Source organism: Microtus pennsylvanicus, chromosome 10 (assembly GCF_037038515.1).
Source record: "Microtus pennsylvanicus isolate mMicPen1 chromosome 10, mMicPen1.hap1, whole genome shotgun sequence".
In the NCBI taxonomy this organism is placed as follows: Eukaryota; Metazoa; Chordata; class Mammalia; order Rodentia; family Cricetidae; genus Microtus; species Microtus pennsylvanicus.
The window spans coordinates 2,993,326-3,065,414 of NC_134588.1; positions in this window are offsets into that span (position 1 = coordinate 2,993,326).

The following is a 72,089-nucleotide window of genomic DNA, read 5'->3' on the forward strand; positions in this document are numbered from 1 at the left end:
TCTTCTTTTATTGTGGAATCGAGTTAGTTGCATGCTATCCTAGTGTTTTGTTTAAATATTTTATTAATATAAGATTTTCAGAAACAGTACTTGAAGAAGTTATAAGAAAAAATGGTTTTCCATAGCCATAATTAAATGACTTCAATTACTACAAATGGAAGTAAACTATAGATTAAACAACTAAAGCAGGGTTCAATGGCATGACCCCAACTTGTGATGGTTAAGTGTTTGTACTACTCTTACAGAAAGCTAGAGCTCAGTATCCAGTACCAAAGTTGGTGATTACAGTGCTCTGTAAGTTGAAGAGTGTTTTTTTGATTTTTATTTTACTTAAAAATTTCCACCTCCTCCCATTTCCATTCCCCTTCCCCATCCCCTCCCCCTCCCCTCCCTCTCCAGTTCAAAGAGCAATCAGGGTTCCCTGCCCTGTGGGAAGTCCAAGGTCCTCCCCCCTCCATCCAGGTCTAGGAAGATGAGCATCCAAACAGACTAGGCTCCCACAAAGCCAGTATTTGCAGTAGGAACAAAGCTCAGTGCCATCGTCCGTGGCTCCTCAGTCAGACCTCCTTGTCCGATACATTCAGAGAGTCCGATTCGATCACATGGTCCTTCAGTCCCAGTCCAGCTTGCTTTGGTGAGCTCCCAATAGATCAGCCCCACTGTCTCAGTGGGTGGGCGCACTCATCGCGGTCCTGACTTCCTTGCTCATGTTCTCCCTCCTTCTGATCCTCATTTGGACCCTGGGAGCTCAGTCCAGTGCTCCAATGTGGGTCTCTGTCTCTAGCTTCATCCATCTCCAGATGAAGGTTCTAAGGTGATATGCAAGATATTCATCAGTATGGTTATAGGGTAGGGCCATTTCAGCCTCCCTCTCCTCATCTGCCCAAGAATATAGCTGGGGACATCTCCATGGACACCTGGGTGCACCTCTAGAGTCAAGTCTCTTGCCAACCCTAAAATGGCTCCCTTAATTAATTATATACTTCCCTGCTCCCATATCCACCCTTCCTCCATCCCAACCTTCCCATTCCCCCAAGCTCTCCCCATCCCCCTTCTCACTTTTTATATCCCCATCTCCCCTTACCCATACCCCACCCCCACCCCTACCCCCAAGTTTCCAATTTTTGCTTGGCAATCTTGCCTCCTTCTAATATCCAGGAGTATAACTATATGTTCTTCTTTGGGTTCACTTTCTTATTTAGCTTCTCTAGATTCATGGATTATAGGCTCAATGTTCTTTATTTATGGCTAGAATCCACTTATGAGTGAGTACATACCATATTCATCTTTTTGGGTCTGGGTAACCTCACTAAGGAAGTGTTTTCTATCTCCATCCATTTGCATACAAAATTCAAGATGTCATTGTTTTTTACCGCTGAGTGTTTTAAATATTAAGTCCACACAGGTGTGTTGTATATCCACCCACATACCCAGAAGAAAATAGATATTTTATAATAAATAAAAAACAGTTGTCAAAAAAGAAAATTAATTGATTTTTCTGGGAACAGTGTATGATAGTTAATGTTCATTGTCTGTAGGTCACAATCTAGGATATGGGACTTTGAAACTGGATATATAGGTATTATCTTATGTGAATTGATGTGGAAAGAGCCACTTTAATTGTGGACAGATGTTGACGACTAATTTGCTTGTGTGCTTGACCATGTATGTACTCAACTAAAACACAAGCTACTGGTAAAGCTGCTGAAGAATTTGTTTATTACATTATTTAATTTAATAATTGGTTGTTCTACACTAAATCTAGTGGCCACCTACAGAAAAGAACATGGAAGAAAATAACTTTGCCTTTTGGCTCTTTGACCTTAATATTTCTGGCAAGTTCATTTATCATATTGCAAGACATTCTTTTGCTTCATGGAAGAAAAAAAAAACTAATGATTTTAGTTTTTCTTAATCATAATATTGCCATTGTTCAACTACGTGCTCTACAGACAGTAATCTAGTCTGATAAATCTCTCTCTTTCTCTCTCTCTGTCTTGCTCTCTCTGTCTCTCTCTCTGTCTCTGTCTCTCTGTCTCTCTTTCTCTTTCTCTCTCTCTCTCTCTCTCTCTCTCTCTCTCTCTCTCACACACACACACACACACACACACATGAACAATCATCCTATTAGTTCTATTTCTTAGAGAAAATCAATTAATACAGCTAATAGATGAGGAGGGAATCATAGACAAAATGGAGAAAGCATACAATCATATTTATTTCAACTTCTTGACAGAGGAAACAATGTTCCCAATTCCCTCAAGATTTGCTGATATAATTTCCTATATAAGATTAACTGTTATTTGGAACAATAAGCTAAAACAGCTCTTTTCATCTTTAAGGTGCTTTGGTCTTAGTAAGTTAGTACTGTAACAATAAATGATACTAAGGAACTGTAATCATCAATGTTATGATACTTTTACTTATTTTAGTAAAATTATATTTTAATGTGTGTTTTTTCAGCATGCATTTATGGCTACCACAATAGTGCACTGCCCTATGAATTCAGAAGATAAAATTATAGATGAAGCAAGCTGCCATCTGAGTGCTAAGAACTTAATCCAAGAATAGTAACTATTCTGAAGTTAAGCCTCAAACTTCCGAAGTAAAATTTTAAGTCATAAATAATGATCATGTTACATATTCCTAATCATTCATACATTTTTCTCTCCTTAAAGAATTTTTTTTGATTTTTTGAGACAGGGTTAAGAATTTATTTTTTTAAAGAAAACAAATTATCTTATTTTCATTATACATACTAATCCAAGTTCCAGCTCGCTCCCATTCTCCCATTACCTCCACATAATCTTCCACCCCACCCCCATCCACTTTTCAGAGAGGGTAAGGCACAATGCTTTGTGGAAGGTCCAGGGCCCTTCCTACGATATTTAGGCTGAGCAAGGTATTCATCCAAAGAGAATAGTTCCCAAAAAGCTAGTACATGTAGTAGGGATGGATCCTGGTACCACTGCCAGAGGCCCCTCAGTCTGCCCCAGTAATTCAACTTTCAACCAAATTCAGAGGGACTAGTTTGGTCCTATGTTGATTTTTTTCCCAGACTGACTGGAGTTGGTGAGCTCCCATTAGATCAGTTAGACTTTTTCATTGGGTGTACCCATCATGATATTGGCCTCTTTGTTCATATTCTCACTCATCATCTAGCCTTTGGAGCTGAGCCCAATGGTTGGATGTAGGTCTTTGCCTCTGTTTCCATCAGTTGCTAAAGGAAGGTTCTGTGGTGATATTTAAGATATTCCTTAGTATACAGGGCAAGCCAAGTTTGGGCTTCCTCTCTTCTATTGTTTAGGGTCTTAGCTGGGGTCAGCCTTGTGGATACCTAGGGATTTTGCTAGAGCCAGGTTTCTTGATAACCTTATAATGGCTTCCTCAATCAAGATATCTCTTTCCTTGCTCTATCTCTGTACTTTCTCCATCTTGACTATCCCATTTCCTCAAGTTCGCCTTATCCCTCCCATCACCCTTCCTCTTCTCCTTCATCCCTTTTCTCCCCACATCCACATGCTCCCAATTTTGTTAGGCACCCTTTTCTATTTAGAATTTCCAGGGTATCTATACATGTTTTTCTTAGGCTTTACATTATTACTTAGCTTCTCTAGGATCATGAAAAATAGGCTTATTTATAAACTAGCTTTGTTTATAGCTAGTTTCCACTTATAAGTGAGTACATACCATATTCATCTATTTGGGTCTGGGTTACCTCACTCAGGATAGTGTTTTCTAATCCCATACATTTGCATGCAAAATTCAAGATCTCATTTTTTTTTTATTGCTGAGTAGTACTCTGTGTAGATGTGCCACATTTTCTTTATCCATTCTTCAGTTGAGGGTCATCTAGGTTGTTTCCATGTTCTGGCTATTACAAATAATTCTTCTATGAACACAGTTGAGTAAATGCCTTTGTAGTATGATTGAGCATCTTTTGGGAATATGCTCAAGAGTTATATTGCTGAATCCTGAGGTAGGTTGATTCCCAATTTTCTGAGAAACCACCATATTGATATCCAAAATGTTTGTACAAGTTTGCATTCCCACCAGCAATGGAGGAGTGTTCCCCTTACTCAACATCCTCTCCAGTATAAGCTATCATTGGTGGTTTCTATCATAGCCATTCTGGCAGGTGTAAGATGGTCTCTCATAACTGTTTTGATTTGCATTTCCTTGATGGCTAAGGATGTTGAACATTCCCTTAAGTATCTTTTGGCCATTTGAGATTCTTCTGTTGAGAATTATCTGTTTAGTTCAGTTCCTAATTTTTTAATTGAATTATTTAGAATTTGAATGTCCAATTTCTTTAATTCTTTACATATTTTGGAGAATAGTCCTTTGTCTGATGTGGAGCTGATGAAGATGTTTTCTTATTCAGGATGCTGCCTTTTTGTCTTATTGACTGTGTCCTTTGCTTTACAGAAGCCTCACAGTTTCAGACTTTTCATTTATTTGTTGTTGCTCTAAGTGTCTGTGCTACTGCATTTATATTTAGGAGGTGGTCTTCTGTGCCCATGAATTAAAGACTACTTCCCACTTTTTCTTCTATCAGGTTCAAGGTGGTTGGACTTATATTGAAGTCTTTAATCCATTTTGACTTGAGTTTTGTGCATGGTGATAGATGTGGATATAGTTTCATTCTTCTACATATTGCTATCCAGTTATGCCAGCACCATTTGTTGAAGACACTTTCTTTTTTTCCATTGTATAATTTTAGCTTCTTCGTCAAAAATCAGGTGTTAATATGTGGGTGTATTAATATCCAGGTCTTCAATTCAATTCCATTTGTCAACCTCTCTGTATGTATGCCAATATCAATCTGTTTTCTTTACTTTAACTCTGCAATTGATCTTGATGTCAGAGATAGTGATACCTCCAGAAATTCCTTTTTGTACAGGATTTTCTTTTGTCTATCTTGTTTTTTTTTGTATGAAGTTGATTGTTGTTTTTTCAAGGTTTGTGAAGAGTTGTGTTGGGATTTTTATGGGGATTATATTCATCTATAAGTTGCTTTTGATAGCATTGCCATTTTTACTTTTTATTCTACCAATCCAAGAGCATAGTAGAACTTTCCATTTTCTGGTATCTTCTTCAATTCCTTTCTTTAAAGACTTAAAGTGCTTGTCAAATAGGTCTTTCACTTTTTTGGTTAGTGTTCCCATATGATATTCTATGTTATTTGTGGCTATTGTGAAAGATGATGTTTCTTTGATTTCCCTCTCAGCTTCTTTATCCTTTGTGTAAGGAGGGCTACTGGAAATATATTGATAGAGTTTCATATGTTGAGCCATCCATGTATCTCTGGGATTAAGATGACTTGATCATGGTGGATGAATTTTTGATATGTTCTTAGATTCAACTTGCCAGTATTCTATTGAATATTATTGTATAACGTCCATGAGTGAGACTGGTCTGTAATACTTATTCTTGGTTGAGTATTTGTATGGTTTTGGTTTATGTAACCTCATAGTTTGGCAATGTTCCTTCTGTTTCTCTTATGTGGAACACTTTGCGGAGTATAGACATTAGCTTTCCTTGGATGTTCTGAGCTAATTCTGCACTTAAATTTCCAGCCCTAGACTTGTCTTGTTTGGGAGGTTTTTGATGACAGTTTCTATTTTTGTGCAGTATATAAGTCTATTTAAATTATTTAATTTGTCTTTATTTAATTTTGCTATATGGTATCTATCTAGAAAATTGTCCATTTCTTTTATGTTTTTTCATTGTGTGGAGTACAGATTTTTATAGTATGACCTAATGATTCTCTGAATTTAGTCTGTTTTCATTTCTGATTTTGTTAATTTGGATGTTTTTGCTCTCCCTTTTGATTATTTTGAATAAATGTTTGTCTATCTTGTTGATTTTCTCAAAGAACCAGCTCTTTGTTTCATTGATTCTTTATATTGTTTTCTTTGTTTCTCTTTTGTTAATTTCAGCGCTCAATTTCCTTATATCCTGTCCACTACTTCTAAAGGGTGAGTTTGCTTCATTTTGTTCTATTACTTTCAGGTGAGCTGTTAATTTACTGATTTGATTTTTCCTTATTTTTTTGTGGGCACTTAATGATATGAACTTTCCTTTTAGCACTGCTTTCACAGTGTCCCAAAGATTTGAATACATTGTGCCTTCATTTTTATTGAATTTTAGAAAGCTTTTAACTTCTTTCTTTATTTCTTTCTTGACCAAAGGGTTGTTTAATAGTTTACTGTTCAATTTGCATGAGTTTATAGGTTTTCTGAGAGTAGTGTTGTTAAAATCTAGTGACCTGATAAGACACGGGTTATCCCATTTTTTTTTTTTTGTATCTGTGGAGGTTTTCTTTGTTACTGAGCATGTGGTCAATTTTAGAGAGGGTTCCATGAGATGCTGAGAAGAAGGTATATTCTGTTGTGTTTGGATGGAATGTTCTATAGATGTCTGTTAAGTCCATTTGATTCAAAACCCCTGTTAGTTCTCTTATTTCTTTGTTAAATTTCTGTCTGATTACCTGTTCTTTGGTGATATTGAGGTGTTGAAGTCGCCTACTACTAGTGTGTGGGGTTTGATGTGTGACTTAAGTTTTAATAATGTTTCATTAACATATATGGGTTCTCTAGTATTAGGGGCATCAATGTTCAGGATTGACATTAAATCTTGATGGACTGTTTCTGTTATGAGTATAAAGTATCCTTCTCCATCTCTCCTGATTGAATTTAGTTTGGAATCTATTTTGTTAGATATTAGGATAAATACACCTGTTTGTTTCTTAGGTCCATTTTGTTAAAAGAACCTTTCCCAACCCTTTACTCTGAGGTAGTATCTGTTGTTGAGGTTACAAATATATATATCAGAAGGCTGGATCTTATTTTCGTATCCATTCTTTTAGTTTGTATCTTTTTTATAGAGAATTGAGTCCATTGATATTAAGAGTTATTAATGGCCAGTAGTTGTTAATTCTGTTTTTTCAGTACCAATGTTAGTGTGTTTCCCTTCTTTTGGTTTTGCTGGTGGGAGATTATCTGTTGTCTGTGTTTTTGTAGGTGTAGTTAGCTTCCCTGGGTGGGGCTTTTCCTTCTAGTACTTTCTGTAGGGTTGGGTTTGTAGATATATATTGCTTAAATCTGGTTTTGTCATAGACTGTCTTGTTTTCTCCATAGGTGATAATTGATAGCTTTGCTGGATATAGTAGTCTGAACTTGCATCTTGGTATCTTAGTGTCTGCAGCATATCTGCCCAGGACCTTTTAACTTTTATGGTTTCCACTGAGAAGTGAGGTATAATTCTGATAGGTATATCTTTATACCTTACTTGACATTTTTTCTTTGCAGCTCTTAATATGCTATCTTTATTCTGTATGACTTGCATTTCGATTATTGTATGATGAAGGGACTTTTTCTTGATCCAGTCTGTTTGATGTTCTATAAGATTCTTGTACCCTTATAGGAATATCCTTCTTTAGGTGGGGAAAATTTTCTTCTATGGTTTTATTTAATGATGGAAGAGGGTCATCTATTTGTTACTTTCATTGGTTAATAAAGAAACTGCTCTGGCTTTTTGATAGGGCAGGATTTAGATAGGTGGAGTAGACAGAACAGAATGATGGGAAGAAGGGAAGTGAGGCAAATGCCATAGCATTCTTTCTGAGATGGATGCAGGTTAAAAATCGTCCTGGTAAGCCACCACCTCATGGTGCTATACACAATAATAGAAATGGGTTAATCGAGATGTGAGAGTTAGCCAATAAGAGGATGGAACTAATGGGCCAGGCAGTGTTTAAAAGAATACAATTTGTGTGTTGTTATTTTGGGGCATAAGCTAGCCAAGCGGCAGGAGCCAGGAAGGACGAAAAGCAGACCTGCTTACCTCATCACTACAATCTAATATATTTTCTGTGCATTTAAGGAGTTCTTCTTCTATCCCTATTTTTCTTAGATTTGGTCTTTTCATGGTATCCCAGATTTCCTGGATATTTTGTGTTAAGAATTTGTTGGACTTAATGTTTTCTTTGGCCAATGAATCTACTTCCTCTATAGTATTTTCAACCCCTGAGATTCTTTCTTCTATCTATTGTATTCTGTTGTTATACTTGCTGTGGAACCCTCACCTGTTATTCTCAAAGGGGCAAGAAGAAATTTCCTAACAAAATGTTTACTCAAGAAGATAGTGTGGCCTTCACCTCTCCCATACAGGAGATTCCAAGCACAACATCACTTAGCTCAGCCCAGCCAGCCACTTGGTACAGGCTGATAAAGATGGCCTAACTCAAGAATAGCCTTGCTCTAAAAACAAGGAAAAAGCTTACTTACCAGAATGAGAGGGAGCAAAAGTCCTTGTACCCATGCCAAAGCATCTTCAAAGATTATCTTTGTAGTTATGCATTTAAAAGCTTACTCCACAAAGGAGATACAACTCCTCTCTACCTGGCTGTAATGGGGATGGAGATGAGTTCCAAACATGTTCGTATTATGCTGATTAAACCTTGCTTATTACAGTCTGGGCCTCTCTGGTGGTCTCTCTCTCTGGGGGTTGTAATCTGGGCACAACACTTGCCTCTGAAGTTCCTGTTCATTTACTCAGATTTTCCATATCCAGTATTCCCTCGGTTTGTGTTTTCTTTATTACCTCTACTTCAATCTTTTAGTCTTGAACTGTTTACTTAACATGTTTGATTGTTTGTTTTTCTTGGTTTTCTTTGGTTTCTTTGAGGAGTTTATTAATTTCTTCCATTTTTTTGTTTACTTTTCCTCCATTTCTTTAAGGGAGTTTTTCATTTCCTCTTTAAATGTCTTCATCATTTTTATAAAGTTACATTTAAAGTTGTTTACTTCTGCTTCTTCTGAGTTAGGATGATCAAGTGTTCCTGTTGTGTGACCATTTGGTTCTGGTGTTACCCTGTTGCCTTTAGGTTGTTGGATAAATACTTACAATTTTTGCCTATCCATCTCTTTCTTCAAATGAGGCTGGCAGTGTCTTTGTGTCTTGGCCCAATCCTTGTATTGGCTGTCTGAGTTTTTGAGAATATTTTTTGGTCTATTATGTACTGTCAGTGTCTGTCTCTCAGGGAATTTCTCAGGTCTCTCTAAGCCTGCTCCCTTGGCATTCTCTCCTGGTGCACTCTCCTGACCCTCTCTCTTGGTCCCCTCAGTACTGCAGCAAGCTCTTGGTCCCCTTAGTATTGAAACAAGCTTTTAGTTTGTGGGCTGCATGGGGTTAGCAGCCTCTATTGGATGTTGGTGTGTATTGGGGGAGCCTACTTGCAGGAAACTCTCCTGCTGGCTGGCTAGACAAGCCAAGGAAGTTGGAGGAGGGACCCTGAGCTTTGTTCCCCAGTGGAAGTCCTAGAGAATGTGGTGCCCTACCAATGGGCTGTTTACTCAACTCTTAATCCTGTAAGTATTTTAGCAAGCTGTGTTTCAGAGTTCCACCAAGATTGTAGGAGGGAGGATAGGTGAATTTGGGGATGGGATAGGCGTAGTAGCTTGCAGGTCAGGTTGATGGTGGTGGGTATGGGGCAGCCTAATTGCAGGAAAATTTCCTGCTGACTGGTTAGAGAATTCAAGGGAGTTGGGGGAGGGGCCTGGGCTTTTGTCCCACTATGAAGGTCCTAGAGAGTGGGTTGTCCCACCTTGTGGCTGTTCATTCACCTCCTAGTTCCGGCAGTATTGTAGCAAGCTGAGTTTCCAGTAATTTATACTTTATGTTAAGTATTAATTAATGAAGGACCAGATAAACGTCTCGGAGAATAAAATACTGGCCATGCAAGTTAGAGAAACAGAGTTCAGTTTCCTAGAACCCATGAAAAATGATGGGTGAAGCTGGGCGATGGTGGCACATGCCTTTAATCCCTGCACTTGGGAGACAGAGGCAGGAGGATCTCTGTGAGTTCGAGACCAGCCTGGTCTACAGAGCTAGTTCCAGGACAGGCTCCAAAGCCATAGAGAAACCCTGTCTCGAAAAAACAAAACAAAACAAAACAAAACAACAACAACAACAAAAAAAAACCGAAAAGAAAAATGATGGGTGAGCATGTGTAGCTGAAAATAATTCCAGTGGATAAAAGACAAAGACAAGGGATGGCAAAAGCCACTTGGCACATTGGCTGACTGAAATATGATTTATAAGTTCAATTTGAGATCTTCCCTAAATATGTAAAGTAGGAAGCAATCTAAGAAGATACATGATATCAATTTCTGGCCTCCATATGTATACACACACACACACACACACACACACACATATGTAAATGCATATGTACAGCTACATTTGCTGAGATTCATATATATACATTCATAGTACATAGGTACAATTGCAAAACAACTTATGCATAAAGAATTTAGACTTTTTCATATTAGAGAAGAAATTATCAGATTTGAAAAGAAATTGACACTACATTTTGTTCAAGTGACTAAAAGAATTCAAATATAACCACAAAATTTATTCAATGTATGTATAAACTAAAAGAACGAGTTTAAGTATAGCATTGTATTGGTTTTATCAATGCTGTGTTAACCATGCTACCAAAAGCATCTTAAGAAATGAAGGTATATTCTGAATTACACTTTATGAACATGATTGAATCATAATAAGCAGACTCAGAAGAAGCATGCCAGCTTATCTCACCAAATTCTTAGTCAGAAGGCAGAATGACGATGATGTGAGCTCTGACTTGAGACCTGCTTCCAGAAAATCACTTCCACAATGTTCCAAATCCCTCTTAAATGTCACCAGCTGCTGGACACACAGGAATCAAACAAGGAGTTAGTGGTGAATAGTTCATATTTAAATCATACCACCCTGGGTTGCATGAGTGTCAATCAACAGGATATTTGAGAAATTAGACACATTTTATAAATTAAAGCCTTTCAATTATTAAGACCCAAGTCAGTAAGTAGTATATTGGCACTACACCCAAAAGTAATGTGGTGAACTCTACATTTGAAATGCTGCTCCTTGTCAACAACACATATAAATTATGATTCAATATTAAAAATAGAAGAAATAACTCCTGTTCATCATGAAGCAGGGCAATGTATTACGATGCCTGCCTTCTTGAACTAATATCTGTCTCATTTATTATATCAGTCTGGACTAAAATAAGTAGTACTCTTAAAAATAAACAATAATGGGTTGAGAACGAAATCAGGGAAACAATACCTTTCAGAATAGGCACAAACATACAAAATATTGTTGAATAATTCTAGCCAAACCAGTGAAAGGCCTGTATGACAAGAACTTCGAGTCTTTGAAGAAAAAATTAATAACAGAAGATTGATAAATCTCCTATGCTCATGCATAAGTAGAATTAACATAGTACAACTGGCTATTTTACCAAAATCAATCTACAGATTCATTGAAATCCTAAAAATAATTTAAAACAATGATTTACAGATCTTGAAAGAACAATGATGAATATCATTTGGAAAAGGAAAAACTCAGAATGGCTAAAACAGTTCTATACAATAAAAGAATTGCTAGAAATTGCACATTACCTGATCTTAAGCACTTGTATAGAGTTATAGTAATAAACCATCATAATATAGGCCTAAAACACACATATTGAGCATTTCAATCAAATTTTTACCAAAAATAAAAATAAAAACTTTACCCATAAGTAAATTCACAAGCATATGGACAACTGATTTTTTGACAAGGAAGTAGAAATTATAGAGTAAAAACAAGAATCTTCAACAAATGATGCTGGTATAACTGTAATGTGCATGCAGAAGAATATAAATAGGTAACACATTTAACACCTTGCACAAAACTCAAGTCCAAGTGGATCAAAGACCTAAAAACAAAACCAGTTACACTGAACCTGATAGAAGAGAAAGTGGGAACCAGTCTTTAAGGCATTGACACTAACAGTGGCAATTAATAAATGGTACCTCATATAACTGAAAAGCTTCTGTAAGGCAAAGCACATTGGCAATAGGATGAATTAGCAGCATACAAAATGGGAAAAGATCTTCACCAACCCCATCTCTGACAGAGAACTATACATAAAAATCTCAAGAAACTAGATAATAACAAATTTAATAATCCAATTAAAATGGGATACACATCTAAACAGAATTATCAATAGAAGAATCTCAAATTGTATAAAAACATTTAATGACATGTTCAATATCCTTAACCATAAGAGAACTGCAACTCAAAAGGACTCTGGGATTCCATCTCACAACTCTCAGAATGCCCAAGGTTAAAAATGCAAATGACAGCTTTCTCAGGAGAGGACTTGTAGCAAAGGTAAGAGCTCTCCTTGACAGGTGGGACTGCAAAATTACACAGCAGCTTTTGAAATCAATATGGAGGTTTCTCAGAAAATTGTAAATAGACTCAGCAATACTATTCTTAGTCATATATCCAAAGAATGTGGAAACATACCAAAAAGACAGCGCCCAACTATATTCATAGCAGATTTATTTATAATATCCATAACCTGAAAACAATCTAGATAGCCCTCAATTCAAGAATGGATAAAGAAAATGTGTTTCATTTTCACAAGAGAGTATTACTTAGCTGCTAAAAAGAGTGGCATCTTGAAATTTGCTGGCAAATTCATGGAACTAGGAAAACAATCATCCTCAGTGAGGAAACTAGACCTCAGAAGACAAACATGGTATGTACACTCTCACAAGCAAATTTTAGCTGTAGTGCAAAGGATAACCATTCACAGACCCAGAGAGACAAGGTATCAAGGAATGCCTAGAGCAGTTCATATGAATCAGCCTGGGAAAGAGAAGTAGAAACAATCTTCCAAGAGGACTGGGGCAGTAGAGATGGGAGCTTTGAAGGATTGGTTAGGGTGAGTAGTGGAGGGGAGTACTGAAAGGTAATACTGGAGGAGGGAAGACTTTTGGGGTTAGGTAGAATCTATAAGGCTGACCCCAGCCACGATTTTTAACAGTAGTGGATAAGTAGCCAGAAATTGCCATCTCCTATAACTAGATTAATGATTACTCCAATTGTCATCAGGAAACCTTCATCCAGTTACTGAAATAAGTATATGCAGAGACCCATAGCCAAACATTAGTCTAAACTCAGGGAATCTTACTGAAAAGAGGGAGAAAGATAGAATTGTAGGAGTCAGTGGGATAAAGGCAACCATAAGAAAACCCAGACAAAATTAACCTTGACTCAAAGCAGCTCACAGAGACTCAACCAACAACCACAAGCCTGTGTGGGATTTACCTAAGTCCTCTATTTATATATGACAATTTAATAGCTTGATATATTTGTGGAATTGTTATAAATTGGAGAAGGGGCTATAAGCTGTCCCTAATGCTTCGGCTGCCTCTTAGAAAGCCATTGCTCTTATTGGGTTGCCTTCCCCAGAATAAGGACAATGGGGAGGAGAAGGTATTGGATGAGAGAAGAGAGGGGAACCCTGTGGCCAGGATGTAGAATAAATAAATAAATTATAAAACATAATATGATCAAGAATCAACTGATATTTATAGAGGTCACTTAGTACCAATATAGAATAACTACATTACTAATGAATATAATAATATATATAAAACTTAAACTAAAGTGTTAAAATAAGCATGTTTTATTAGCATCCTTTAGAGTATCATCAAATATAAAATCTATATTCAATCAAAGACAGAGAAAAGTTTGGTGTACTTAACTTCTATGAAAAAACTATGATGCCAAATAAGAGTGTCAGGATCATGAAAATCAAGTAGCATATGGTTCAGCAAAACTACTTGACAGTTTAGGTACTAGACTCATCATAAATGTCCCATGTGACTCGTAAATAATTAAAGGGTATAGGTGACTGAAGAGGGTTTGGATCACATACATACTTCTCTGGCCTTCTGACTTAATTCCAAGTAATAGATTGTAATAGAAATAAAGGAGCCTTCTGGAAACCACATACAGAATTTGTTTTACAGACTACCTTTTGGTAAAGTGTTTTACCTGGGCACTCATAAGGCTCTTTAATTTATTGTGAGAAACAACTCTAAAATAGACACTAATGCAACAGAAGCATGGACGTAGAGAAACATTTAAATAATATTGCAAATGTTCTAAACGTTTTCTCAATGTGCAGCAAAGTTAATATTGTAACATTGAATATGTAAACATATGCATACAGACACACAGACAAGCACACATCCATACACACTCAGAGGAAGAAAAGTGCATTCTAATACAAGAGTCACTTAGATTATATGAAATCTAATAGAAAATAATGCTTCATGCCAAAAGTAATACAAAATTCTTGGAAGGTCTATTATCACAGCAATTAAAAAAGATGTCAAAATAAATGGAGTCATCAGTTTTTATAAAAATAAAATTGTTACTCCATCAAAGAAAACTTGTAAACTTAAAAATAAAATTAAAGTTACACACACGAAAGTGAGAGATAAAGAAAGTGAGAGAGAGAGAGAGAGAGAGAGAGAGAGAGAGAGAGAGAGAGAGAGAGAATATACAGGAACATTTAAACAAGAGAACAGCGCAATTTTATTCTCTCTACCGTCAGCCAAGGTCAATAGAATTAGATAGCTTGTCCTTTACAGAGCATTTTTAAGCATGGTGAACTAAATACATTTTTTCAAATGCTACCCAATGACAGAAAAGATGTCCAAACATATGTATTTCATACAAATATACTCCAAACCCTTTAAGATACATAGATGATAAAAATATTTTTCATCTTTTGCTCTTACTTAGGAATCAATAACAAAAAGAATTATATAAAACACTGTAATAGTTGGTGCTACTCAATACACTTTGAAGTCAGGTACATATTTAGAAGAAAAACACTAAAGAAAAAAATGTATAGTTTCTTTGAAAAGAAAGGGGAAATAATTTAGAACACTGTGTAGGATACTAATTAAATTAAATCATTTTATGAGTGAACATTATAGCACTAAAGATATATTTTATGAAGGAAAAGAAAATCTTGCATTTAGTGGTTTAAATCTTTAGTTAATCCTGCTAGAACAGAAAATACAATTTAATCATAAATTACCAAAACTAAAGAAAATGCTATTCCTAGACATAATTCAATGGTGTAAAACTTCTAAAATTATAATAGATTAATTCAGTGAAGCCAAAAATCTGATTCTTTCAGAAAAATCAATAAAATTGATGAGCCTGGATTCTATTTATTCAGAAAGATGTATTCTTACATTTTTGTTTACAAGTAAGAGTGTGTGTTTGTGTGTGCATCTGTGTGTTTATGTGTGTGTGTGTGTGTGTGTGTGTGTGAGAGAGAGAGAGAGAGAGAGAGAGAGAGAGAGAGAGAGAGAGAGAGAGAGAGAGAATACTGTATGAATGCACGTCGCTATGGAGCTCAGAAGAGTACATTAGATCTTCTGAAGCAAGAGGTGCAGTCCTTGTGAATTAACCAATATGGGTACTATAAATAAAACTCTGGTTTTCTGAGAGGCAACAAATACTCTCAAGAGCAGAGTCATCTGTTTAATTCCTTTAATTTGTTTTGAATGTACTTTATAATTACGTGTACTAGAGAAATAGTTGAATACTGTATATTTACATTTTCTGAAGCATCCTATTAAAACCCTATTCCCAGTACCATAGGCCCAGAAGGTTGAGGCTTTAGAACGTACTTAGTCTCTCAGGTTTTGCCTTCATGAATGGAATCTGTTTCCTTGTGGAAGGGGCCAAACAGACTGTTCCTTGTACCATGTGCGATATTGAAATTAATTCATTCATTGCAGCACATACACCACTCAGTTCATAGATTTTTTTTGAGTGCTATAAGAATAACACAATACCTTTATCTATAAGGATGAGCTGAGGTATCAAAGACACATATGTCCTTAAAAATTGTGAAAAATGAAAACTATTATTATCAGGTGGCTGTGAGAATGTGTAAAATGAAACAGTAGATGGATACTTTGCCTATATCTTTTTGCCTATTTCCAATATTCATAAATTTTTAGCAGTACACACACACACATACACACACAAGTCAACAATGAGTGTGAGATAGAATATAGCCCAACCCCCCAAAAATCTCATATAATTAAAATAATGATGACTATTTCTAGTTATAGAAAATCAGTGATTATTGCTGTGGAATAATGCTCTTGTACACTGTTGGTCACTCATATTTATTTAATAAAATACTGATTTGTCAGTAGCAAGGCAGGAAGTACAGGCAAGGCAACAAGACTAGTAGAACTCTGGGAAGTGAGGCAGAGATATGGTTATCAGTCAGATACAGAGAAAAGAGGATGAGAATGCCTTACTGAGCAAAGTTACCCAGTGATGTGACTAAACATTGATAAGAATTGTGGGTTAATTTAAGTTGTAAGAGTTGTAAGTTAGTAAGAAACCTCAGCAAGAGGCCTAGAGTATGTGATTTAATATTAAGCATCTGTGTGTTTTTTGGGTACTAAACAGCTGCAGGACAGGGCAGGACAAAACCTTCCATTACAGATTGTTCTATGTTCTGAAGCTTCTTTTCACTGTATATGCTCAAAAATTACCAGACTTAATATATGCAAATAAATAATTGAAAAGCATTTTATAAATAAAAATAGTTGATTATAACTATGTTTAATTATCCAAATGGAGTGATATATGCCTATATAACTAGTACTTAAGAAGATGGAGGAAAAGTGTCTCAATCTTAAAATCAGGGTGTAATCAATAATGAGACCTTATCTCAAAACTAGGTATTAATGAAGATTTTAAGATTTATAGAAAAGACATTGCTATATTATACCAAAATAACAAAAAAATAAAGTCTTCATTTATATAATAAATAGTTATAGCATTGCAACACATTATACTGATGCATGTTGTAAAAAGAGCATGTGACAGAACATTTCCATTCTTTGTGTCATACTAGAAACAGAGAAAGGAAAAACAGAATGAGGTAGGCAATGCAGAGCTTGCAAGAAATGACTCTAATCCCCCGCAGTTAGTTTCATCTTCTAATAATCACCATCTCCTAATAAAGTCTTCATTTTAGGAATACACCAATGGATTACTTGATTGTGTCAGAGCTCTCAAGTCTTAATTACTTTAAGAATGCCTCTTAGCTGTTGTTATCAAAACATGAAGGTTTAGTCAGTCTCACATTTATAACCATACCATTTTACTCTTGGTCTCCAAATGTTCATTGCATCTCCTATGCAAACTTCACTTGTTTCTTCTCTATGATTCCTCCAAGTTTTAACAATCTGTCATAATTCAATGTTTGGGGAGGTTGTTCATTCATTCCCAGATGCGTAGAGCTAAAATAATCACACAGAAACTACAATAATTTCGGCCAATATTGCTTACACATATTTCTAGCTAAATCTTACATCCTGAACTAACACATCTCCATTAATGTGTGCATTATCGTGATGTTGTATACTACCAGCAAAGTTTTGGCAGGTTGGGGTGGAGGTGTCTTTCTCCTGTAGCAGCTACATTGCTTTTCTTTGACTCTGTCTACTCTCTCTTTATGTCTTTTCCAGCCTGGCTATGTTTTGTTAATCCATTGGTCAAAAGCAGCTTCTTTATGCATTAACTAATAAAAGCAGCACATATAAAGAATGAATTCCCATACCATTTTCCCTTTTCTGTTTAAATAAAAATGAAGGTTTTAATATTAACATAGAACAATTACCTATGACAAAGCAGGTATCAAGCAAGAATTGCAGTTACAGTATTTACATCTACTTCATATGTTTTCATAACTTTTGAAAATTGTAATTATAACTATATTCTTAAGGTCCATTAAAGACCCCAGAAGGATATAATATTACCAAAGTTAACAAGAACTTAACTAACAGCAACTTCAGAACCTCTAGAATTGACATAGACATCTCGCAGCCTAGAAAGTCACCCAAATTTCTTCTGTAATGTTGCAGGAACACCATCTTCAGTCTACTGGCCCATAGTATCTGGCAGACTTTTCCATAAAGCAGGAAATTTTAAAGACAAGTTAACTTATATTGGCAGTTTGTCAGTCACCTTCTTCTGTGTCTTGAAGAATACCTGGCAGATTCTTTCATGAAGCAGGAAACCTGAAGAGCTGTCTAAACTTCTTTTGGCTACTTCAACAGTCATTTTTCTTTGGATCCTGAAAGTCCAGCCAAGCAGTTCAGGCAAGAGCAGTTTCTTGCACAAGTGCCTAATCAACTTCATGAGAAGCCTCTTTGAAGCCCATCATCCTCTTGAAGTAGATTGGTGTACCAGGAGCATAAGTGTCTCACTGTCATGAATGTCTAAGACCTTAACACATTTTAAATGCTATATTGTGTTAGTCTTTGGAAGGTTTGAAGAAAAACTAACCATCTAAAATATATGTCTGCACACCTAGAAAATGCAACTAAAATGACTACAAGCTTGACTATTATAGATGACTATTTATTAACCCATATTTCTTAATTATACATTACATTTTTAATTAATTTTTTTAATTAAAAATTTCTGCCTCCTCCCCCCCTCCCCCCCTCCCACCGACTCCCTATAAGGAGATCACCAAGGCAAGCTGGACTGGGACTGAAAATGCATGGGATAAAACCGGACTCACTGAATATGGTGGACAATGAGGGCTTCTGAGAAGCCAAGGACAATGGCACTGAGTTTTGACCCTACTGCATGTACTGGCTTTATACATTACCTTTTTAAATGAGCTGCACAAATACAATATCTTAATCAAGAGCAGAAGTATACATGTAACAGAATTGACCTAAAATTTGTATCGATAGACCAAGATCCATACCAATGCAAATATTCATATCTAAAGAATATCCCCATTTAAAATGTAAGCAAAATTTGGGGCAGTGTTAATCAGGTCTGTCTGCCATGGGTTATTGTGTGTGGTAGGTCCATCTGAGCAAGCAATTCTGATGCCATCATGGATTTTAAACCATCTGGGCCATGGGTTTAGGGGGTCTTTTTCCATTATAGCACATTATTTTGGAAGGAATCCACAGGTTCTCATCCTCTGTGGAAAAAAAAAAGAATTCCTTTTCCAAAGCAACATATCCTCAGACTCAAATTTTGAAGACAAGATAACTTTAAAGTATATATGTTGGTTTAGCTTAGCAGACAGTACAATAAAATGTCTGTCTATACTTAGCTCATTCACAGTCCAATAATTCAAAGAAAACACAATAATATACATAATCTAGACTCTCTGTCTATATTATATCTTTATGTGGCTTATTTTTCTTACTCTACTTTTTCTACAAGTTTAATATTTATTTTAATATCTTTACACCTTTAATCTATGACTGTCTATACTTTTCTATATTATAACTGTCTATACTCTTTTTTCTGTCTCTCTGAAGCCTACAGACATTTATTTATCACTGTTACCCATTTAGAGGTTTTTTTTCCATCTGAATCTGTCTTTATTGCATATCTGTAATTATTTTCTGTATAATACCACTTTTTTTCTCTTATATTTAGAGCCATGCATGCATCCCCCACTCCAGGATCACAGTGGGTCTGTGTCCCCATTAAGCATAGCTGGACCTCCCAAAAGAATAACAGACATTTGTGCTGATGAACCAGGAAACTGCCATTATTAAAGAAGCCATGCAGCTTTTACTGCAGCTCCCTTGTAAACAGAGCCTATATGAAGAAATGCTGTTACCAAGAAGCTGTTCTTGGCTCCCATTTTTGTGTGTCTAGAACCTTTTTTTTAAAAAAAACTTTATTAGACTTTACATGGAAATTTTTCCTCCATGCTGGCACTCCAACCTGTTGGTGGAGGCTGCTAGTTTGCTTACTGGCCACTTAGAGCAGAAATAATCACTCAGAAGCCGTATTAATTAAATCAATGCTTGGTGTATTAGCTCTAGCTCCTTACTTTATAGCTCTTACATCTTAAGTTAACCCATTTTTATTAATCTGGGTATTGCCACATGGTTGTAGCCTACTGGCAAGGTTCTGGCAAGTTGTTCCCCTGGGGGCCACTACATGGTGTCTCTCTGACTCTTCCTTCTTTTTCCTAGCATTTAGTTTAATATTCCTGCCTAGCTTTACTCTGTTAAGCCATTGACCAAATGCAGTTTCTTTATTATTCAATGGCAATAAAATACACTCACCACATACAGAAAGCAATCCAATATCATCTCCACATTACTGTCTGGTGCCCAATGTGAATCCCAGTGCCACACCTACCAGGTGGACCAACCTAAAATGCTTAAAAGGTATGTGTCCCAGAATGTCTGCCACTTCTGCTGGTCTGGCATGGTTTCATCACAGCAGAGCTAAGCAGAGGGCTTGGGAATTTCCCAGGCTCACACAAATTCTATCCCCACCCTGCAGCAAAACACATTTTTCAGTATTTAACAAGGCACCAATGTGTGGAACCAAAGCAGCACAGAACTCTTCGTGGTACAGCTGATCATGTCTCAGTGCCATGCAGTTGCAACCACAACACTTGATGACCAAAACAGATTATTAGACCTACAATAATTTTTCAAAATCTCATAACAAAGCTAACTATTTGATTAATAAATAAATTAGTAAACTTGAAAGTTATATATTTGCAGTCAATATGACCATCCAGGAATTTAATAACCTTTTTGCTTATACTATGAATGGTGATCTGCAAGACTTATGTTTTTTGATACATTTATTTATTGAATATTAAGACCTAGTTTTCTTTTTATATTATATCCTTAAGAAAATGGTTTGATAACAGAGACAAAAATGAGGAACTTTTAGAAATGATACAGTCTTTACAGACTAATAATGAACCGCTAGGTTACAGGATTAATACCGTTGAAAATCAAAAGTTAGCTGAAAAAAAATAATACTGTTGAAAAATATAACATTAAATTTACAGAAAAAAAATTAATCTATGTCAAAGGGTACTAAGAAATTATCTGAAAGAATGCATATTGTTGAATTTGACAAACAAAATCTATTAATAAGTTATGATAGGTTAACAGATAGAGTATCTTTCCAGGGAGGGAATCTGTCTGCTATCAAAATAATGACCAAGGATGAAATGTTATATTTAAAGAAGAACATCATACCTTAGAATAACATATCTTGAATGAGGACAAGAGGCTAGTTGCCTCAATAAAATAACTAGAAATATATACAGGCCAGGAATAATCAAGCTTTACAAAAGACAGTAGTAAAAAGATTTGAAAGGATTGTGGGAATTATTGAGGTTTATGAGAAGGGAGGGAAGGTATAAGGATAGTATTTAATATCACCAAACCTGTCAGAGTCAGAAATGGTTTACCAGGGTTTTAGCTTCCTACTCTGTAATCACCTCTGAAAAAGCATCAGGTTCTAAATGTCCAAAGGGATCCAAAGAACATAGATGTTTACCTATAGGTCTATAGGTATGAATACGCTGAAAGAAATTAAGCAAGCAGTAGTATCTTATTGTTTGCATTCAAGATTTTTTAAGGAAGATGGTAAAGACATGGGCTTTTAGAAATAAGGCTACCCCACAAAATTGACTTTAATTAGTTTCAGTGATTCTCAAATATGGGTCACAATTATTGTGGAAATGCTATTTGTGATAAGAGGCAAACATTTTTGAACAACAAGGAAAAGCAAAAGACTTGAGGCTTCCCAAGCTAAAATTCTTGGTGGGGGGACTTATGCTGACCCAAAGGATCAAGCTCTTCACAATGAACAGATCTTGTCACTGTCCCATAGAGCAGCCTGGAATGCTTAGGACAGGATTCAATAACTAGGAAAATCAATTGAATCATATACCAGGGTTAAACAGGGCCAGAGAGAATACTTTAGTTACTTTACAAAGATTAACTACGTCTGTACAAATAGGAATAACAGACACAGAAGGTAGAAGGGTACTTATTGAATCTTTGGCTTTTGAAAATGCCAACTTAGAATGTAAAATGATACTTGGAACTTTAAAGGTTAGATCAGAACCAATGGATGAATGGATCCTGCATATAGTGAATGTTGAGATGCTTGACTCTAACAATAAGGCTTGGGTAGGAGAAGAAATTTCTGAAAGTATGGGGATTCATCAAAATGCCAAATATTTTAATTGTGGTAGAATAAGAAATCTGAGAAGGCATTGTAAACAAGGAATTCCTAGAAATAATGGTCCCTCTAGGAATGGCAATAATATAATGTCTCACTCTTCTGGACTGTATATGAGTTGTGACAAATGCTGACAGTAGACTAATGAATACAGATAAAAAAAAAGAAATAGAGACAGAAAAGGCAACCTGATATCATTGGGAAAATCCTTGAGGGTCTCACACAGGCTCCCAAGTCAAACATGGTCCAGTCATTCCTAGTTATTGTGGAGGACATGTGTCACCAGGAAAATTAAAAATAAAATCTATTGCCTGCTGTAAAAAAAAAAAACATTGTTATAGATGATGGAATAAACATATAGGATGAATCAAAAATTCCAAAAGGAAATAGGAAGTATATATTTTTGGCACACTTCTATAAATGATCCAAGACCAAAGCTAAGAGTGCATATAAGTAATATTGCAACTGAGGGATTGCTACATATGGTGTAGGCATGAGTATCATTGCTCCAGAATCTTGGCATCCAAATTTGCCTCTTTAAGAGGCAGATGTTCAATTTCTAGGCTTTGGACCCTATCTCAAATTAAACAAAGCATGAGATGGGTTAAATGCAAAGGGCCAAAAGGACAGATAGGAAGACTGAGGCCATATGTGCCTAATATTGAAGCATATTTATGGAGTCATGATATGCTGCAGCAATGTAATACATGGATTAACATTTCTCCTGTCCCAGAAACTCATGTTATAAGGTACTATAAACAAAGGTCAATAGCCATTCAGGCTGTACAAGAACACAAAGAATCTAGCAAACCTTTAGGGGTACCAATGGCTCTACCTTTAAATTGGTAATTGAGAAACCAATATGGGTTAAACAATGGCTTTTAACAGAAGAGAAACTGCTTTCTTTAAAACAGCTGGTATACTTTTAGCTCCTTTATCGAAAATCAGGTGCTCATAGGTTTGTGGGTTAAAGTCAGGGTCTTCTATTCGATTCCATTGGTCGACTTCTCTGTTTTTATGCCAATACCAGGCTGTTTTCAATACTGTAGCTCTATAATAGAGTTTGAAGTCAGGGATGGTAATGCCTCCAGACAATCCTTTATTGTACAAGATTGTTCTGGCTATCCTGGGTTTTTTGTTCTTCCATATAAAGTTGATTATTGTCTTCTCAAGATCTGTGAAGAATTTTGATGGGACCTTGATGGGGATTGCATTGAATCTATAGATTGCTTTTGGTAGAATTGCCATTTTTACTATGTTGATCCTCCCAATCCAAGAGCAAGGGAGGTCCTTCCATTTTCTGGTGTCTTCTTCAATTTCTTTCTTCAAAGACTTAAAGTTCTTGTCAAATAGGTCTTTCACTTCCTTGGTCAGGGTTACCCCAAGATATTTTATGCTATTTGTGGCTATCGTGAAAGGTGATGCTTCTCTGACTTCCCTCTCTGCTTCCTTATCCTTAGTGTAAAGGAAGGCAACTGATTTTTTGGAGTTGATCTTGTATCCTGCCACATTACTAAAGGTGTTTATCAGCTGTAGAAGTTCTTTGGTAGAATTTTTGGGGTCACAAACACATAGGCATCCTCATGAATATTAACCTTCTTCAGGCGATGAAAGGAGACAGAGACAGAGGAGCACGGGACAGAAATCTCAAGGTCCAAATCAGGAGCAGAAGGAGACGGAGCACGAGCAAGGAACTCAGGACCGCGAGGGGTGCACCCACACACTGAGACAATGGGGATGTTCTACCGGGAACTCACCAAGGCCATCTGGCCTGGGTCTGAAAAAGCATGGGATAAATCCGGACTAGCTGAACATAGCGGACAATGAGGAATACTGAGAACTCAAGAACAATGGCAGTGGGTTTTTGATCCTACTGCACGTACTGGCTTTGGGGGAGCCTGGGCAGTTTGGATGCTCACCTTAGGAGACCTGGATAGAGGTGAGCGGTCCTTGGGCTTCCCACAGGTCAGAGAACCCTGAGTGCTCTTAGAGCAGATGAGGGAGGGTGACTTGATCGGGGGAGGGGGAGGGAAATGGGAGGCGGTTGCGGGGAGGAGGTAGAAATCCTTAATAAATAAATTAATTAAAAAAAACAGCTGGTATAGGAACAACTAGATGCTCACCATATTGAAGAATCAACCAGTCCTTGGAATTCTCCTGTATTTGTTGTCAAAAAAGAAATCTGGAAAATGGAGAATGGTGACGGATCTAACAGCTGTCAAAAAGGTAATTCAATCTATGGGCCGTCTACAACTTGGAAATACTCTGCCTTATCTATTGTCAAAAGAATGGCCTCTTAGAGTTATTGATTTCAAAGATTGTTTCTTCCCTATACCTTTACAAGAAAATCACAGAGAAAAATTTGCCTTCACAGTGCCTACTTATAATAGTTCTCAGCCCACTAGGGAATACCAATGGACCATCCTCCCATAGAAATTGTTCAATAACCCCATCCTGTGCCAATATTTTGTAAATCAGACATTGGATATAATACATAAACAATTTCTTAGGTCTATAATTTACCATTACATTGATGACATTTTGCTATCTGATTCAAATGTAGATATTTTAGAAAGAATGTTTGAAGAAGTGAAGAAAGTTTTGCCTAAATGGGAATTAAAAATTATTTCTGAAATAATACAAAAAAGATATTCTGTCAACTACCTATGATATATAATAGGTTTACAGAAAATTAGAACAAAAAAGGTACAAATTAGGAGAAAACAATTGTGGACTCTTAATGACATTTAAAGATTGGTAAGAGATATTTCCAGTCTATCACCAGCTTTTGAGATAACACCTATCTAATAATACATTTCACCAAAAACATTATACAGTAACAAGACTTAAATAGTCCCAGGGAATTAACAGCTGAAGCTGAGGGGAAAAAATGTCATTGAAGAGAGAGTCAATTTTCCTTTGTTCTTTTTGTTATTTTGCCTTTTTTTCAAAGGTGACGACTGAACCCAGGGCCTTGTGCTTGATAAGCAAGCATTCTAAAACTGAGCTAAATCCCTAACCCCCCTTTTTTTAAGACCAGATGAAGTTATTTTGTATTATACTTAGACTTCTCTAGCTGTAGTAATAACATAAGCACATTATCTTCATTAATAAATGGGAGACACATGTGGATAGGGTGACCACAAATATTAATATCATTCTAATAATCATTCTAATCATATCGCCTTCCAGAATTTTCCCTACAGGAATTTTAATGCAGGGGAAGATATTATCTTAGAATATATTTTTTTTATCACAGAAACCAAGTAAAAAATTGAAAACTTACGTGGAAATGGCCTCTGACTATAATTATAAAAGAAAAATTGAGACAATGTCCCAACTCCTAAGAAAGTTTTCCTCAGAATAAGGGACATCAATTAAGGATTGATTTTAACTGGTAAGGAGTTGAGGTTTGGAGTGAAAATTATGTAGGCTCAGGGATTACTCTAAAAATTGGAGAGGAAAATTGGATAGGATAATAGACTAGTGTGAATTTACTCACACTAATATTAATAGTGAGTAATAGAATAAATTCTTGCGAGCTATTATTAAAAGACAGTTTACATTGGTACAGATTCTTGTATAATGATATAAATTCAAATTATATTGAATATGTTCCTATATCTGTTTACAATATTTGTATACCTAGACAAAGTTATTTTATTATATTTTATGCATGCATGCTTCTACCTCTGGTTAAGACATTTTGTATATTGGTTAAATTATAGGCTATATTTATCATAATGTACTATACATTTCTACTCCTGATCAAGATACTTATATACTTGCTGCACAGCTATTTAACAATTATTTAATATTCTAATATGAAATCTTATTCCTTATACTATATTGATATTAAAATTTATAGGTCAATTATAGTTTAATGACAATAAGAACATAGTTCTCCATGTTTGTCATATGTATATTTAGACTAATCAGGTTTTTTGAATACAAAGAGATTGTATTTTATATAGATACATAATCTTCAACTACTTCAAAGAACTGTATAATATGGCATTTACATAAATGAGGGTTCTGTTGATGTGAGTCACAATTGTTTCTGGCAGCACTGGCAGTACCAAAGACACTTCACTTGGAGGTTTTCTTCTTAGGAAAACTGGTCTTTGGGCAAGAAACTGCCCATGCCTTGACCACTGTCAAAATGCAATGTGTCTAGTTAGGACAAGTAGAATATAAGAAAAAAAAGACTGTAAAACCTTGCCAACAAACGGTAAGATGTTTCTGAAATTTCTCCTGCCTATGAAAATGATCTTTCAGTTTCTCTAGGCCTTAACCAAAGTTGGTTGCTACAACATTGCAAATGAGACTTTGGGTGATTTTCCAGGTTGGCAGTTGTTTCTGTCACTTATTCCACATTTTGGAAATTACTTGATTGTATTTTCTACCTTCTCAAGTAATATTATCTCCCTTACCAAGTCTTCAATGGGGTTGGAGACTAGATAGTTGTAGATACTTTTCTTTCACTACTTGGCCAACCTATTTCTAATACGTCTTAGACTCCTTAGAATAGGATAATTATTGACACTTTTAGGATATGTTTCTTGCTTGATATTATTTATACTTGATATTTGTTCCTATTATATATAGTTTTGTATTGGGTTTGGAACTCTCTTATTGACGCAAAAGGGTGAAGTGCTGTAGGAACTTCTTCAGGCAATAGCTTTCAAGACACCAGGCCACTTGTGCATGGCATCTTATACTATAAATGCTGACATAAATGCCCACTCTCTCTCTCAGTTCTGGCTGCTGGATTCAGTTCATTTCCCATTCATGCAGAGGACTGTTATCTGTGAATCCACCACTAAATATATAATCCTTAATTATACTCAATTCTGAGTTAGTGTGAGATTATTTTGTAGCTTTCATCAGGAATTCAAAGCAGCAATTTCCAACTGTTTCTATGGTTAAGTTAAACTCCTTGCAGTGAATCCCGATAAATCCCAAAGTAAAAGCTATCTCCAACACATAACAGCATAGATACTTTATTTTTAATGGATAGGGATTTGGAAACTAAAGTACTGAATCAAAATAATTCCAAAACAAATTGGAACAGACAGTGGTCATGCATGCCTTTACTCCCAGTACTTGGGAGGCTGTGGTTGGTAGATTTTTCTGAGTTCTGGTCTGTATAGTGTGTTTCAGGACATTTAAGGTTACACAGAAAAATCCTGTCTCAATATACAAAACATAAACAAAGTGTGGGAAATTTGTCATGTATCTCTGTTATAGTATATACCATAAGTGATGCTCTTAAGTGGCTTCAAAGGGCTTGAAAGAATCTACTGCTGTTAGAATTATGACATTCTCAGTTACATGACTTCATTACTTGGAGATAGCATTTTTTTTGTTTGCAACTTTTATGAGCTATGATTCTGATATCACAGCTTATATTTACCATATAAAGACATGTACCACCCTTTCAGATATTTTTTTTAATTCTACTTCTTTCTCATATTTTCTTCCTTCCCAGGATACTTTTTTTAATCTAGGTGGAAGACTCAATGATACTATAACTTTTACATTCTATAAATTTGTCAGTATAATATAAACTTCTTGTACTGATGGACAATGATCATATATCCTATAAAGATTTGTCACTTACATTGGTTTAATAAAACACTGGTTGGTAAATAGCCAGGCAAGAATTATAGCTGAGGTGAGCAGAATAGGAGAATTCTGGAAATAGGAAAGACTCAATCTGTAGACATCACCCAGACATGGAGGAAACAAGATAAGAATGCTTCACTGATAAAAGGTACCAAGCCACTTGGCTAACACTGATAGAAATTATTGGCTAATTTTAGATGTAAGAGTTAGTTAAAAAGAGTTAGTTACCAATGATTTATAATTGATGTAGGCTTCTGTGTGTTTCTTTGGGACTGAATGGCTGTGGGGCCAGGTGGGACAGATTCTTCTGCAAACAAATGGTACAAACATGGTCAACTAATTCACATAAAACATGAGAGACCTTGGGAAGTAATTTTAGACACAAAAGAACAGAATTATGTGTGACTTCTTGGTACCAGCATTTTCTTGGGTGGGCTCTGTTTGGTAGAAGTAAGCATATGTCATTTAAGAAAGGTTTCCTGACTCAGATTTAGCTGCAAAAATCTTGCAGCTCTTTTAAGAGGTTCTGCCACCAAATACTTAAATGGTATTAATAAATAGCAGGCAGCATGCTTATTGGTGGTTGCAGGGACCTTGAAACTCCATAGAGTTGCAGAAATTAACATGGCTCCTGCCACAAAAATAGACTCTAAAAAATGCCTGAAAAATAGGGTGGGTCTAGCAATCAAAGCCACAGTTTTAATCCTAGCCAATACCATCAGCAAATCAAAGACTCATGTGGTCAGAAAAACAGAGATATACAGTAAAGATAGATTCAGATAAAAAATCAAGAAAGAAAAGAGTTGGGTGTGGTGGTACACACCTTTAATCCCAGCACTTGGGATGCACCTGCTCTACAGAGTGAGTTCCAGGACAGAGAAATATATACAGAGGAGAAAGCCTGTCTCAAAAAAAAATTAAGTAAGTAAGTAAATAAATAAATAAGTAAACAAATAAATAGTGTTTAAAATAAAGCCACTTAAAGATGGAAAATACACAGAGAATCTGGATACTGTATCTCTGAATTGTGTTGTCTCTGAAATGTTTGACTGTTGAAAACAGGAGCAACAGTTGCTAAAAGACATTTGATTATAAATGCTGAATTAATAAAACATCAGCATTTTGAAAATGCCTTGACTTTAAAATTTATGTCAAAAGATACATTACTTTTGAAAAGAGATTTTGATTTTGTTTCCAAAGGAAATAAAAGGCTGTGGATTCATTCTGGGTTAAGGAAAATCACGTGTGATCAGGAAAGACCCCTGAAAATTGTCTGATAGAAGTGTATGGCCTAGATGATCCACTAATTCAGACAACCTCTGTTGGAGTTTTCTCTGAGTTCTAAATCCTGAACAGTCTCAAGACTGCTGACTGAGATGATCAATACTCACAGAACCAACAAATCAAGACTTGACAATAATTCTAAATTTTCTTTAGGTTTCCATAAGATTATCAGCATCCCTAATCAGCAGGAAGTATCTTAGAAAACTATAACCACATTCCTAAAATGTGGATTATAAATGTTTATCTATGTTTAGAGTATTGGTTACAAGTTGTTATGGATTATGTTCAGGAAAAAAGCTAAACAAAGGAGATTAGATTCAGTATTCCTGTATTGAAAAAAAGTAAAAACAGGGGAAGTACTATGGGACAATGGTCTTATATCCTGTAAAGATTTATCACTTGCAATGGTTTAATAAAATATTAATTGGCCAATAGCCAAGCAGGAAGTATATAGGTGGGGTGACCAGAATAAAAGATTTCTGGGAAAAAAATAATTCAATTCAGTCTGTAGTTGTCATCCAGACACAGAGGAAGCAAGATGAGAATCCCTCACTGATAAAAGGTTCCAAGCCACATGGTTAACAGAGACAATAATTATAGTTAATTTTAGATTTAAATGTTAGTTAATAAGAAGCCTGAGCTAATAAGGCAAACAGTTTATAATTAATGTAGGAATCTGTGTGTTTCTTTGGGACTGATTGTCTGTGGGTTAAGGTGGCAAAGACGCCTCAGCCAACAATCTTAGACTTTAGGACAACTGTTCACATTAACTATTAAATCTGCTTGTTTCAATCTAGGGCTTCTCTAGTGCCCATAACCTACAACTCAATTCCAATTGAAAAAGAAACAAAAGCTTGTTTGTTTCAAGAAATAATTCTACTCCGCTATATAGTTTTTAGTACTCTTTTCTTCCATTTCTGTAGTTAATACCCATAAAACAAAATTGACAAGAAGAAATATTTATTTTGTATGATGGTTTCAGGAGATTCAATCTGTCATTATTTAGAATTGGCATTACAGAATAGTTTACATCTTGATGGACAAGGCAGGACAAGTAACAAGAAGAAATACTAAAATAAATTTTGGGCAATTTGGCCTATTGTCTTGCTTTTACTACCTTACAATATGTGTGTGTCACTATTTTTTGCATATAAATACCTAATAAGCTTTATCTTTAAGTGAGGACCTTCACAACATACTCCTTAAAAGCTGATTAGCTGAAAAGCAGGCTGCCTGTGCCTAAGAATATGGGAATGTTTCATATTAAGATCATAAAAACCCCTGATTAATCTTTTAATTTTCCATTTGTTGTAATCCCTTTATCTAATACTTTTATCATTTTCTGGGAGTCATGAAGATTGCTATGCACTGATGTAAAATACAGATATAGCAACTCAAATTTCAAATTAAAACTTACTGTTAAATTTAGAAACCGAATCTTGATCAATTTAAGTAAAATTGAACAATTTCAGAACAACTTGCCTAAATTAATAAGAAAAATCCTCTATGAAAGAATATGTAAACATTAAGTAATAAAATTAATTGTAATCATCATGAATAAATTTTACTACATGGCTATTGTTCAAGAAGTAAATTTTTCATGGAACTTTTTAAGTCATTGATCAAATTGCTTTAAGTTCCTCTGTAGCTAAGCTCCTTCTATTTTAGTAAAGATATATAATAAGAAAAATGGAAAATGAAAAATTCTTTGAAATTTATTTTAAGAGAAAATGAAATTACTTTTTGTTAATGTAATGGACACTTGGCAATGAATCAAGTGTAGGTGATTTAGACTGAAAAAACTCTGGTTAATACCAGGCTAGTAAGCATTGCGAAAGTGTTTTGAAATGAGAAATCCGTGAATGTGAATCCCCCACTGATAAAAGGTACCAAGACAAGCAGCCATCACAAAGAATAATTATGGTTAATTTTAGATGTAAGAGTTAGTTAACAAGAAGCCTTAGCTAATAGGCCAACCAGTTTATAATTAATGTAGGCCTCTGTGTGTTTCTTTGGGACTGATTTGCTGTGGGTTCAGGAGGGGCAGAAGAATCTTGGACTCCAGAGGAATTGTCCACATGAAATCATTCTTGCAATTTGCAAAGAATATCATGTGATATGGTAACAAGGTTTTCTTTAGGGCAACAAATGATACATAGTTGTAAAGGCATTTTAAATGCAGAACCAGTTTTAATTATGTTGGGAGCTAAAAGAATTCCAATTGCAAATACTTTAATTAATTGAAATTACACCAATAATGTATGTTTGAATACATTATTTAGATGCCTAAAACCTGCAATATCTATGAATATCCATTTGAAAATGATTAACTATGGCATTCACGGAAAAGTCAAGAAGCATTTAGTTGGCTGGAACAATCCAATCTTATGAAGTTTTTCTTTATTTGTTTTAGTGTCTTCAAACCAGTGGCTCAAGAACCATTAAATGTCTATTTCCAAAATTATTTACAACTCAAAATTACAGTTATGAAGTTAAACAAAAATAATTTTTAGCTGGAGGGTCACCCAAAATTAATAAGTATACTAAAGGGTTATACCGTTAGGAAGGTTGAAAACCATTGGTAGGACCATGTGAAATAATGCCACTGTGAAATGAGGGGTATATAGTAATCCTATCCCTGTCTTGTATTTGTGAGTATAACGAATTTTTATATTGACAATTAAGTACCGCTTTCATTTCTATTAAAGGTAAGAGTCATAAAGAAGGATAATTTTTCTACATCCTTAACCAGCTGTACCTTGGACTTTCTTTTCTCTTAATACAATTTGCCAGTTCAAATTTAGTTAAAAATTTCTGGGTATATTTTAAAATTATTAAATGTTGAAGTTTGAAATCAGTTCTCAGGGGATTTCTAAATTTCTACTTTCTACAAGTAAATTATTAAGACTGCATAATTCATTTGTAAAGAAAATAAAATCATGACAGTATTAAGTCCTTAGCAAAATAAAATGTAAAAATACTTACATATGGAAAAGGTTTTGACAGAAGAATGATTTTACATTATGTAAATATACCACATTCTTATTTTCTATTCATGAAATAATAGAAAACAAAGTTGTTTTCATTATTTTGCCATTGTGAATAGATGCACAAATAACTCTATAGAAGGATAAAGTCCCCTGGCTTTTCGTTCAGTGGTGTTATAACTAGGGGTAGAGTCCATCTATTCACAGATATTTTAGGAGCATCCAGATTAATTTTCATAGTGACTACCACCTTCCACCTTTACTAAAAATCATTAAGTGCACCCTTTCCCCAAATCAACATCAAAAGTTGCTGCCATTTGTTTCTTTGATTTTGGCAGATTTAACTTATATAAGATAAAATCTGAAAAGAGTTTTCATTTGTATTTACCTGATGGATAAGGATGTCAAATATTTTTACAGCATTTCTTAGCCATTTGCATTTCATCTTGTGTTACCTCCAATATGTAGTTCTGGTATGGGAGAATTGTCTGTATTCTGTCAATCATGTTATAAATAAACGCTGATTGGCCAGGCAGGAAATATAGGTGGGTAAACCAGATAGGAAGTAGAAGTGATGTAATAAAAACAGGAGAATTCTGGGAAGGAGGAAGTTGATTCCTCCCACTCCTGCCCAGACCACCGAAGCAGCAGGATCTGATCTGCCCCACTAAGAAAAGGTACTGAGTCACATGGCTAACATAGATCTGAAAAATGGGTTAATCAAGATGTGAGAGTTAGCCAGTGAGAAACTAGAGCTAATGGGCCAATCAGCTTTATAACTTACAGAGATCTTTTTGTGATTTTCTTTGGGGCTAAATAGTTGTGGGGTACCTGGTGGGAGGACAAAAACCCCAACAACAAACAAGCCAGACCCAACCATGTTACATACTTCCATGACTTATTTTTTATTTCGGCTGTTAATTTTTGAGATTTTAGTGTAATTACAAATTCTCTCTCTCTCTCTCTCTCTCTCTCTCTCTCTCTCTCTCTCTTTTTTTGGTTTTTCGAGACAGGGTTTCTCTGTGGTTTTGGAGTCTGTCCTGGAACTAGCTCTTGTAGACCAGGCTGGTCTCGAACTCACAGAGATCCGCCTGCCTCTGCCTCCCGAGTGCTGGGATTAAAGGTGTGCGCCACCACCGCCTGGCTAAAATTTCTCATTCTTATTTCTCCCTATAAACCCACTCATATGTCCTCCCTCCTTCATTTTATTCAAATTATTGCCTATTTATTTTATCATTTTTATTATATAATATATTAATTAGTTAATATATTTCTGCAAACAACCTGTTCAGTCTATACACTGTTCCTTGTATGTATATATTTCAGGCCTGGCAATTTGGAGTTATACTCTTCCATGGGGATCTTGATGTTTAAATTTTTGAAGATCTTTATGTAATTTAGTTATTAACTTTCTGTCAGATGTACTGCTTGTAAAAAAAAAATCCCATTCTCTAGACTACCTCTTCATGTAAATTATGGTATTTGCTTCTGCACAGGAGCACTTTCATCTAAGGAGGCTCAATTTGTCAGTTAGTTGTCTTAATGCCATCACATTCTTTCTTTCCCTGTCCCTTAAGTTCAAGCATAGTCCTTATCTTCTTCTTTATCTGATTCAAGGTATCAAACTTATCTTTAGGTCTTTGTCTCATTTTGATTTGAGTTTTTTTTCTCATTGTTATTGTTCAGAAAATTCACTAGTACTTTGATAGAACTGTAAACAGTCATTTATACTATAATAAATCAGACCCAGAAAGGCAAATATTATGTGTTTTTCTCATATGCAGATTCTATTTTTGAACCAATATGATGTATGTTTCATTTGGAATAGCCAAAGTACTATGAGTAAGGAACCAATGGGTATTAAATCAGAAAGAACAGACTGAAGTGATATAAAGGGATTATGCTGGATAGCTTTTGTCAGCTTCACACAATCTAAAGCTACCTCCAAAAAAAAAAATCCTCAGTTGAGGAGTCACCTCCATCAGATTGTCTGGAAGACATACATATAGGGCAATTAATTAATGTTTGAAACAGAAAATCCCAGGAAACTATGGGCAAAATCATACATGGGCAAATGATTATGATTTATGATAAAGCTAAACTTATGAAGCAAACCAACAATAAATATTTCTCTGTAGTCTCTTTTTTACAATCTCCCTTGAGTGTTCTACCTTCAGCTCCTGTTCTTGACTTTTGTCCATGTTAGAATGTAGCCTGTATGAGCAGATAGCACCCTTTTCCCAATGTTGTTCAGACTATTTATCATAGCAACAGAAATAAAACTAGAGCACAGGAAAGAACATAATGAAATAGAAACCATTAAATGGAGTGGGTGACAGAAAGGCAGAATATAGGAAGTAGTATGGGGAGAGCAAACTAATGATTATTTGAAAAGGACATATAAAAATGCATGACTGTATATGCTTGCCAAAAAGTTTAAATATAGTCAATTTGTAATAAGAAATACCCCTACTTGAAAACATGGGCTAAAAAAGTTTTAAAAAACTGTAGTGGTAGGAATGGGTTACCTTCTTTGGAGCCATTGAATTTTAGAGAACTAAACTTTACAGGCTATTGTCATGACTCTTATTTATTCTCTATAACTCAATGGTTAGATCCGAATCCCGAAAACATAACATAATAAAGTTGTAAAATATGAGAAAGTCAAGGTGGTATTTTTCTTGAAGATTCTTCACTACTAACTAGTTTTCAAAGTCCTAGATGGTTATCTTTATGCTGAAGGAGAAAAATGTGAAGATAAAACATTATCTAATAACCATCTTGGCAATCACCAGTAATTATTGGCATTTTTTGATATGCTCATGGTATAATAGTGACACAAAGATTATGGGATCACACAAACACATTCTGATCAGAATTAAGGTATGCTGTGAAAGATTAAATGAACACCTTGCAATGTTACTGAAGCCAGGACCTGTTACTAGATATAGTATAAGTCCTAGTACAGAACTTGCTATTATATTTTCTGCTACATGGACATAATATTAAAATGACTTTTGATAACTTATACACTCATTAAAACACTTCTTGCAATAAATGGTGAATAATAAAGAGTCTAAAACTGGCCAAGATATAGTGAATAAGGGATTATGGAATCTTCAGTCATAAATGGAACATCTGTATCATATTCCTCTTACCAAGTCTTGGAGATCATTGTGGAATATGGAACAAAAGTCTTATTTGAGGCATGGATAGCAGATGACTACACAGAAGCAGCAGATTCTGCATATGGCATAGCAGTTTCATATGAAGGCACAATATTTGTGTCAGTATGCAGACTTGCAAAAGTCCAAAGGAGACAAAATCCCAACATGGAACAGAAAGGTAGGCATGATGTCCTTTCCCTAGATGAGGTTCTATTCATAAATTGATAGATGCTAGGAAAGGAAGAGTAAGGTTTTTCTTTTTTTTTTAAGCATGTGACTTTTAGTATATTTACTAAACTCCAGGGGATTGCCTCCTGTGCTTATTACAGTTGTAAACAACAAGACATTGGGTGGGTGGATACGTTGGTTTGGATCTAAGAGGAGGTACATTTTTTGAAATTCTTAAAGAATTAAAAATTGCACAACATTTGTTTTGGAAAGATGCATTCCTAGAAAATGAAGTTTTCTCTTTTTAGCTAAGCCATTTTCAATATTGCAATTTTTAATTTTTGTGATTATGTTTTTCTTTCAATATGTAAAATATATTAATTTATCCTTCTAAAATCCCTCATTCTTTACATATATAAAAAATAAAGACAACTAGGAATTTTGATAATCATGTAAACATCCTACTATATTCAGTATTGAGTAAAGACATGTGATATAATCACTTCTTTTGCCCTGATTGACCATATTCCATTTACTTTTTGAATCATTATTTGTCACTTGATATATTTGTAATCAATACTGTGATTCCATATGTTTCCATTTATTTACTTTGACTATTAAATTGCATTTATGACTTCTTAAGTTCTCAGTACAAATAGAATGTGTTCATAATAAAATGAGATTCATTAGATTTACTTACACAATACAGCCCCAGTACTAAGAGTTTGTCTTCCTAGTAGAGAAGTTGACAACTCAGTAGAGGCTATATCTATAAGGCTGGATTCCTCAGTCTCCTAGTGCAGAAGGTCTCTAGCATACCAGGAGACCAAAACAAAGATATGTGAATCTTGATGGAAGTAAAGATGGCAGCCTCAGCAACAGGGTAGACAGACGCACAACACATAGAAAGATAATTGATGGAAAAATTGAAAAATAAAGCAGTTTTTCTGTATAATTTTTAAATTTAGCTATGCTGTAAGAGTTTCACCAACAATCTGATTTTAAAAAATTGCTTGTATCTAGGCGGTGGTGGATCATACCTTTAATCCCAGCACTCAGAAGTCAGAGGCAGGAAGATCTCTTGAGGTTGCGGCCAGCCTTGTCTATAAGAGCGAGTTCCAGGACAGGCTCCAAAGCTATGGAGGAACCCTGTCTCAAAAAGGCAGAAAAAAAATACTTGTTAAGTATGCCTAATAGCTGCTCTTTTACATGATCTAGATCAAATTAAGTCATGAATTAACGCTATCACAATTGATCTACTGTAAAAAGTTATTAATCACACAAATTTAGTACTTAAATGATAAAGGTTTGCTAACTTTGTGACTGTCTGCTATTTGTTCTCACTCTAAACTGGTCATACAAGAAAGTGTACATTTTCTTTGATATAAATAACTATCTTTATTCACTGTTCCTTCAATAATGTCTGGCCATTTGACTTGATTTATCCAAGGAAAAGGCCAGAGGAACCAATGCCAGTGGACAGCCTAAACTACTCTTCTCATTTAATATTTCTGTGGCACTTTCTCAACTTTTCATCAGAAACAGCAAGGAAAATGTCAGAGCAGATGAAGTTGCATAAGGATATCATATTTCTTCTGGGTACCTACATTCCACTGTGGTGCTTTTGGAAATAGGGAACTTGTGAAAGCTATTGGGAGCTGAAAGATATTTTTAAAGGTATTAAGTTATCCTTCAAATAAAATGTATACTGCTTGCAATGTAAAAGCAAAAATGGCCTGTTAATGCCTTAACTAATATGATTATAACATAGAATATATGTAACTAGAATCCTGTGTATCAACTTCCCTTTTAATACCACAAGCATGAATTTCGTATAATAAAATTTGACCTACTACATTCCTGACTTCATTTACATAATATGAACACAAGAGGTGGAAAAGTTATATCTGGAACAGCAGAGCCTGATTAGACTTTGAAAAAAATTGCACATAGAAAGCATAATCAGGATTGGATTGGAATATATATATATATATATATATATATATATATATATATATATATGGTCTGCTGATGGAGGTATCTGAAGAAACAGTGTTTCACTCCTTTTCTCTCTGGACTCTTTCCACTAGTCCTGTTCAGTTTGCTATTTATATTCTAATTGCTCATAAAATTTGATATTTTTCATGTAAATATATTGATGTTTCAGGAAGTACATTTTTATAGCTATTTGTATTATACTCTAAAGATTAATAGAATAAATGAACTATTTTAAAGGAATATATACTCTGGATTATATCTCATTTTAAAAACTGACTGAGTTTGCTTGTTTTATAAAGAGGTGAATACTGCGTTCTATAATGTGGGATATCCTTCTGTATGTGTGTTCTTTTATTAGTTGATTAATAAAGATTGTGGGCCAATGGAGTAGCAGAGTAAATTCAAGTTAGAAATCTTAACAAATAAAGATATATACAGAGAATAGGAAGAGTCAAAGAAACATCATGTAGCTGCTGAAGAAAAATGATATCAGGAACATGTCTGGTAAGCTACAACCCCATGCCAATACACAGAATAATAGGAATGGTTTAATTTAAGAGGTAAGGTTTAATAAGAAGCCTGAGAAATTAGGCAAACAGTGTTACAATTAAAATAGTTTCTGTGTGATTAAAAATATTTCACCCAAAAGAGCATGAAGCAGTTTGGAGAAAACAACATCCAAATTCTCATAATAGTTGTTTATAAATATTTGTTTTCATTATTAATGGGTTAGTTATAATTGATTAATGGTCACAGTCAATTTCTAAAAAAAATAATAAGAGGGATATGATACAAAGATGAATACTTTGCATTGGTATGGATCTTGGTCTATTAACATGTAATTAAGGTCAGTTTTGTTACAATGTGTATATGGTGTATTATGATTGCATAGCTCATTTAAAATGTATAATTAGGATACATACATTAATATATAGTCATCTGTAATAATCAAACTTTTAATTATGTTAGGTTTTCTAGATATATAGAGATACATTGCAGTTAAATAATCTTCAACCCTTCAAAGCCTTATGAAATTAGAGATTTAAAGTGTTTAAGGAACTTAGTTATTTCTCAACAGTGAGATGCAACTGCTTCTGGCAGAACCAATTACTTCAAAGAGTTTGATGGGCATTGAAGAAACTTGTTATGGAACTTGCCTTAAATGTGACAAGGCTAGTCATTTGGGAAGAAATTCCTCTTGCCTGGACTGCTTTATGGCATGTTCTATGAATGGGAAATGAACGACTCACAGAAAAGTGATGACCGGGCTTTCCGAAAGACAGGATGGCCCTTAAAGGTCCTTGCTTCACAGAAGCAACTGCCAGCAATTCTGCAGGACACAGTTGAAAGCAACTGATGAACTTTACCAGTACAATGAAGAACGGATCTTCAAAGTTCTGGCTTCATGAATATTCTGCTGAATATTTGGGGCTTGTAGGCTGAACATGAATGCCCCACAATTATAGAACTGTGGGTGGCTGTACATGCAGCAAGATATTTCAATCACTTCTAGAGTTTTAGCAGTTGCTTACAATGTATTTCTTGTTTACTTAGGTAATATTATATTCTTCTGAAGTCTTTGAAGAGTTGAGGACTGAAAGTTATAGCTATAGTTTTCCTTAGTTATGATAAAAGATAAATTAGATATGAAACTTTGCAGAGACAATAGACTAAATATTGCAAGTGTAACTCTTGCTTGATACCTGTTTTGTTATATTTAATTTTACTAAGCTAAAGTTAAAACTTCTTTTTTAGAATGAAAGGGAAAAATGATGTGGGATGTCTTTTTATATATGTGTTGCTTTTAATAGTTGATGAAGCCATGTTTGCGCCAATGGCTTAGAAGAGTAAAGTCATGCAGGAATTCCAAAACAGAAATATATATATAGAGAATAGGCAGAGTCAAGGAGACTCCATGTAGCTGCCTAAGGAGGAAGACACCTGGAAACTTTCAGGCAAGCCACAACCTCATAGTGATACACACACTAATAGAAATGGGTTAAATTTAAGATATAACAGTTAATAAGAAGCCTGAGCTGATACACCAAACAATGTGTTGATAAATATAGTTTCTGTGTGATTATTTGTGTCTGGGTAGCCAGGAACAAAGAAGCAGGCTCTTCTTACAATTTTACAAAGGATTTCCTCTCTTGTGCACACATACATCACACACTTGGGCAAAAATAAAGTGAAACACTACCCCTCAGATTTCTATCTCATTGCTGAGAATTTATCTCTCTGGAATTCCTCATGTTCAATATTCCCTCTTTCACTGAAGAAAATTCGCAAACATTCTCAGCACTTGAGATACAGAGTTAGATTGGAAAAACAGTATAGCTTGTCAGTAGCAATCCTTTGCTTTGCAAATGCACTTACCATCACTTGTTAGAAAAATATAATTAAATTTCGTAAGATGAATGGCCAGTTTATCTTTCATCACATTGATTTCCAACATTTTATCATTTATCAAATCAGGCCTATATAACAGTAATCTCAGATTTTTATTCCTTCACATTAATTTTATTGAAAGTATTAATCAATCAAAATGTATTTGCCATCAACTTGAAAGTGACTCTTTGAAGAGATTAGTTCTGGTTACTACATGGGGATGTGCTGTTACAATAATCTTTGGCACTTTGAATTTTCTAATCATTTTAATTCCTCTTGTATTTAAGATGTAGAAGTATTCAATGAGTAAGACTGTCACCCTAAAAGCTGGAAAAAATAGCATTTTTTACAGATCCACTAGAGATCAAAGAAAAATAATCTGAATTCAAAAGTCAATAAACTCCCTCAAAAGAATACCTATTTCTCAGAGGATTAGTGTAAGAGTTGGCAAACATAGAACCATGTGAGTAAAAAACTCAGATGGTATTTTGATATATGGTAAATGACTACTTGAAGGTGAAGTTAAAACCTTAACTGCTAGGAGCCTCAATTGTTGGAGTACCTTGCCATCTTTTCCATGGGCTTATTCAAATAATCTTAAGGATGAATTGCTGCATTAGTTAGTCTCTTATTGTTCTGAGCAAATGCCTGACAAGATAAAATATATGGAATGGAAGTTTATGTTTACTTTCATGCTGAGCAAAGACATTTCATGAGAATACACAACACTGGTATCTGTACAGCAATGTTGGGATTAGGCTGCTTCCTTATAACTTGAGATCATGAGGTAAAGAAAGATATTTTTTGTAATATGTTTATTTCAACTCTTCCCTTTCAATGTGTTTTATTAATGTTTTCCCCTACCATAACTCTTCTCAAATTTCCCCACATCTGTACACACACAATATCATGTTCCTTTTAAACAACCAGAAATAGAAAAGAAAAAAGTATGGTTTGCAATGAGTATAGTCAGCAGGATGCAAAGTAACCTACAGAAAACCAGAGTGAAATGGTTTATTTTGTAGAAGAAATGTGAGAAGGGTGATCTAAAAAAATATAATAAGAATCCCCATAACACAATTTGAAGAAGTATTAAGCATGGGCATAGACAGTCCTTCAATAAAAGGCAATACATAAGAGCATCAGATAGAAATCCTCACATGTATGAAATGCAATGTTATTCCCATTTACATATAAGGATTTTAATGACATTAAACAATATAGATGATCCTTGAGGGGTCTAACATTAAGCAAATCTTGTCTCAGAATTTAAGACCATATAGCTCCAACTTCTGTTTTTTGGAAACTGCTGATTATAGACAAAAATATTGTATGAATACCTGATAAGATCTATAAGGGCTTCAACTGTATTTCACTTATATTAGGTGGATGTCTTAATTGCTCCTCTATAACAATATCACATAAGTTAAGGTGATCTTTCTCTCTTTAAAAATTCTTCCCATAATTACTTTACAGATTATAAAAGTTACACTGAGTGTTAGAAAAAAGAAAATAACATATAACTTAGCTATTATAGAAAAAAGGATATTTCCACAAGCCTTTATAAAGTTCTGGGACCACTGTAAGATGGAAAGTTAAGCAGAGATGTCTAAACATTCTAAAATGTTCATATTATACCAATTTGGGTAACCACAAGTTTGATATTTGGTATTCCTGTTTTGGCCATCCTCATATAAGCTCCTTATTGATATGTGCATTTAAATAAATCTATCTCTTGAGAAGAGTAAAAGTGAAGAAAAATATTTTGGATGCATAGTTCATGTCGTGGCTTGATAATTCTTTGGTGGCATGGTAGAGAAACTGCCTAACTATGTAACTGGAAGTTAACTCATTAGGGAAACATCTCCGAATACCCTACTTAACTGCTGGGAGAATGCATTGGAGTACAGAACATTTTACCAAGGGTTTGAAATGGAAGCATTTAGGACATAAGGATGCGATGGTATACTGAAAGCCCAAGAAAGGAATGTATGTGCAGCTGTAAGGCAATGAAGAATAGTACTCACAAATAGATTATTGGATGCTCAGAATTAAGTGCAAAAGAAAAATGCAAGACTTCATAATAAAAATAAAAGGAGACTCTAATATCTCTGAAGATGACAGCTTGGCTTGACTTGTCTGTTTTGTTTCTTTATTATTCTTAAAAAAAACTTATTCAAATATACTGTGATTTAAACATATCCACCTCTTTCCTTTTCCCTCAGCTAATTAAAATTTTTTCTATCATGTATAAATTCATGTCCTATTTTTTTCTTAAACCATGTGTGAGAGATGGTGCTATCATGTGTGCATGGGTAATGGGTCATTTGCAACATTCCAGTGGCCAAATCAACACTCTCCAAAGAGTCATCAACTGCTAATAACTCTTCAGTCACTTGAATTTTTGTATTGGAAAATCTTTTGAGTAGGCCAGAACTGGACTGTGGCAGAAGATGTAAATGAATCATAGTGATGTTCAGATCTGTTTGCAACTGCTTTTCTCTAGAGTCAAGAAAATGTTTTTCTCCCAATAGATCAGCCCCACTGTTTCAGTGCGTGGGTGCACCCCTCGCGTTACTGACTTCCTTGCTCATGTTCTCCCTCCTTCTGCTCCTCATTGGGACCTTGGGAGCTCATTCTGGTGCTCCAATATGGATCTCTGCCTCTATCTCCATCCATCGCCAGATGAAGGTTCTATGGTGATATGCAAGATATTCATCATTATGGCTATAGGATAGGGCCATTTCAGATTCCCTATACTCAGCTGCCCAGGAAAATAACTGGGGACAGAGCCCCTCTAGGTTCAAGTCTCTTGCCAACCCTAAGATGGCTCCCTTAATTAAGATATATACTTCCCTGCTCCCATATCCACCCTTCCTTTATCGCAAATCTATTGGAAGCTCACCAAGGCCAGCTGGACTGGGACTGAAAAACATGGGATAAAACCAGACTCTGAACATGGAGGACAATGAGGGCTGAAGAGAAGCCAAGGACAATGGCACTGGGCTTTGATCTTACTCCATGTTCTGGCTTTGTGGGAACCTAGCCAGTTTGGATGTTCACCTTCCTAGAACTGGATGGAGGGGGGAGGACCTTGGACTTTCCACAGGGCAGGGAACCCTGACTGTTCTTTGGACTGGAGGGGGAGGGGGAGGGGAATGGTGGGAGGGGGAGAGGAATGGGAGGAGGGGAAGGGAAATGGGAGGCTGTGAGGAGGCGGAATTTTTTTTTCAATAAAAAAAATTGCTTCTCTGCTGTTCAGCAGTGGTGCACACCTTTAACCAGCACTTGGGAGGCAGTATCCCTGTGAGTTCAAGGCCAGCTTGGCCTACAAGAGCTAGTTACAGGACATGCTCCAAAACTACAGAGAAACCCCGTCTCAAAAAATCAAAACAAAAAAGAAAAGAGTCGCATTATTCAGACTCATCTCCATACTTGCTATTACATAAGAATATTTGTACTTTAATATATGTTAAATAGACATAAGTTACTTTAAGAACAAAAGTATTTCAAATTAGGCTAATGAATATATCATGAAAATCTATGAACTATATACAATTGCTTAATGCTCTATGTTTTCACAGACTTATAAAACATACTTTTATTGTGCTACTTTGTAAAAACCACAATTTATATCCACTGAGAAACCTTTTTTCTTTGAAGCAGACTATATTAACTACAATTCTATGTTCATTCCCTATGGATTTAATTATTTCAGATATTTCACATAAGTTAAAACATATAATTTTGGGTTTTGGCTAGATTATTATTAAGAAGTTTAAGAATATTAAGTTTTATTAAGTTAGGACAACTAATCATGCATGATTTTAAGATGTTCAAAAACATGTTTTTACTACAAAATAATGCTATCATTCAAAAAAATTGCAAAAGGTACAGGTTTATTTAACTTCAAATAATTTTGCTTAAGCTTTTCATTTTCAAATTAACATAAGTCTGTCTTAATTTAATTCCTTCTCATAAGTATAATATTTTCAGAAATAAACCAGTAGAATTATTGAGTCCATACTAAATCTCTAGAACTGTTCATTGTTATTTGGAAATGACACTAAACTCTAGAAGCAAATACTATTTTATAAAGAAGAGAAGTAGCATGACACATAATGAGAAGATGGGAATTATAAGTGATAAGATGTTTAACCTGTAGCAGATGGTAAATATAAAACATATCTTAAAAGATGGCATCTCTAGAGAAAAACAGAAGAAGGAAAAGACATTCAAGTGTGAAAAGTTAGCATCATGACTCTGTGGTCTCAGAATCTCAAACACGAGCTAATCTGAAACACTCAGAAATTATGTACTACGTTGCTAAAATGTGTTTCTGTTTAAGAGTGATGCTTTTTTTCCCATCATATTAGCAGGTGATTTCTCTTGAAGTGATTCTGTGATGTCTCTACAGTTTCACATAGTAATATTCAAGAATTTGTCTTTCTAACTAGTCCCACTCAGTTTTAGTCTTTTTTCTTTATTTTTCAGATATTTTGACCAACAGGGCTTCATGAAGAAAAAGTAAAGGAGTATTAATGAAAGCTTTGTTTAAAAGAGAAATCTCTATTTAGAGACAAGTACTCATAGCAGTGAAATTGTAGTCATGTTTGTAGCTTGTTATTTATAAAGTGAGGAACAATTAAAGCATATTTCAGTCTAGCATCAAGGAGACTCAATGTTTTAGTTGACCTAATCATATGTCTTATATACATCTAGGTAAGGAAAATTAATTGATGACTAAAATAACACAATTGACATTCTATAGGTATTAGATTATTGAATATGGTGTGAAGTCAAAAGTGCCAAGTGTGTACAAATGAAAAAGTGGCTCACCAATGACTCTTTTTCCTGGGCTAGAAAACCATGATTTAAATTGAAGTAGAGTTGCTTGTTCTCCATCTTTTAAACAAATCACTGAGGAATTCATGCTGACTCTGTATTCATGCCTCTCTTGGGAATAACTGGCAGATTTTCTGTGATATTGAACATAGACACTAATCTCTGGGGAATGTGGCAGGCAGATGAACATGTATAGTGTTCTAATTAAATCCCCAAGGATTCCAATTAGTAGCAGAAAACCAAAATCTTTATTTAGGAAATTTGCATATGCACTCAAAATTTAAGGCATGAGTAAATAAAATATCCATAAAACTATTATTATTTGCCTTCGAGTCTTATTACCTCCCCAGAAAAAAATCTCAATAATGTATCTGTGAGAAGCACACATTTCTTCTAATATGTATGACTTGCATCACAAGAACCAGTTGTCTCTGGTTACCTTCAATATGATTTGTTGGCAATGCACCGAAATTTTGTTATTCTAGATAAGGAAATATTTAATAATATATAAAAGAAAAACAAAAAGTTAGCAAAGGTAAAAAAAAGGCAAAGAAAGTTTTATTCTAGACCCTGTTAATAGATAGCTGTGACAATCTAGGAAAGATATTACAAATTTTAACCCTAGTTTTAAAAACATATCATTTCTGTAATATTATTAATTAAACCTTAAATATCACATTTGTGAAGTTTAATCTTCTACACACTGTTTTTATAAACAACATTTTCCTATAATTTCTTGGGGTAAATTAAAATATTGTAAGTCTCTATTTGATGTACATCATTTGCCCGGTCAATCCTCAGGTGTAATATTTAACTTTATTCTGCTGTTTTCTAAGGCACATGTGACCAGAGCAAGCTACAAACAGAAAAGATTTAGCTTATAGAGAGGCAGTCATATAGACAAACAGACAAAAAAAACCCCAAGAAATCCATAACATATAGATTATAGATAAATTAGTGCCCCATATATGAAAAATATATGATAGATAGATTGATTCTAAATGTTATGATTGTTTTCTATTTTGTCTTATCCAATAACATATTTCTGGATTCTTTGGTAATGTATTAAAGTATAATTGTAATTTTATATTTCTGTTGTTCACAGCAGCATTCAGTATTGAATATTTAATAATATCTAGGTAGAATAGCACTTTGTTGTTGAATATGTTATGCTTAAAATATAAAATGTGACATATAGGGTCATGATTGGGGAAATATCTGCCACCTGATGGTGTTTGGAGCAGTGAATAAATTGTAAAGCTCTGATTTATTCAGTAGAATAATATTCTTATGTACTTTCCTCTGAAGAAATTATTTGACTACAATCCAACTCAAAGGATTGGCTTTTTTGGAGGATGTATGATTCTGAGTTGCATCCTCATAGCTGTATCTTTAGTCATACTCTTCCAGACTTGCTTTGCTAAACATCTGTGCTCTGCCAGTCCTTCTATACCACACACATGCATACATTCATTCACACCCAAACACACATGTACACACAGGAACACACACATTAATACATACATAGTATTTAATAAAGGAAATCTTTGTGTATATTTTCTTCTTGTGGCTCTATAGATTGAGCCGGCATTGAACTCAGAGAAATCCTGTGCCCTTTACCTCATTTGTGCTTGGATTAAAGACATGAACCACTACTGCCCAGCTTCCTTTCATAAGCTTTCCAAAAAAGAAAATAACAAACAAACAAAAAAACAAAACAAAACAAAGGTTTTCAGTTTGGTTGGAAATTTGAAGTTTTCTTGGTTCTGATTTCCTTCTGAGTTTCTATATTAAGTTTTTTTTTGAAAAAGTCATACATATGAACAATGTATCTTATTTTTATCTATCCCTCCCACTCCATCCTTCCAACTCTATTGAGGATGTTGACAATTATGTTGTCCTTCCTGCTTTAAAATCTCTTACTTTTTTTTTTGTACCTCCTGAGTCTAACCAGTGAAGTTCAGATATCTATGACTGTGAAGTTGTTAACTGGGCACTGGGTAACCTAGTCATAGGCAATTTTCAATGAAAAGTGACTCTACCTCCTGTGCCAGTTGTTAATTTTTCTTAATATCTCAGCAAGGGGTGAGACTTTTCTTGACCCTCTCATTTTTTGGCTACATTTATCAACTGGCTTGATCCTTTGCAGGTCATTTTCAGGTAACTATAGCTGCTATGTTCCATGTATGTAACAGCCATATTCAGTGTTATGATGTTCTTGTATACTGTAAAGATGTGTCACTCTTACTGGTTTAACAAAGTGCTGATTGGTCAGTAGCCAGACATGTCCATGTTTATAACAGCCACATGAAGTGATATAACGTTCTTATACACTGTAAAGATTTGTCACTCTTACTGGTTGAACACAGTGCTGATTGGTCAGTACCCAGACAGGAAGTAGGGGGGGGCAACCAGACTAGGAGAATTCTGGGAAGAAGAAAGGCAGAGATGCAGTCACCAACCATATGCAAAGGAAGCAAGGTAAGACTGCCTTAATGAGAAAATGTACCTAGCCACATGGCTGAACATAGATAAGAGTTATGGGTTAATTTGAGTTATAAGTGAAGGTAAGTAATAAATCCTGAGCAATAGAACAATGGTTAATTTTTAAATATAAGCCTCTGGGTGTTTATTTGAGAGTGAATGGATACAAGACCAGATGGGACTGAAGTTCTTGTCAATAGCCATGTCATGTGTAGAAGACCACATTTCACCGTGCTTCCCCCTACCCTACATAACAATTTGGCATTTGAATTCTTTCTTTTCATCGTTATATTGCATTCTATGCTACCTTGTCTGAAATAGGTAGAGTGTATGTATAGGTGCCCCATTTACTACAAATTGCACATAATCATTCACATCATTTTGAACAGTTTTCAGTTTATGTATTGGCAGATATGCACTGCAAAGAGATACTTCTGTCCAAAAATTGAGAGCAGCACAAATTTATGAATAAATGTAATTCATTACAATACAATATGAAAGAAAAACCATTTGATAAGACAGCATCAAAAACTTGTGCTCTTAAGCATATGATCCCAGCCAATGTTTTTACAATGTTTACAATGAAATGTGTGAATTCCTTCTTGTAGTAAGGAGGCTGCTTGTTTGTTCCTGGCTGCTCAGCCCCAAAATAAACACACAGAAACTGTATTAATTAAATCACTTCTTAGCCTATTAGCTCTAACTTCCATTGGATATATTTTACATCTAAATTTTACCCATTTCCATTAACATATGTATCACCACGTGGTTGTAGCTTACTGGCAAATTTCGGCATCTGTCTCTAGCAGCAGCTCCATGTTTTCTCTCTGACTCCACCTCCTTTCTCCCAGCATTCAGTTTAGTTTTTCCCACTTAACTCTGTTCTACCTTATCAGGCTTAGCCAGTTCCTTTATTAACCAATGGTATTCAAAGCATACAGAGGGTCATCCCACATTACCTTCTTATGAAATTGGCTTTAACACTAATGATGAAAGCATTTGGTTGCTCCATAAAGACACTTTCTATTTGTATTAGTTGATTTATCGTACCTGATAGGTTAGATTTCTTTTTTGATATTAATCATGCAACATAAAATTATATTAATTCCATTTAAAGTTTTTAATGAATAGAATATAATTGAAAAATTCAAGTTTTGTAATTGTTAACCCTCAGGTGTACTTTATACTTTGTTGTTTTTCTTTGTTTTTATAAATACTTGTTTGTTTGTTTTTTTAGTTACTTTCTACCTACATATATTTATAATTCCCAATTTTTATTGACCAGTTTACATACCCTCAACACTGTTGTTTAGGGTCTTATCTAGGGGTCATATTTGTGAATTCCTAAGAATTTCTCTAGTATCAGATTTATTGCTAAGGCCCATAATGATTCACTAAATCAAGATATATCTTTCTTTGTTCTCTGTGTCTGTTCTTCCTCCACCTTGAACACTCCATTCCCTCTAGATTTCCTCTCCCATCCCTCTCTCCCTTCCTTTTCCCCTTCTGCCTTCTATCTTTACCCCCATCCTCCCAACATTCTCAGGAGATCTTACCTATTTTCTTTTCCAAGGGAAATCTATGTATGTTTCTCTTACAGTTATCATCATTACTTAGCTACTCTGGGGTCATGGACTATAGGCACCTGTGTCAGATTAATGACTATATTTTTGTTGTTGTTGTTGAAATGGTAGCTTCAGTTTTTTATTTATTTATTGAAAAAAAATTCTGCCTGCTCCCCGCCTCCCATTTCGCCCCTCCCCCCATTCCTCCCCCCATTCCTCCCCCATTCCCCCACTCTTCTTACCTCCCCCCATTCCTTTCCCCCTCCCTCTCCAGTCCAAACAGCAGTCAGGGTTCCCTTGGTTTGGGAAGTGCAAGGTCCTCCCCCCTCAATCTAGGTCTAGGAAGGTGAGCATCCAAACAGCCTAGGTTCCCACAAAACCAGTTCATGCAGTAGGATCAACATCCAGTGCCATTATCTTTGGCTTCTCATCAGCCTTCATTGTACGCCATGTTCAGAAAGTCCAGTTATATCCTATGATTTTTCAGTCCCAGTCCAGCTGGCCTTGGTGAGATCCCAACAGATCAGCCCCATTGTCTCAGTGGGTGGGCGCACCCCTCACGGTCCTGACATCCTTGCTCATGTTCTCCCTCCTTCTGCTCCTCACTTGGACCTTGGGAGCTCAGTCCGGTGCTCCAATATGGATCTCTGCCTCTATTTCCATCCATCACCAGATGAAGGTTCTAAGGTGATATGCAAGATATTCATCATTATGGCTATACGATAGGGCCATTTCAGGTTCCCTCTCCTCAGCTGCCCAAGGAACTAACTGGGGACATCTCCCTGGACACCTGTGAGCCCTTCTAGAGTCAAGTCTCTTGCCAACACTAAGATGGCTCCCTTAATTAAGATATATACTTCCCTGCTCCCATATCCACCCTTCCTTTATCCCATTCATCCCATTCCCCCAAGCTCCCCCCATCCTCCCCTTCTCACTTTTCTCTCTCCCTTACCCTCATCCCAATTCACCTCCAAGTTCCCATTTTTTGTCCAGCAATCTTGTCTACTTTCAATATCCAGGAAGATGACTATACGTTTTTCTTTGGATTCACCTTTTTATTTAGCTTCTTTAGGATCACCAATTATAGACTCTGTGACCTTTATTTACGGCTAGAAACCAATTATGAGTGAGTAAATCCCATGTTCATCTTTTTGGGTCTGGCTTACCTCACTCAGGATAGTGTTTTCTATTTCCATCCATTTGCATGCAAAATTCAAGATGTCATTTTTTCTTACTGCTCAGTAGTACACTAATATGTATATATTCCATACTTTCTTCATCCATTCTTCTGTTGAAGAGCACTTAGGTTGTTTCCAAGTTCTGGCTATTACAAATAATGCTGCTATGAACATTGTTGAACAAATGCTTTTGTAATATGATAGGGCATCTCTTAGATATATTCCCAAGAGTGGTATTGCTGGGTCCTGGTGTAGGTTGATCCCAAATTTCCTGAGAAACCACCACACTGATTTCCAAAGAGGTTGCACAAGTTTGCATTCCCACAATCAGTGGATGAGTGTACCCCTTACTCCACATCCTCTCCAGCAAAGGCTATCATTGGTGTTTTTGATTTCAGCCATTCTGACAGGTGTAAGATGCTATCTCAAAATTGTTTTGATTTGCATGGAGGTTGAGAATGACCTTAAGTGTCTTTTGGCCATTTATACTTCTTCTGTTGAGAATTCTCTGTTCAGTTGATGACTATCTTAAATGACATTGTAGATCCTGCATCCAGCAACTGATGAAAGCAGATGAAGAGATCCACAGTAGAACACTGGGTTGAATATCTGAAGTCCAGTCAAAGAGTGAGAAAAATGAGAATTTGAGGAAAAAAGTCAAAACCATGATAGGGATGCCTTAATCTGCTGTTCTAACTTATTAGTGCTATTCATTCAATTTCTAATGAATTTCTGATATTCTTGCTGGTATGGGGTATGTTCCATAAAGATAGGAACAATTGTCCATTATTCCCATAATGTGCGCTGACAATAAAGGAAAGAAATGAATCCACCAATGTCTAGTTCAATGTACAGTTAAGATCACTGGATTTTGTAAAAACAGCATGGATGATTCAAAGGCAACTATATCAATGACCAGCTAGCTCAGGTTACTTTCATTGAGGGAGTTCCAGTAAAAATATCTTCTAGCCCAGCCACAACCTGGAAGTTGTATGTGTTTACATAAAGATGGGAATGGATATATTTTACTTTCTGAGCTTCTTAATTCTGGTATGTTTAAGAAGCTTCTTCATTCTTATGAGTATCATATTTCCCTGCAGGAAGAAATATTTTAATTTAGAAGAAATTGCTATACAACCAGGGCCTCAGGCATTGTTTGGTTATTACACCATGTTAGTTTATATTTTGTAAATTCAATATTTTCTCTTATCACATAAATTCCACTGATCAAAGATTTTTTTATATATTTGAAGACACATAAATTTTGACGTGTATACTGAAAATGCAACAGGAATACACAAATTCTGCTGATCTCATGGGATATGAGAAATTGAAATCAGCACTTTAACTAAAGTAAGATGCAGGACTCAAGTCAGCTAACAACAGATATAAACTCTAAGTATCTCAGTGCCATTTAGCTACCTACCCTAGGAGTGACAAGAAACTTATATAGGTAATAGATTCTTGAGAACATTTTCTTAATTTCACAACATGACCCTAGGCAAAAGCAAAACAATATAACATAATATGAAACAAAGTAAAGCAGTACATGTCTGAAATCGTTGATGAATAACAAAATGATAAATTATATCAAACAGAAATTAGAGAAACACAAGAAAAAGCACACAATGTATAGTAAAATTATATCAGACAGATATTGGATAAACACAAAAAAAGAAAGCACAAAATGTATAGTAAAATTAAAAATGGACAAAAAAAAATCTTCTCCAAGACTTTTATTATGAAGGGATATTGTATTTTGTCAAATGCTTTTTTGGTATCTAATTAGATATCATGTGGTTTTTATTTTTCAGTTTGTTTATATGGTGGATTACATTGACAGATTTTTGTGTGTTGAACCATCCCTGTATCTGTGGGATAAAGCTGACTTGGTCATGGTGGATGATGGTTCTGATGTGTTCTTGGATACAGTTTGCTAGTATTTAATTTAGTATTTCTGCACCAATGTTCATGAGTGAGATCGGCCTGTAATTCTCTTTCATAGTATTGTCTTTCTGTGGTTTGGGTATCAGGATAATTATAGCCTCATAAAAAGAGTTTGGCAATGTTCCCTCTGTTTCTATTGTGTGGAATAATTTGAACAGTATTAGTATTAGTTCCTCTTTGAAAGTCTTTTAGAATTCTGAGCTGAAACCCTCTGGTCCTGAGCTATTTTTGATTGGGAGATTTTGATGACTGTTTCTCTTTCTTCAGCAGTTATAGGTCTGTTTAATTTTCTTAACTGGTCTTGATTTAATTTTGGTAAGTGATATTTATCTAGAAAATTGCCCATTTCCTTTAAGTTTTCCAATTTTCTGGAGTATGTATTGTCAAAATATGACTTAATGATTCTCTATATTTCCTCTTTGTCTGTTGTTATGTCTTCCTTTTCATTTCTGATTTTTTTAATTTGGATATTATCTTTTTGCCTTTTCATTAGTATGGATATAGGTTTGTCTATTTTGTTGATTTTTTTCGAAGAACCAACTCTTTGTCTCATTGATTCTTTGTATTATTTTCCTTGGTTCTTTTTTGTTGATTTCAGCTCTCAATTTGATTATTTTCTGCCATCTAGATCTCTTGGGTGATTTTGCTTCTTTTTTTTCTAAAGATTTCAAATGTTCTATTAATTCACTAGTGTGGGGATTTTCTAGATTCTCTATATAGGCATTTAATTCTATTAACTTGCCTCTTAACACTTCTTACATTGTGTCCCATAAATTTGGGTATGTTGTATGGTCATTTTATTGAATTTTAGGAAGTCTTTAATTTCTTCCTTTATTTCTTCCTTGACTCATTGATGACTCAGGTGGAGTACAGCTTTTCAAAATATGACCTGATGATCTTCTTTATTTCCTCCGTGTCTGTTGTCATGCCCCCCTTTTCATTTCTGATTTTGTTCATTTGTATATTCTTTCTTAGCCTTTTGGTTATTTGGATGAAGGTGTGTCTATTTTATTGATTTTCTTGAAGAACCAATTCTTTGTCTGCTTCTGTTTGTTCTAAAGTTTTCAAATGTTCTGTTAATTCACTAGTGTGGAGTTTTTCCAGCTTCTTTATGTAGGTACTTAGTGCTATGAACTTGCCTTTTAACAATTCTTTCATTGTGCCCCATAAATTTGGGTATATTGTGTGGTTATTTTCATTGAATTTTAGGAAGTCTTTAATTTTTTCCTTATTTCTTCCTTGACCCATTGATGATTCAGGTGAGCATTGAATGATTACCATGTGTTTGTGGGTTTTCTGGAATTGGTATTGCTATTGATTTCTAGTTTTAAAGCATGGTGATCTCATAATGTACATTGAATTATTCCATTTTTTTTTATTTGTTGAGGTTTGTTTTGTTACCAAGTATGTGGTCAATTTTGAGAAGGTTCCATGAGGTGCTGAGAAGAAGGTATATTCTTTTATGTTTGGATGGAATATTCTATAGATGTCTGTTAAGTCCATTTGAGTCATAACATCTTTTAGTTCTCTTATTTCTCTGTTCAGTTTTTGTCTGATTGACCTTTCCAGTGGTGAGAGGGGAGTGTTGAAGTCTCCCACTATTAGTTGTGGGTGTTTACTATATTATTTAAGCTTTAGAAGTGCTTCTTTGATATGTGAGGGTGCCTATGTATTTGGGGCATAGATGTTCAGTATTGAAATTTCCTCTTGATGAATTTTTCCTGTGACTAATATGAAATATCCCCCTTTGTCTTTTTTGACTGATTTTAGCTTGCAGTAAAGGACATGTGCTCAACTATGTTCATAGCAGCTTTTTTAAATCATAGCCAGAATCTGGAACCAACCTAAATGCTCCTCGATCAAAAAATGGATAAGAAAAATGTGGTACATTTACACAGTGTAGTACTACACAGAAAAAAAAAAAACCCAGCTTGAACTTTGAAGGAAAATGGATGGAACTAGAAAATATTATTTTGAGTGAGGTAACCCAGACACAGAAAGACAATTATCACATGTACTCACTCATAGGTTGTTTTTAAATTTAAAGCAAGAGAGCTAGCCTAAAAAAATACAATCCCAGAGAACATAGACAATAATACAGACACTAAGAGAGACTTACATAGATATAATCTACAAGGGAAGTAGGAAGTTAATTGGGAGCATGGGGACCTTGGGGAAGGGTTGAAGGGGAGAGGGGAGAGGCAGGGAGGGGAGCATAGAAAAATGTAGAGCTCAATAAATATCAGTAAATATCAAATAATTACATCCATAGTTGGGATATGCAACAGTATGAAACAATGCATTTAGGATACTGTGAAAATCTAAGTTTTTGAATAGCAAATAAAAAGCTAGAGATTTTGATGCATGGGGATAATCATGTCACCAGTCAAAACTCAAATTATTTGGTGGGGAGAAAAAGATCATATTGCTGAAGTGATTCAACTGGATATGTAAGTCACTCCAGCTAAGAGAAAAAAAAAACAGATAAATGCTATTCAAGTATTCCTTACCGATGGTGAAAAAACAAGATCTGGGGTGGAAAGAAGTTTACGCACAGTCTGGCTGGTATTTCTAGGACTCTTAGGCTCTGGAGAACAAACACAATTTGTTGTGTACCAGCCTTGACAAATATCTCTTGCAATGGTAGGGGCATGAGGTTTTTGAAATATTAGTAAATAATATGAAGATGCATGAGAAATAATAAGAACAGAATATATAGAAAGTACTAGGCAGGCATTTCAGTGAATACTGAAAATTGCCTGCATTTATTTTCCATATGTTTTCATACCCAAATACAAATAGGAGGGAAAATATAACAAAAGACTTTATTAACATGGCACAAAGGACAACTCAAACAGTTAATCACCTTAGCACTTTGAGACATTATTATCATTTTGTTGTTTAGACAGTGAAGTTGTCATGGACCATGTATCCTGAAGATAGCCACTCCCCATATGACCTCAGAGTTACAAAAGAAGGAGCAGAAGTAGATTTGCATATCCTGATGGCATGGACCTAGTTGTATGAACTAACTTAATGTCAAAAGAATCAAGTAATTATATCCTGAGTTGGGATATGCAACAATGCTTGTCAACCACTTAGAGCAACATCCAACTCACTGACCTTCAGACAATGTAGAAATAGGCTTACATTTTTTGGTCTTTATAATTTTTCTCTTTTTATTAATTTTAATAAAGCCTGTACTTCTCCAAGAGAACAGATTGTGTCTGCCTTAGGTGAATACTTTCCCATTTCCCAGACTATCCCATCTTCAGTATATTATTTTAATCAAACAAGTCCGTGTCTTAGGCACCTGGGAGGAAAATGGATCAAACCTGTCTGTGACTGCCAGCCTCTGTAAGCAAAGACTTTGTTGTGAGATTCCCCTCTGTATGTTGTGAATATCATTGGTTAATAAAGAAGTTACTTTGTATATATTGTAGTGAAGAATAAAGCAAGATGGGAATCTTATAAGCAGATAGATGTTGAGGGAGAGAGAGAGTAGGTGGAGTCTGAGAAAGACCATTAGCCTCCAGAGAAGAAAGATGTGAGCAGCCAGCCAGTACTTACTGGTAGATCATAAGTCTCATGGTAAAATTTAAAATAATATGACTGGGTTAATTTAAGATATAAGAGTTAGCCAATAAGGCATGAATTAATAGGCCAAACAGTGTTGTAATAATAGTTTCTGTGTGATTCTTTTGTGTCTGCATGACTGGGGAATGAGCAAGCAAACTCCACCAACAAAAGGATTCCCAATGTTTGGCAATGTACATCCACATAAAGCCTAAAAATTATTTTTTTAAAAAAACGCAGCTTTTAGACTCACAGCTTCTTGCTAACCACTTTTTTTTTTCAGATTGGTTCTGTATATTGGCAGTGAGCAGGGGCACCATGTATTTTTTTTTCTAAAAACTTATTCCTGATTCAACATTAGCAGCAGAAAAACCACACAGCAGTAGGTTCCTGGTCACAAGCACAAACAACTCTGACTTTTTCAGTAGGTCCAGCCACGGAGCACTTGAATGGGGTTTGTGGGTCCAGATGCTTCTGTGCTTGCTCTAGTTAGGAGGAAAATAGCTGAGAATATGCCCATTTCTCAGTGCCCCAGACCTGCATAGGCAGTGGGATCAGGTCTGCTATGAGTACACAGGCACTTGCAGCCATACACAGTGATATTTCCAGGTTGCACAGTGTGCTGCATGTCAGATTTAGCCTTTACTCAGATTTAAAAAAAAAGGCTTATATGCTACATTGTATTTCCTGGAATTGAGGTGGAGATAATGGCTTCCACCCAGGGAGAGAGAGGAAAAGAACTATAAAGAGTTATAAAAGTAGCAAATGGTATATATATATGTCTTTAAAGGGACAAAAATAGACAGTCATAGATTAAAGGAAGAAAAATAAATTAAGCCTGATAAAGATGGAATATGTACATAGAGTCTAGATTATGTACATTATTTTTTGACTGTGAATAAGCTACATATAGACAGACATTTAATTGTATGGGCTGCTAAGCTAAACCAATATGTATACTTTAAATGTATCTTGAATTTAAAATTTGGGCCTAAAGATATGATACTTTGGAAAAGAAATTCTGTTTTAGTTTCCACAATGAATGAGAACTGGTAGATTCCTTCCAGGATGATGTGGCTTGATGGACCAGGAACTGCTGAAAGGTCTCCATGAAGTCCCAAAATTATTTTGCTCAAAAAAAAAAAATAAGCAGGAGACACACTGGAGAGAACGATGCCCAAATTCCCAAATATTATTTATAAATGTTTGTATGCCATAGAGATTAATACTTTGCATTGATATGGCTCTTAGTCTATTAATACAAATTTAGAGTCAGTTTTGTTATATGTACATTTCAACTCTTGATTAGGGTGTTATGTTTGTGCAGTTCATTTTAAAATATAATGTATAATTAAGAAATACAGATTTATAGATAGTAATCTGTAATAGTCAAACTATAGCTGTACTAGGGTAGTTAGTCAGTCATTTAGCTTTTATAGATGCATACAAATAGATTTCAGATGGATAGGTATTCTTCAAATCTTTCAAAGACTAACAGAATATGGCATTTACAATATTTTAGGAGACCCCATGCCCAGACCTGCCTATCCGCCTACAACCACAGTAGAACTCTGAAACACAGCTTGCTCCAAAACTAAGGGGACTTAAGAGGTAAGTGAACAATTTCAGGACAGGACACCCCAATCTCTAGGACCTCCAGAGTGACACAAAATCTTGGGCTCCTGCCCCAACTTCCTAAGCTTTTCTTGCCAGCCAGCAGGGAGCTTCCTGTGGGTAGGCTCTCCCAAAACACAAACCCATCCAGCAGCCCATCCAAACTATTAGCCACATTCCACCTCCAAACCCAACTATCATCCTCCAACCTTGGTGGAACTCCAAAACACAGCTTGCTCCAATACTGAGAAGATTTAAGATGTGAGAGAGGTTAGTGAACAGTCATACAGTGGGACACCCCACTCTCTTGGGCATCCACAGTGGGACAATAACTCATGCCCTTGTCGCAACTCCCAGGCTTTTCTAGCCAGCCAACAGAAAGTTTCCTGTGGGTAGACTCCCCCAAAACATAAACCCATCCAGCAGCCCATTAAAACTATTAACCACATTCCACCCCCAAACTAGACTATCCTTCTGCCACCTGGGTGGAACTCTGAATCATAGCTTGCTCTAATACTGTAGGTACATTAGAGGTAAGTGAACAGATCTGCAAATGAGACAGCATGCTCTCCAGGACCTTCACAGGGAGACAAAACCCTGGGCCCCATTCCCCAACTTCCTAGACTTTTCTAGCCATCCAGTAGGGGCTACCCCAAACCCAAACACATTCAGGTGCCCATCTAAACTGCTATCCACAACCCAAATTCACCTATCATCCTGCAACCTCAGCGAAACTCTAGAACACAGAGCTTGCTCTAACACTGAAGGAACTTAAGAGGTGAGTGAACAAACACATGGTGGGACACCCCTCTCTATAGTACCTCTCCACAGTGGAACAAATCCCCAAGCTGGTCCCCTAACTCTCTTGGTTTTTCTAGCCAGTCAGCAGGGAGATTCCTGTGGATAGGCTCCCCCAAACCCAAACCCATCCACTAGACTCACCAAGCTATTAGCCACACCCTGCCTAAGAGCTTAGAGCTTGCTATAATACTGAGGGGACCATCTGCTTGCTACAACACTGAAGTGTTAAGAGACACCACCAAGAGAGCAAACCAGGAGAGAAGACCAAGAGAGCAGGATTATAGAGACCACAGAGGCTTTCTGAGACAGACATTGACAGTATAGAGCAGATCAAGAAAAACTCCCAAACACTCAGACAACCACTGCAGGATTAGACCAATACACATGACACTGCTCCCTCATTTGAAGGAAGATGGGTAGGTTGCAATGCAAGAATCCCTCCAACAACCAAAAAGGGAACATGGTAACACCAGAACCTAGTAGTCACACAGCAGGAAGATTTGCACATCCTAACCCAGAAGAAGCAGAAGAAAATAATTTTAAATGTAACTTTATGAAAATCTTTAAAAAAGAAATGAAAAACCACCTTAAACAATGGAGGAAATGAAAAACAAAAAAAAAATTAAAAGAAATTAATAAATCACTCAAAGAAACTGAAGAAAACCAAGAGAAAAAAAATCAAACAGGTGAAGCAAACAGTTCAAGACTTGAAGACTAAAATAGAGGTAATGAAGAAAACACAAGCTGAAGGAATTCTGCATATAGAAAATACAGAGACAAGTATAACCATCAGAATATAACAGAAGAAAGAATCTCAGGTGCTGAAGATACTAAAGAAGAAATAGACTCATTGGTCAAAGAATACATTAAATCCAACAAATTCTTAACACAAAACATCCAGGAAATCTGGCACATCATGAAAAAACCAAACCTAATATTAATAGGGGTAGAAGAAGAAGAACTCCAGCTCAAAGACACAGAAAATATATTCAACAAAATCATAGAAGAAAACTTTCCCAACTTAAAGAAGGATATCCCTACAAAGGTACAAGAAGCTTATAGAACACCAAATAGACTGGATCAAAAAAACTCCCTCATTATATAATATTCAAAACACAAAATATACAGAATAAAGAAAGAATATTAAGAACTGCCAAGGGAAAAAAAATCAAGTAACATATAAATGTAAACCTGTCAAAATGACACCCAACCTCTCAATGGAAATCATGAAAGCCAGAAGGTCCTGGATAGATGTGTTGTAGACACGAAGAGACATGGATACAAGCCCATATTACTCTACCCAGCAAAGATTTCAATCACTATCAATGCCTAAAACAAGATATTCTATGACAAAACTAGGTTTATTAAACAATACATATCTACAAACTCCGCCCAACAGAAAGGACTAGAAGGAAAAACCCCAATCCAAGGAAGCTAACTACACCTACAAAGACAAAGGCATCTGGTAAACAACCACCAGCATAACACAAAGAAGGAAAATACACAAAAGCTACTACTGAAAAACAACCCGAATTAACAACCACTTGTCATTAATATTGTTTACTATAAATGGACTCAATTAACCTATAAAAAGACACAGGCTAATGAAAACAGGATCCTGCATTCTGCTGTATAAAAGAAACACATCTCTACCTCAAAGGCAGGAACTATCTCAGAGTAAAGGGTTGAGAAAAGGTTTTATAATCAAATGGACCTAAAAAACAAGTGGATATAGCTATCCAAATATCTAACAAAATTTGTTTAAAACTAAAATCAATCAGAAGAGATAGAGAAGGACATTATATACTCATAACAAAACAATTCATCAAGATGATTTCCCAATCTTGAACTCCTACACCCCTAATATAAAAACACATTACTAGAACTCAAATCACACATCAAACCCCCACACATTAATAGTAGGAGAATTAAATATTCCATTCTCACCAGTGGACAGGTCAACCAGACAGAACCTTAACAGAGAAATAAGAGAAATAACAGATGTAATGAATCAAATACACTTAACAGACATCTATAGAACATTCCACCCAAACACAAAAGAATATACCTTCTCAGCATCTATTGAAAGCTTCTTGAAAATTTAACACGTACTTGGTAATAAAAAAAAACCTACACAGTTACAAAATTGGATCTTATTGTGTATTATTGGATCTCCATGGGTTAGAGTTAGATTTTTAACAACAATACTACCTTAGAAAGCCTATAAACCCATGGAAATTGAAGAGTGAACTACTGAACCACCCCTGGGTCAGGGAAGAAATAAAGAAATTAAAGACTTCCTTAAATTCAAGGAAAATGAAGGCACAGTGTATCCAAACCTATGGGACACTATGAAAGCAATGCTAAAAGGAAACATGAAGGAAACAGAAAGCTCACATTAGTGACTTAACATCATACCTAAAAGCTCTAGAACAAAAAAAAAAGGAGACTTACCCAGGAGGAGTAGGAGATAGGAAATAATAAAATTGAGGGCTGAAATCAACAAAATAGAAACAAAGAAAGGAATACAAATGAATCAGTGCAACAAAGAGCTGGATCTCTGAGAAAATCAAAAAGAAACACAAACTCTTATCCAAAGTATTCAAAAGACAGAGAGAGAATATTCAAATTGACAAAATCAGACATGAAAAGGGAGACACAACAACAGACACTGAGGAAATTTTGAGAATCATTAAGTAATAGTACAAAAACCTATAATCTACAAAATTGAAAATGCATGAGCAATGGACATAGATAAATACCACATACCAACATTAAATCTAGACCAAGTAAACAATTTAAATAAATTGCAAGAAAATAGATGCAGTCATGAAAAAAATTCCCAACCAAAAAAAAAAATCATAGTCCAGGGCCAGATGATTTTAATGCAAAATTCTAACAGAACATCCAAGAAAAGCTAACACCAATTTTCCTCAAAGTGATCACATAATAGAAACAGAAAGAACATTGCCAAACACTTCTATAGTTACCCTAATACCAAAACCACAAAAGACTCAACCAAAAAGAGAGAACTACAGACCAATCTCACTCATGAAAATAGATGCAAAAATACTCAATAAAATACTGGCAAACTGAACCCAAGAACACAACAAAAAAATTATCCACCATAATCAAGTTGGCTTTATCCCAGAGGTGCAGGGCTGGTTCTCCATAGGACAATCTGTCAATGTAGTCCATCATATAAATAAAGTGATAGAAGAAAAAAACTTATTATCATTTCATTAGATGCTGAAAAAACATTTGAAAAAATTCAACACCCCTTCTTGATAAAGGTCTTAGAGAGATCAGGGATACAAGGATCATATCTAAATACAATGAAAGCAATACACAGCAAGCCAACTGCCAACATCAAATTAAAGGAAAAGAAACTCAAAGCTAGTACATTAAAAACAGAAACAAGACAAGGCTGTCCACTCTTTCCATATCCCTTCAATGTAGTTCATGGTTTTATCAATAGCAATAAGACAACAAAGTGAGATCAATGGTATTCAACATGCAAAGGAAGAATTCCAACTATTTTTTTTTTTGCAGATGATATGACAGTATATATGAGTAACCCCAAAAACTCTACCAGAGAACTCCGACAGCTGATAAATACCTTCAGTGATATGGTAGGATATAAAATCAACTCAAAAAAATCAGTAGCCCTCCTATACACAAATGATAAAAAAAAACTGAAAGGTAAATCAAAGAAACATCACCTTTCAGAGTAGTCACAAATAATATAAAATATATTGTGGTAACATTAACCAAAGAAGTGAAAGACCTATTTGACAATAACTTTAAGTCTTTGAAGAGAGACCGATTCCTACGTATAACCCCAGTAGCACAGATAATAAGAGCAACAATGAATAAATGAGACCTCTTGATTTCACATTTTGTTTTCACATTAAATGAGACCTCTTGAAACTGAGAAGCTTCTATAATGCAAAGGACACTGTCATTAAGACAAAAAGGCAACCTAATGAATGGGAGAAGATCTTCACCAACCAACGATGCATCAGACAAAGGTCTAATATCCAAAATATATAAAGAACTGAAGAAACTAGACTTTAAAACTCTAATTAACCCAATTAAAAAATGGGGTACTGAACTGAATAGAGAATTCTCAACAGAAGAAGTTCAAATGGCCAAAAGACACTTAAGGTCATGCTCAACCTCCTTAGTGATCAAGGAAATTCAAATCAAATCAACTTTGAGATACCATCTTACACCTGTCAGAATGGCTAAAATCAAAAACATCAATGATAGCCTATGCTGGAGATGTTGTGGAGTAAGGGGAACACTCATCCATTGTTGGTGGGAATGCAAACTTGTGCAACCATTTTGGAAATCAGTGTGGCGGTTTCTCAGGAAACTGGGAGTCAACCTACCTCAGGATCCAGCAATTTCACCCTTGGGAATATACCCAAGAGATCCAAGAGATGTCCAATCATACTACAAATGCATTTGTTCAACTATGTTCATAGCAGCACTATTTGTAATAGCCAGAACCTGGAAACAACCTAGGTGCCCCTCAATAGAAGAATGGATAAAGAAGGTGTGGCACATATATACTTTAGAGTTCTACTCAGCTGTAATTTTCTTGGGCAGCAGAGGAAAGGGTGCCTGTACTGGACTTATCCTATAGCCACAGTGATGAATATCTTGCAGATCACCATAGAACCTTCATCTGGCGATGGATGCAGATAGAGGTAGAGACCCACATTGGATCCTTGGACTGAGCTCCCAAGGTCCAAATAAAGAGCAGAAAGTGGGAGAACATGAGCAAGGAGGTCAGAACGGTGAAGGGTGCATCCACCCACTGAGACAATGGGGCTGATCTAATGGGAGCTCACCAAGGCCAGCTGGACTGGGACTGTTGGAGCATTTAATCAAACCGGACTGTCTGAATGTGGCTGACAATGAGGACAGACTGAGAAGCCAAGGACAATGGCACTGAGTTTTGATTTTACTGCATGGACTGGCCTTGTGGGAGACTAGTCTGTTTGGATGCTCACCTTCCTAGACCTGGATGGAAGGGGGAGGACCTTGGACTTCCCACAGGGCAGGAAACCCTGACTGCTCTTAGGACTGGAGAGGGAGGGGGAGAGGGAGTTGGGGGGAGTGGGAGGAAAATGGGAGGAGGGGAGGAGGTGGAAATTTTAAATAAATAAACAAATAAATAAATAGAAAAAAGCAAGGAAAAAAAAGAAATTGAAGATACCAGAACATAAAATTTGTTTTCATGCTCTTGGCTAGGTATGATCAACAAAGTAAAAATGGCAATGATATCAAAAGCAATCTCTAGATTGAATGTAATCCATGTAAAAATCCCAACACAATTGTTTACAGACCTTGAAAGGACAATAATCATCTTCATAAACAAACAAAACAAAACAAAACACCAGGGTAGCCAAAACAATCCTGTACAATAAAGGAACTTCTGGAGGTATTATCATCTCTGACATCAAGATCTATTGCAGAGTTACAGCAATAGAAACAGCTTGGTATTGGCATAAATGCAGAGAGGTTGATCAATGGAACTGAATCGAAGACCGGGATATTAATCCACACACCTATGAACAAAGAAGCTAAAATTATACAATGGAAGAAAGACAGTGTCTTCAATAAATGGTGCTGGTGTAGAAGAATGAATGTAGATCCATATCTATCACCATGCACAAAACTCAAGTCAAAATGGATTAAAGACCTCAATATAAGTCTGACCACACTGAACCTGATAGAACAGAAAGTGGGAAGTAGTCTTTAATGCATGGGCACAGGAGACCACTTCCTAAATATAACCCCAGTAGCAGAGACACTTAAAGCAACAATAAATAAATGAAACTCCTGAAACTGAGAAGCTTCTGTAAGGCAAATGATGCAGTCAATAAGACAATAAGGCAGCCTACTAAATGGGATAAAATCTTCACCAACCTTGATCTTCACCAAGGACTGATCTTCAAAATATATAAAGATATTAAAATACTAAATACTCCAATTAAAAATTGGCATACAGGCATAAACAGAGAATTCTCAACAGAAGAATCTCAAATGGCCAAAATGTTAAGGAAATGTTCAACATCCTTAGCCATCAGGGACATGCAAACCAAAACAACTATGAGAGGCCATGTTCCACCTGCCAGAATGGCTATAATAAAAATAACCTTGATAGTTATGCTGGAGAGGATGTGGACTAAAGGGAACACTCATTCATTGCTGGTGGGAATGCAAACTTGAATAATCATTTTGGGTATCAGTATGGTGGTAGTCAGAAAATTGGGAATCAACCTGCCTCAGGATCGAGCAACATAACTCTTACGCATATACCCAAAATATGTTCAATCATACCAACAAAAGCATTTCTTCAACCATGTTCATAGCAGCATTATTTGTAATAGATAGAACATAGAAACAAGCTAGATGCCCCTCAATCAAACAATAGATAAAAAATGAAATGTGGCATATTTACACATTAGAGTACTATTCAGCAGTAAAAAACAATAATATCTTGAATTTTGCATGCAAATGAATGGAATTAGAAACAGTGACCCAAAAAGATGAATATAGTATGTACTCACTCATAAGTGGATACTACCTATAAACCAAGGACATTGAGCCATTAGTTCAATATCCTAGAGAAGCTAAGTGATAAGGTGAATCATAAATAGATCTACCTGGAAATTGGAAAACAGACATGATCACCTGAAAAAATTTGGGGCAAGGAGGTTGGGGTAGAAGAGAAAGTAGAAAGGGAAAATGATTGGAGAACTTGAGAGAATGGGATATTTGAGAGGGAAGAAGGACAGAGATGAGAGCATGGAATATATATATATCTTGATTGAGGGAGCCATTATAGGGTTATCAGAAACCTGGCTTTAGAAACATTCCCAGGAATCCACAAGAATGATCTCAGCTATGACCCTAAGCAATAGAGGAGAGAGGGCCCAATCTTGACTTTCCCTGTATTCAGACTGATGAATATCTTAAATATCACCATAGACCCTTCATCCAGCAACTGATGGAAACAAAGGCAGATACCTACATCGAAGAACTGGACTGAGTTCTCAAAGTCCAGTTGAAGAGTTGAAGAAATGAGATTATGAGCAAAGAGGTCAAGATCATGATGGGTTCCCTCACTGAAACAGTTTACCTAAGCTACTAGAAGCTCACTAACTCCACCCAGTCTGAGAAGGAATAAGCATAGGACCAAAGTTGGCTCTCTGAATGTGGTGGACAGTTGAATTTTTGGGGCAGATTGAGGGGCCACTGGCAGTAGCACCTGCATTTATTCCTACTCATGTACTGGCTTTTTGGGAACCTATTTTTTTTTTTTTGGATGGATACCTTGCTCAGCCTTGATATAGTGGGGAGGGCCTTGGACCTATCACAAAGCAATGTATCTTACCCTCTCTGAGGATTGGATGGGGGTGGGGTGAGAGGGTGTGTGAAGCAAATGGAAACTGTTCTTACCAGGACTGATTGATGTTATGCTGTATGAACTGGACATGCAGGACCCACAGAGAAAAGACTGTTGAACTTGCCTAAAAGTGAGATGATCCTTCATGGTTCTTGCTTCATTAAAAAGTGTGCCAGACATTTTAAAATACACAGAAGAACATGACAGACAAACTCCTGTTAGAGGTGAAACAGTCTTTGAAATTTGCTGCTTCATGGCAAAGTCTGCCAGATACTATGGGCCTGTAGGCTGAAGATGGATTCCTAGAAGAATGTTACAAAGAACTTTGGGTAACTCTCCAGGCAATGCCTCTGTAAATTCTAGAGTTTTGGAAGTTGCTTACTGTGCACCTGATTTTAACTTAGGTAATAGTATATTCTTCTGGGGTCATTGATGGAGTTGAATAATAGATAGTTATAATTATAGTTTTCCTTAGTTATGATAAAAGATAAAGAAGATACAATATTGTAATTGTAATTCTTACTTGATACCTGTTTTCTCATAACAATTTTACTATGTTAAAGTTAAAACCTTCCTTTTCATTTAGACAGAAAAGGGGAATTGATGTGAGATGTCCTTCTGTTCTTTTTTGCTTTTATTGGTTAATAAATAAAGAAACTGCTTAGGCCTATGACAGGGCAGAATAGAGCTAGGCAGGAAAATTAAACTGAATGCTGGGAAAAAGTAGGTGGAGTCAGGGAGAAGCCATTTAGTAAATGGAGGAGTCAGAAGCTGGAACCTTGCTGGTAGGCAACTACCACATGGTAAAATATAAAATAATAGAGATAGGTTAATTAAAGTTGTAAGAGCTAGATAGATATATGCTCAAACTATTGGCCAAACACTATTTCAATTTATATAGATTTCTATGTAATTATTTCAGTTCTGGGCAGCTGCAAACACCAAGCAACCTCTGACTATAAGGGTTAAGGGGAAAAAATGCCTCTGGGCTCTGTGTCTCTGAGCCAATTTTCTGTCAAGAGAGTTCATCTGCAATTAGATAATGTTTTGTGAATAAACATTCTCATAATGGCTCCAGTCTCCCAATTAAAGATCACTAGTGTTGAGAATGCCCTTTTCAATTAGAGTGTTTCTTAATAATTTTTAGCTCTATCAAAATCTAAGTTTTTTATCAAATATGTCAAATCTAAGCACTCATATGTCAAACTTTTCTTAACATCTTACAGTGTACTAAAGCAATTACAAACATTAACCGGTCAATATAATTCTAGAGTGGAAGGTAACATAAACACACAATTATCACATCATGGTTGTCTTCAATCCATTCTAATCAAACAACAGTAAAGGATTTTCCGACAGACAAGAGTACAATTAACTAATTGTCCCAGCCTTTGAGCAGCAGTGAAAAAACCCTTAGGCTACCCTCCTCATATTTGAAGAAAAGCTTCAGTCACTACTTTTAACAAGTCCCCCCCCCCTTTTTTTTTCCACTGAGGGTAAAACTGATGTCTCAGTTCTCAGGTCCTATATTTCTACAGGAGTTTGAATGCCATACTGGAAAAATGATTTCTGTGTCCCAAAGAGTAAAACCATCAAATGTTCAGTTAATGTTTCTGGTCTGGGTCCAAGGCAAACAAAACAGTACTTGATACATCTGGAAGTTTGCACAGTAAATCCACTAAGAGGCTGGGAACCACCAATTGTCACTCCAATCTTCTCTCTCTTCTCTGGCTTCAACAAATGGTAATGAGTCAGAAACATAGGTTCATGTACCCCTTTCCTTGTCCTGCTGCATGAGGAAGTCAGGATTGTGGTTCAGGAACCTCCTGCTTTCCTGACGGGGTCATCAGTGTCTGCAATGTCGTCAGAGTAGATACTCCTCTGCTGTGTATGCAGTTTTCACATCCAGGTTTATTTTATTCATGTGAAAAAAACACACACATATTCTTGACCCTAGATTAATACAGAGTTGAATCATTTCCATAATCCAGTACAAGGGTTTTTTTCACCTTGCCTTAGCCTTAGCAAAGGTGGTCTTGTTGCGTTCAGTTCAAAATCTGTCTGCTGCAGATTGCTCATGGGCATGGCATAAGGCATTATGTAACAATTCTTAATTTTCCTGGTTTTATTCATTTAAGTTGTTTTCAAGGAGTCAGGGACATGCTCCACAATTCCTTTTCACCATTAACGATATATGCAACACTTCTACTGGAAGAACTATCTGTAAAATTTAGCATAACATCTTTTAAGAGATCTTTTGCTACAACTTTAGATAAAATAAAATAATACAGTTATGCAAATTGCAGCAGCAATCAGCTGATGAAAGATTATTTACCTGGCTTTTAAACTGAGCAAACACAATTGTACAAGAGTCACTATTTTTAAATAACCAATCAATCTGTTGCTTAGTATAAGGAATATTAATCATAGCTGATTTTTCTGCCAAAGTATCTCCAGATTCCATCCTGCTCTTCTGTGCTAAGCAAGCTACTGCTTCAAAATAAAGGTTTAATAACTTAATTGGTGAAACAGAATAGTACAGCCGTAGAAGCAGACCATTTTGCCATAATACTGCTGTAGTAGTAAGTTTTGTAGTTAAGATACATGCTCTCCAAGGCTGACCATAATTAATATATTGGATTTGCTATTTCTGTATAGCGTTCTCTACCTAGGTGAGTACCTGTCTGCCAGCTTCTGTTAGCTGTCTACTGGAATATGGATCACTGCTCCCTTAAATGATTTTGCTTAGTGGTCCAAGGTGTCTCATACAACATTTTAAATTAAGTTTTAAGCATTGGGCATTTTATTAATATTTTGTAAACTATCACTTTAATCCAAGTTCCAAGTCTGCCTAGCTGACAGGAAAAAGGAAAAATGAAAGCATATTCAAAAACTGGTGTTGGCATAACTGGATATCATCATGTAGAAAAATGAAAATAGTTCCATATCTATCATTACAAAACTCAAGTTTAAATTGATTAAAAACTTCAACAGAAAATCAAACACACTGAGCCTCATAGAAGAGAAAGTGGGATCTACACGTGAATGCATTGGCACAGGAGACGATTTCCTAAATATAAGCCCATTAGCACAGACACTGAGAGTAACAATTAATAAATGGAACCTCCTGAAACTGAGAAGTTTCTGTAAAGCAAATGAATCTGTCAACAGAACAAAGACGCAGCCTACAGAATGGAAAAATATCTTCACGAACCCCACGTTGGGCAAAGGGCTGATCTCCAAAATATATAAAGAATTCAAGAAATAGGTCAATAAAAAGCAAATAATCCCAAAAAGAAATTTGGTTACAGACTTAAACAGACAATTTTCAACAGATGAATCTAAAATGATTGAAAGACAACTACAGAAATGCTCAACATCCTTAGCCACTAGGGAAATCAAATCAAAACAACTTTGAGATTCCATTCTACACCAGTAAGAATGGCCAAAATCAGCCGGGCGGTGGTGGCGCATGCCTTTAATTCCAGCACTCGGGAGGCAGAGGCAGGCAGATCTCTGAGTTTGAGGCCAGCCTGGTCTACAAGAGCTAGGTCCAGGACACCAGGACAGACCCCAAAGCTACAGAGAAACTCCGTCTTGAAAAACCAAAGCAAAAAAAAAAAAAAAAAAAAAAAAAAAAAAAGAATGGCCAAAATCAAAAACACTAATGATAAGTTATACTGCAGAGGATGTGGAGTAAAAGGAAAATCCTCCATTGCTGTTGGGAGTGCAAACTGGTGTAGTCACTTTGGATACCAGTATGGTGATTTCTCAGAAAATTAGGAAACAATATTTTTCAAGACCCAGCAATATTACTTTTGGGCATATACCCAAAAGATGTTCAATCATACCACAAGGACATATGCTCAATTTTCTTCATAGCAGCATTTTTTGTCATAACTAGAACCTGAAATAGACCTCAAAGCCCCTCAATCAAAGAATGGATAAGGAAAACGTAGTACATTTACACAATGGAGTACTACACAACAGAAAATGATAATGACATTTTGACATCTGTTGGTAAATGGATGGATCTAGAAAATATCAATCATATTGTATTAGACTCAGAAAGACAAATGTAATATGTACTCATTCATAAATGGTTTTTGTAGGGTTAAGCCATCCCCTTAGGGGGCAGACTTGCCTCGGGCGAATGTTTACTTATAAATCGGGTGTGCACTCTTTTCTGCTTCCTGTGCTCCGCAGGAACCTTGGTCCTGTAAGTTTATTTCTTCATTAAAGCTGTATATATTCTTTACAATTTGCCTTCATTTATTTACGCCACTATAGGTTTTTAGACATAAAAAAAAAAGAAAAAACAGCCCACAATTCACCACCCCAGAGAACCCAGACAATAAAGATGACCCAATGAAAGACATACATGGATCTAATCTCCATGGGAAAGAGAAAAAAAAAACAAGATCTTAAAATCTTTGAAGAAAGAAATCGAAGAAGACATCAAAAAATGGAAAGATCTCCCATAGTCTTGGGTAGTTAGAATTAACATAGTAAAAATGGTGGTTTTACCAAAAGCAATCCACAGATTCAGTGCAATGTGCATCAAAATCCAGCAAAATTCTTCATAGACCTCAACAGAACAATACTCAACTTCATATGGGGACAAAAACCAAACAAACAGAAAACCAAGATAGACAAAACAATCCTGTACAATAAAGGAAATTCTGGAAGCATCACAGTCCCTGATTTAAAACTCTATATAGAACTACAATACTGAAAAGAGCCTTCTATTAGCATAAAAACTGACTGGAGGTCCAATGGAATTGACTCAAAGACACAGATATCATTCCACACACCTACAAACAACTAATTTTTGACAAAGAAGCAGAAAATACAAAATGGAAAAAGGAAAGCTTATTTAACCTGTTTACTTACATTTTCACAAACACTTGGCTGTAGATTCCTGAAGTTTCCTTTTTGCATCTTGGCTGTCAGTTCAAGCTAGGCTCCTAACTAAAGTTCAGCTGCATGGTCGTGGGGGTGGCTGGGACACAAGTCATGCTCTCTGCTTGTCACTGTCCCCGAGGGACTTGAAATCAGAAAATGGTGGTACCTAATTGTCTGATGTGCTTTTTACATTTAGCAATGCCATCAGAGGCTAGTGTTAGAGGAGGCTGACAAATTTACAGGTTCATTTTTGTGGCTCTGAGACTGCAGCATGAGACCACAAGCTTGGGGACAGCCATGCAGATTGTTACTATCCTTGCTTTTTTTTTTTTTTTTAATCTTATAATCACAAAATTAGGTGATTTCCCAAATCCTCTCCTCTATTAAAAGTCATAGATTTAGCCATTATAGGCTTCTTGGCTCATGGATAAGTTAACCTCTAGGCTGTGGGTGCTGATTGTGAGAGGAACAGCCCTTTAAACCTTTAGGTCTCTTTCCTTTCCTGGCTCCACCACAATGCGTGGATCAGACTCAGATGGACACAGCACATGTACATGAACTGCCACAATCTCAGCAGTAACCTACGCTATTTTTGGACAAAACACTGCATTCCCTTCATTCTTCACACCCAGTCAGCGGCAACAGAGACAGTGGCTGGGTGACCATAGCACCACGTTTGCATGGGCTATGCAAAGGTAAGGTCTTTCTTTGGCCTCCCAAGAGAAGGAACAGCCTGAGGGTGGCGGGTGCAGGGAATAACATGTTTACAAACTCTAAATATTTATGCCTTTGTTTGTGCTACACTTCAGTTCTTCTAGCTATCAAAATGCATCCAAGTAACTGGACAAATAGTTGAATACTATTTCCTTGTCCCATATCTACAAATATTTCAGTTTGACTCCAGTATTTTTGCCCTGTCTTTCTCTTTCCTTTGTTGTTGTTGTTTTTTTTTTCCTACTATTTATTTCTGAGCACTCATTACTCATCTCTCCTCAAGCTTGTGGTCCCATGCTGCAGTCTCAGAGAGACAATTTTCTTGCAGATTCCTTCATGTACTCCCTTGAACACTTGCCATACTATTGTGTGTTTTGGGGTTCACCGGCCAGCCCCATATTTAGTGCCACATGTCATGGATCAGCCTTAACAAAAATATCTTGCCAGGGTAGAGTGCAGGGTTTTTGAAATATTAGTAAAAAAAAAATGAAGATGCATGAAAACTAAGAACAGAAACCATAGAAAGTACATGGAGAGCATTCCAGTGACACTATTAGACAAACATTTTTATGTGTACATAAAAGTGTGACAATCATGTGTCAGCTAATAATTCTCTTATTCTGAGGGGGAAACTAATATGGGAATAATATCATAAACTTCTTGACACTAGGAATAATGATTGTATGGGTAATGGGAAAGTCTTGGTAGATATTAACAGGAAGTCTTCCTAAGGTGCAACACATATATTCATACACCCACACCCACCCCTCCACAGAAAGAGAGAGAGAGAATCCCTTTCTCTCTGTCTCTCTAGCTCTTTCATGGAAGAACCAAATATATAAGGCATATGAAAGAAGAAAGAAGACAAATTAGATACTGGGATCATCTTTGATAAGATATAATTACTGGGTTAGAAATTCTATATGCATGGTTTAATTTCTTCTTGTGAGCTAATGGACTAGTTTTCCCATAGTCATTTCCTTTAATAATAGCAAAAAAAGAGATAAGGCATAAATAGGGAAGATGAAAATATTGTAATATGTTTTTACTTTAATTAAAAATTTAAAATACTATTAATTTTAATCAAGATTATCCTAAATGATTCAAAATCAAGTGCCTATATATATATGAAATTGATGTCTAACTTAGATTCTAATGATAATAAAATTAATTGGCAGAGTTTTGAAAATATATACAAATAAATTTGCAAAATGATATAAAAAATGAGAGTATAAGGGACATTCTTTAGTCACTTGAAATACTGTATTACAGCTGTATTATTCTTTAAATTACACATTAAATCCTATTTTTCAAAATAATTATTTTGGGAAAAGCACATTTTAATTAATTTGCTTTTCTTAGGAACTAAGGCAGGAAAGAAAAATATGATCAAAGAAGAATGATCTAAAATTTAAGGTCATGTTTCTAATAGCTCTTTGGACATTTGACTTTGTTTTTGTATCTAA